Consider the following 72,089-nt stretch of genomic DNA (forward strand, 5'->3'; position numbering starts at 1 on the left):
TTATCATTAAAAGTCCAATTCACTATCATTGGGATTGATATCATGTTCAATTTAGACCCTACTTCTTGATATGGGCATAAATGTGGGTCTGCTAGGAATAATTTTCTTTTTATTCAGAACAAATGTTCCAGTGTACAGCACCCTGTAGTTATTTAGGCTGAAAAACATCAATAAAATCATAATAAAACATTATATTTTAATAGGTACCATCAGAGAAACAGACTTAAAAGAATATTGAGCATGCTGTTATTTTTATTGCTGTTATGAACCTCAAAGCCAACTATAGTACAATTAAGACTATACAGGTAATGAGCTGTACAACAGAAGGTTTCTTTATTAATGAAAGAAAAGGCAAGGCAGTGTTTCCATATTAAAAGTTACAATATGTCTGAAGCTGGAAAAATTGGTTTAGTAGTATCCTTAAAATACTGTACCCTCAAGTGAAACTTCTTACACATGAAAACACTATTTTAAGTCAAATAATTAAAATAAAAGGCTTAGTCCTGGTGTCTTGCCATATCTGGTTGTGACTGGTAGTGGACATTTAAACAACTCACTGGAAGAGGAGGCTCCACAAACATCCCCATCTTCAATAATAAGGAAGCCCACATAATAGTGTAAAAGATAAGTCCGAAGCATTCACAGGAATCTTCATCCAGAAGCCAATTGAATGATTCATCTTGGCTTCCTCCAGAGGTCCCCAACATCATAGATACCAATCTTCAACCAATTTGATTCACTGCATGTGATATCAAGAAATTATTAGAGGCACTGGATATTGAAGGGCTCTGGGCTCTGTCAACCCTCCAGCAATACTCCTGAAGACATGTGCTCCAGATCTTTCCACTCCCCTAGCCAAGCTGTTCCAGTACAGCTACAACATTGGCATCTACCCAACAATGTGGAAAATTGAGGAGATATATCTTGTACACAAGAACCAGGGTAAATACAATCTGGCCAATTAGCACTTCGGCAGTAAAGTGATTGAAACTGTTTTCAACGATACTTTCATGCAGCACTTTCCCAGTAATAACCTGTTCGAGAACATCCAATTTGAGTTCTGCTAAGGCCACTCAGTTCCTGATCTCATTACCGCCTTGGACCAATCATGAACAAAAGAGCAGAATTCCAGAGGTGAGTTGAATGTGACTGCACTTGGCATCAAAATTTAAGTCAATGGGATTCAGGAGAAAACGCTCTGCTGGTTGAAGCTACACCTAGTACAAAGGAAGATGGTTGTGGTAATTGGTGTTCAGTCATTTCAGCTCGAGGACATCTCTGCAGGAGTTCCTCAGGGTTGTGTCCTCGACCCAACCATCATCAGTTACTTCATCAATTACTGTCACTGCATCATAAGGTCAGAACGAAGGATGTTCAGTGATGATTGTATAGTGTTCAGCACCATTCATAACTCGTCAGATACCAAAGGCATCCAAGGTGGACAATATCCAGGCTTGGACTGAGAAGTGGTAAGTAGCATTCTCACCACAGAAATACCAGCCAATAACCATCTCTAACAAAGGAGAATCCAACCATCATCAGAACCTGAAATACTCACCATCAACATCCCGGGGGTTGGTACTGACCAGAAAGTGAATTGAATCCGTCATGTATATACTGTAGCTCAAGATTATGTCAGATACGTGGAATACTGCTACTCATCTCCTGTTTCCCCAAATCCTGTCTATCACATACAGACATAAGTCAAGGCTGTGATGGAATATGCCCCAGTTGCTTGGATGAGTGCAGTTCCAACAACATGCAGGATGCTTGGCACCATTCAAGACAAAGCATTTCACTTGATTGACACTACATCAGTCCACCACTGCTGCTCAGTACACACTGCTGTTATTATCTACTAGACACAAAGGTTCCTTAGACAGTACCATTTGAACTGTCCAGAAAGGAAAGGGCAGCGGACACATGGGAACGCCACAGTCTGCCATGTCCCCTACAAGCTACTCACCATCCTGACTTGGAAGTATATTGCAGTTTCTTCAATGTCGCTGGGTCAAAATCCCTTGCTGACAATATTATAGATGTACCTACACCAAATGGACTACAGTGGTTCAAGAAGCTCACAACCACCTTTTCAAGGGCAACTGGAAAGGGCATTAAATGCTGGCCCAGTCCACAATGTCCACACCCACGAATGAATTTAAAACACAAACAAAACAGGAAAACAGAAAGTTCCCTGTGCAATTTTTCCTGAATTGGCCAATTAGTGGCCAGATGCCGGTCTCCAACAATAAGCTTCAATAGGATCTTAATTAATTAAGTCGCTAACCTGCTGCTTCCTAGCAGCTATCCCTATCCCCCGCCTCCCCCCACCATTCCCTCCAAAGTCCCAGATCCAGAAACACGGCCCGAGGGCAGGTTAGAGTCAAGGAATCAGCAAACCAGATGGTGATGAGGAAATTCACTGCTGTCTGCCTTTGCTTCCACCCTCATCTGGGCATACAGTATTCCTGATGGAATCCAAACAGTGCAGGGATTAAGAACGCAAATGGTACTTCCATTTATCATGCTGATTAACAGACATTTAGGACATTTAAAATCCACACACACTCAACCATTCTCTTTCAAGTGTCAGTGAAACTTGATAGAATTTCTTGGTTATAAGAATTTACAGCTTAAGGCATACCTGTAAAACATCTTACTAACATGCTGAACAAGGAAAATACAATTCAGATCCCATTCTGATGTGAATGTTCACAAGCAAGCTTCTCATAAAGAACTGGTTTGTTATACAGGAAGGGGAAGCCTCTCAAAGAAGGGAAACATTTATTTTCTGACACCTGGAGAAGTTGTATCAAAATGTGATGACGTCCATTAATCACTTTCTAATGCTGTGTGGACACAAATGACTAATTACTTTTAAGGTTAAGTTTAAAAAACAATTTATAAAGCCAGTGTGCACATTTTGCAAATAAATTAGAACTGTTTAAATTTCAACAGTTTTCTTATTTTTCCTTAGGGATGACCTTATAGAGGTTTACAAAACTATGAGGGGTACAGATAGGATAAATAGACAAAGCCTTTTCCCTGAGGTCAGGGAGTCCAGAACTAGAGGGCATAGGTTTAGGGTGAGAGGGGAACGATATAAAAGAGAGCTAAGGGGCAACCTTTTCATTCAAAGGGTGGTACGTGTATGGAATGAGCTGCCAGAGGAAGTGGTGGAGGCTGGTACAATTGCAACATTTAAAAGGCATTTGGATGGGTATATGAATTGGAGGGATATGGACCGGGTGCTGGCAGATGGGACTAGATTGGGTTGGGATATCTAGTGGGCATGGACGGGTTGGACCTAAGGATCTGTTTCCATGCTGTACAACTCTATGACTCTATGATACAATAATGTAGTTTGATCAGAATGGATTTTGAAACACGTTTTCCAAAATGTTGGTATCTCTGGATAAATCATATGCTTTTTTGGTTAAGTGAAAGTTGTATGGAGTTTTTTTGGAGAGATTTTCACTGTGAGGCCCAATCAGATTTCTCCCTTTACTTTATTAAACTTGTCCTTGTTAACAAACTATTCCATCCTTATTGTATCTTTCACATTTGTTTCTAGTTTCATCTTACCAGATTCCTGCTGAAGGGCTTATGCCCGAAGGGTCGATTCTCCTGCTCCTCGGATGCTGACTGATCTACTGTGCTTTTCCAACACCACACTCTCGACTCTGATCTCCAGCATCTGCAGTCCTAATTTTCTCCATCTTACTATGTGCCAACCCTGGAACAAAGTGCCACTCACTGAGTACATGGCGAAAGATCGATATCTCTTACATAAACACCACCTTTAATTGGCCACAGTGAACCCATGTGAGTATTGGAAGTCCACAGCTGCCCTTCACCAGCAATGTAATGGCCCAATAGCCACAAAGCCACACTGCTCAAGGCACATAACCAACATAGCTGACATTCCCTCGCACATACAGCTAGCACATGCTGTAGGTGTTGGATTGACATCTCAATCCACTGTACAACAAAACATTCCCACCCACTGGACAAATCCTACTGACAAGCCCCCGAGTTACAAATGGGTTAAGTTCCTGAGTGTGTTCTTAAGGCGATATGTACACAAGTCAGAACACAATACAATGCAACATAAAGTATCCACCTGTAGGTATGAGCGAATGTTCTTTTGCCAGATCCTTAAAAGTAATCATAATATAGATTCTCATTCATACATCCAAACATTTATCAGGACCCTCTGCCTGTGTGACTTCACAAGTGTGCAATCCTGCTAGCCTTTGGCTCTGACTGAAGCCTCAATGCTCTAAAATACAAGACAAAGCAAGGCATTGCCAAGGCATAGATGCTGTGAACATACGGGTGAGTGCATAGCGAGTGAGCACTAACAAAGCCAGCAGATACACTTGACATGCAGCCTGGCCCGATCCTTGAGCTGGGTGCCTGTCCCTGTACATGAGGGGTCCCTGCTCTAGCCTTTCACAGCTAGTTGCTGTTGTGCCCTGCAATGCAAACCTGTACTTCCTGCTAATGGATCAGAGAGGTGCTTTGATGATTGTGAGGGGTTGGCAAATGTTGGATGCCAAAGTCTGTATTTGTGGGATGCACATGGCTGGAGCCTATGGATCACGCCCTGCCAGCTGAATTCCTGTTCCGACTCCCAAGTTAAGAATTCTTGACGTCTCGCTTGTTTGGTGAGCTTGGTAAGATTGGAAGCTGAATATTAATGAGCTGAATTATTAAGGTGTTTAACAAGCGATCAAACCCTTAAATGGCAATTCACCGCTGCCGAGTGAGAAACTCGACTCGCCACTCAGTAAAGGCATCAGCAATGGAACAAGTTGCTCTCAACATTGAGAAAGGCCTCATTGGACTTCCACCCAATTCTGTCATGAATCTTGCCTAATATGTCTGAGCTCAAAATTCAATTAGCAAAGCTGTTGTAAAAGTGAATGAACCTCCAATTGACACCAAGTCTCAAAACCAATCTCTTTTAATGCTCATCTGAGAGTCATGCAAGCCAAAGGCCAAGATAGATAAACAAAAACACTCAGCCTGTAGGGGTAAAGAGATTAATTTAAGAAATATGTATAATGGTGAGTTGGTGTCATAGATTAAAATGAAAGAATGGGGAAGCAGTAGTTCTAATCTCATGCTGAGGGTGGTATGATGGCTTAGTGGTCAGCACTACTGCCTCACAGTGCCAGAGTCTCAGGCTTGATTCCAGCACTGGGTGACTGTCTCTGTGGAGTTTTCTCATTCTCCCTGTGTCTGTGTGGTTTCCGTCGAGTGCGTCAGTTTCCCCCCACAGTTCAAGTATGTGCAGGCTAGATTGATTAGTCACAGTAAATGGTAGATTGATTAGCCACAGGGGTTAAGGGGATGGGGTAGGGAGCTGAGTCTAAGTTGGGTGCTGTTTGGAAAGTTGTCGCAGATAGGCCGAATGGCCTCTTTCTGCACTGTAGGGATTCTGTGAATCTGAATAGTGTCCTAAATAAAGAGTTCTTTAAGAAATTGCATGGATTCCAGCCATTACTTTGGCTGACTAAACCGTTTTAAACCACTAATGGACCAACAAAAAATGCACTGCGGCATGAAGTCTGCAAACACCTTGCCATCATCTCGAGCCTGTAGTAAGTGCTTGGGAAGCAGCTTGGTAGACAGAGAAGGCTCAATTAGGTTTGCTGCTCTGGCCTGCAAATAATTGAGAAAAACCACTCTGATTGTAAGTCAGAGCACATATGGAGGCAAGAGAATAACATCCATGAAAATTTCAGGGTGAGGCTCAGATCACTGAGACAGTTTAATTCTTGGGGCCACATTTGAGTTCTCCCACATTGGAGACCTTCAGCGGACTGAGACTGGAGTCAATGGACAAGAGCAACAATTGTTTGCCAAGCCCGACCAGGGACCTGAAGGAACAATCCTTGAAACAATGTCCGGAGGAGGTGGGATATTTCAAAAAAGAATGATACAATAAAGGTGAAGCAAATTCATGACTAGGGGGATCCAAGCACTCTTTCAGAATCAGAGATCATTCTGGCTTTTCTTGGCTGCTTCTGGGCACTTCAGTGACTTCTGGTTCTCAGGTCTGGGACTGTGCAGATGGCGCAATGCTTTTTCCATGAAGGTTACATTTGAAGTTGAAGAGCTGGGGTGATCCCTGCCTGCATGGTGCTGTGTGGTGGAGTGCTAAGAAGCAGAAAAACAAAGTCCTCCTGAAAATAGGGTGGTTGGTCACTGGTGAGGAGTAAGGGAGTTAAGATGAAGAGGGTTAGAAATCACACAATACCAGGTTATAGACCAACAGGTTTATTTGGAAGCACTAGCTTTTGGAGCGCTGCTCCTTCATCAGGTGGTTCATCACTGTGATTTCTAACTTTGTACACCCAAGTCCAACACCGGCATTTCCAAATCAAGATGGAGAGGGTTAGATACGGTGAGGAGGGTGCTGAAAGTGCAGTTCAGCAATTGAACATCAATCTTGACCTTTCTGGGCCTTGCAGGTTGGTCTCGAGAGCTCCCCCTTTAATTGTAGCCAGGCTCCAATGAGAATTAAAGAAAAATGGATGGCTATCCTCATCACTGCTTAGATGAGCAATGATAAGATCATAAATGAGTGAGGATTAGTACAGATTTGGACAATAACAGGATTGTCATTGCAAGGCACAATCACTGCAAATCATTCACTAAATATATCAATTTGTTAATGAATTTAGTTTTTCAAATGCAATTTCTGGCAGTCAGGCCAGCCACCATAGGGAGTGAACATGTTTTTCTCAGATGTCGAATTGTACTGAACTTTCCTTATCATACTTACTGTTGGCTAAGGTCTGGAACAAAAATCATTCGTTTACCGTTTCAGTTGAGCAACGGTATGTGCTGTGTGCCCGAGGAAATGGCTGACCAGAAAATATGGACAGATATATAAGGTTAAAGTCAGTTCAGGGCGCCACAGATATGAAGATGGATGAACTTGAGTCGTTTGCTCCTGGTTCCCTATCAGTTTGCTTGTCTGGACTGTTTCTGACACTGAACAGAGGGATGATGTTTGTTGCCACAGGGAAGGAGTTTAATTACTTGCTGCACGTGGCAGTTTTACAGGCAAAAAAAGGCTTGATTTTAGCTGGCTGTACTCATGCTTTCTGCACACCCATCTGTTAATAATTCTTCTTTTGATAAGAGCACATTTAAAAGAAAATGAATCTGATTAAACATACTATTTTAGGGTTAAAAGAAAATGTTATTTCCAAAGTAGAGAATAGGTCCTGTCCACAGCAATAATTCTAAACAAAAACATTTAGAAATTCTATTTTTATCTTTGGAGAAGAGTCTTGAGATTGGGCTGGGACTGGGGGGTGGTTAAGTGTTTGTTTTGTGGGGAGAGGGTGTTCAGTGGTTTGTCCTATACTGCTGCACAATCATTCTTTCCACCACTCGGCCTCGCTTTTAATTCCAATTGTTTGTCCCCATTGGAGATATAAAAAAGAGGACTCTTCTCACTCTCACACACATTCCACAGGTATGAGCAACTTGTCTGTGTTCCTCAGCTAGACGGACAGTTCTATTCTCACTTCCTTCGAACTATGCCAACAGAACTAACAAAAATGCCAAATGTCAGTTAGTTTAGCAGCCTTCTGAAACCGTTTAGTAAGAAAGCTGTGCTGGCAAATGGGTTAACTCTGCCAGATCAGATACGGCAGCTGACTCCACCTACTGCCACGCATTTATTACTAGCAAATTACAAAGAAACTTGCATTGCCTGCAAGCCCAGAAGGGCGCTGCCAATCAGTCGTGGAAGCAAATGAGAGATGCTCAGGGGAATTTCTTCTGTGAATTGCAGATATGCTCTGGTGGCTTCCCCTCCCCCACTGCCTAACCTCAGCATCTGCAGCTCCCCTAACAGTTCTGTAGCTGCCATTATCTTTTCATTTCAGCATAACTGAGTTGGATGTCTCGTTTGAACTGGAGGAATTTGAACAGTCGGAATTTAGAATAATGGGTCTCATGAGGTACACTATAAAGGCCAGCATTTTAAGGGATATGCTGGGAATTACGTCCATCTGAGATACAATTGAATCATTTCCCTCGGTACTTGAAACAAAAACGATGCGCTGCAGACTGTTTCTTCCTCCTCCGCGTGATTGCTGGATGGAAAGGTGCCAGAGCAGAATTCCTGCTTGCACAAGTGACGTGGCATATAGTCGAAAATCAGCTTCCTTCAAGTTAATGTGGGCGGGCTCCCCCTACCCCAGGTCTGCTCCCTCTGACTTGATCCTGTAATGGAGTGGGGGTGGGAAACTATTGTTATTGTAGGATTTTGAAGATTGCAACAAATTAAACAAACTCAGAGGAGAATGCTGGAGAATCTCAGTGGTCTGGCACCATCTGTGAAGATAGTTATAGTTCAGAGTCCAATATGAATCCTCTTCAGAACTGCGTAACAGTTTAATGGATTACAATAGTTTAATGGTGTCTGAAATCAAAGTCTACCAAATGATACGTCAGTCCATTTAAGTACTGGACAATTCATTCCTGGGATGAAAGTATTGCTAGTTCGGCTAGCATTTATTGCCCATTCCTAGTTGCCTAGTGGGCATTTAAGAGTCAACTGCACTGCGGTAGGTCTGAAGTCACATGTAGGTCCAGACCAGATAAAGACAACAGTTTCCCTCCCAAAAGACTTTAGTGAACCAGAAGGGATTTCCCAAGAATTGACAATAGATTCACCTTTTAGATTCTTAATTCCAAATTTGAGTGGTGGGTGGTAGTAAAATCAGATTCATTAGGGACATTTAAGCAACTCTTGGACAGGCACATGGAAGATTGTACAATGAAGGATACGTAAATCAATTTGATCTTAGAGTTGGATAAAAGGTCAGCACAACATCAAGGGCCGAAGGGCCTGTACTGTGGTGTACTGTTCTATATTCTATGTTTCATTCCACCATCTACCTGTTAGAAACAGGAAAAGAGAGGTCACCCTGTTGGGAGTTTTCCATAGGACTCCAAATGATTCCAGAGATATAGAGGAAAGGATAGCAAAGATGATTCTCAATCGGAGTGAGAGAGACAGGGTAGTTGTCATGGGGGACTTCAACTTTCCAAATATTGACTGGGAACACTATAGTATGAGTACTATAGATGGGTCAGTTTTTGTCCAGTGTGTGCAGGAGGGCTTCCTGACACAGTATGTAGACAGGCCAACAAGGGGCAAAGCCACATTAGATTTGGTACTGGGTAATGGGCCCAGGCCAGGTGTTAGACTTGGAAGTAGGTGAGCACTTTGGGGATAGCGATCACAATTCTGTTATGTTTATTTTAGTGATAGAAAGGGATAGGTGTATACCACTGGGCAAGAGTTACAGCTGAGGGAAATGCAATTACGATGCGATTAGGCAAGATTTAGGGAGCATAGGATGAGGAAGGAAACTGCAGGGGATGGGCACATTAGAAATGTGGAGCTTATTCAAGGAAAAGCTCCTGTGTGTCCTAGATAAGTATGTATCTGTCAGGCAGGGAGGAATCTGTAGAGCACGGGAGCCGTGGTTTATGAAGGAAGTGGAATCTCTGGTCAAGAGGAAGAAGAAGGCTTATGTTAGGATGAGATGTGAAGGTGCAGTTAGGGCGCTTGAGGGTTACAAGGTAGCCAGGAAAGATCTAAAGAGAGAGCTCAGAAGAGCCAGGAGGAGACATGAAAAATTGTTAGCAGATAGGAATAGGGTAAACCCTAAAGCTTTCTATAGGTATTGAAGGAATAAAAGAATGGCAAGAGTAAGATTAGGGCCATTCAAGGATAGTAGTGGGAAGTTGTGTGTGGAGTCAGAGGAGATAGGGGAAGCACTTAATGAATATTTTTCGACAATATTCACTCTAGAAAATGACAATGTTGTCAAGGAGAAAACTGAGGTACAGGCTACTAGACTAGGTGGGATTAATGTTCACAAGGAAGAGGTATTAGAAATCCTGCACAGTGTGAAAATAGCAAAGTCCCCTGAGCCGGATGGGATTTATCCTAGGATCCTCTGGGAAGCCAGGGAGGAGATTGTCAACCCTTTGGCATTGACCTTTAAATCATCATTGTCTACAGGAATAGTGCCAGAAGACTGGAGGATAGCAAATGTGATTCTTTTGTTCAAGAAGGGGAGTAGAGACAACCCTGGTAATTATAGACCAGTGAGCCTTACTTCAGTTGTTGGTAAGGTGTTGGAAAAGCTTATAAGAGATAAGATTTATACTCATCTAGAAAAGAATAATTTGATTAGGGATAGCACAGTTTTGCGAAGGGTAGGTTGAGCCTCACAAACCTTATTGAGTTCTTTGAGAAGGTGACCATTCAGGTAGATGAGAGTAAACCGGTTGATGTGATGTATATGGATTTCAGCAAGGTGTTCAATAAGGTTCCCCACAGTAGGCTATTTTTCAAAATGCGGAGGAACGGGATTTTGGGAGTGATAGCAGTTTGGATCAGTAATTGGCTTGCTGAAAGAAGAAAGACGGTGGCGGTTGATGGGAAATGTTCATCCTGAAGTCCAGTTACTAGTGGTGTACCACCAGGGTCGGTGTTGGGTCCACAGCTGTTCGTCATTTTTATAAACGACCCGGATGAGGGTGTAGGAGGGTGGGTTAGTAAATTTGCAAATGACACTAAGGTCGGTGGAGTTGTGGACAGTGACGAAGGACATTGTAGGTTACAGAGAGACATAGGTAAGCTGCAGAGCTGGGCTGAGAGGTGGCAAATGGAGTTTAATGCGGACAAGTGTGAGGTGATTCATTTTGGTCGGAGTAACCGGAATGCAAAGTACTGGGCTAATGGTAAGATTCTTGGTAGTGTAGATGAGCAGAGAGATCTCGGTGTCCAGGTACACCTGAAAGTTGCCACTCAGGTTGACAGGGTTGTTAAGAAGGCATACAGTGTTTTAGCTTTTATTAATACAGGGATCGAGTTCCGGAACCATGAGGTTATGCTGCAGCTTTACAAAACTCTGGTGCGGCCGCACTTGGAGTATTGTGTACAGTTCTGGTCACTGCATTATAAGAAGGATGTGGAAGCTTTGGAAAGGGTGCAGAGGAGATTTACTAGGATGTTACCTGGTATGGAGGGAAGGTCTTACAAGGAAAGACTGAGGGACTTGAGGCAGTTTTCGTTAGAGAGAAGAAGGTTGAGAGGTAACTTAATAGAGACATATAAGATAATCAGAGGGTTAGATATGGTGGACAGGGAGAAACTCTTTCCAAGTATGGTGACGGTGAGCACGAGGGGGCATAGTTTTAAATTGAGGGGTTATAGATACAGGACAGATTTCAGAGGTAGCTTCTTTACTCAGAGAGTAGTAAGGGTATAGCTGCAATGGTAGTAGATTCACCAACTTTAAGTACATTTAAGTCGTCATTGGTCAAGCATATGGAATAGTGTCGGTTAAATGGGCTTCAGATTGGTATGACAGGTCGGCGCAACATCAAGGGCCGAAGGTTCTGTACTGCGCTGTAATGTTATATGTTCTATGCACCGTAGTGGGTTTAAAATCCAGGTCCCCAGAACATTACCTTGGTCTTAGATCAACAGTCCAGCGATAATATTGCCTCCCCTCATTTTCTGTGGGTCTGGAGTCACATGCTGGCTAGAGCAGGTAAGGATCAGCTTCCTTCCTTAAAGGACATGCATGAATCAGATTTCCCCAGCAATGGTTTCATGGTCATCATTAGACTCTGACCTTAAAATTTTTATTGCATTCACATTTCACAATCTGTCATGGCAGGAGTCGAACCAAGGTCCTGTGAATATTACAAAAGCAGAAATTGAAGAAGGTTGGCTGCACTTGAAACATTAACTCTGCTTTCTCTCCACGAGTATTGCCAGACTTGCTGAGTTTCTGTTTTCATCTCGCTTTATTTCCGCAGATGATTAGCTGGGTCTCTGGATGAAGGGTCTAGTGATAATACCACGCAGCCATCACCTCACCTGAAGTTTACATTAAGTGCTCTATTCTGTTGCTGAGTACAGTTGTACACAAGCATTTGCAATGTGGTAGACAAATGAGTCTCATGCCTCTACTGTATTACGACCTTGATCATTTGAATGCTGGCACCATTTTTTGGTTTGGGTGCTGCCAGCAAGCAGCAGAGCTTATGCAAGGTGGTGCTATTTCAAGCTCTCACTCTGACCTTGAGAATGATGTCAACTATGCTTCCAACTTTCATTCATCCTTAACTTTTACATGGCCCATCTCTAACCTGGTCACTCCTAAATTTCGCTCTATCCAGCTCTAGAGCTTTTTCTCTTTCTTACTCTTTTTGAAAGTGGCATTCTTTTTTTTATTGTACAGGGCGACCCCTGTATCTGAGGAATAATTTTCCGTGGTTTCAGTTACCCACAGTTTCAGTTACCCACGGTTTCATATACCTACGGTTTCCCATGGCCCAAACATATAAAAGGGAACGTTCCAGAACCAGGGACCAGGAGGCTGCCAGAAAGGTACGTTTCCCATTTAAATGAATGGGTTTGCTCCTATCCAAGATTTCGGCCTTTCCACGATCGGTCCTGGAACATATCACCCGTAGTTACAAGGGATAATTGTACACTTTAAAATATATTATAAACTTTATTATAAATATATTATAAACTCTTGGTTCCTCGAATGCCACCTTTCATGACTTCTATACAAATGAACTCAAGTGTCCCTGCTCCTGTACACCCTTTTGAATAGTACCAATTATTTTCTACTCTCTGTCCATGTTCTTTGTAGCAAAGTTTATCACCTCACTCTTCCCCACATTGAACTTCATCTGGCCCTTATCTGCCCACTCCACCAACTTGTCAGTGTCCTTTTGATGTCTTGCCTGGTTCTGCTCACAATTTATAATTCTCCCAAGTCTTGTGACATCCTTAAACTTTGAAATTGTCACCTGCACTGTAAATCTGCCGGTGAATTGCAATTTGATGCGAACTGAGCTTCTCTGTATCGGCAGATGCATGATGAAGGCTATTACCCTGACTGTGCTTTAAATTCCAACAATTATACTCCTTCCCGAAGAGAACATCTATAACTGACCCCATCTACACTGCACAAAGTCACAGCAATTTTATCTAATTATTGTGCAGTTGACATTGGATGAGAGGTGGCAATGTTTCCCCTTTGCGAGTGTCCTTGTGAGTGACTTGCTGGCTCCACTTGAAACACAGAAGGATAGCTCCTCCAACTTCGTGTTCCTCTCTGTGTTGCTATCTTTGTCTCCCTGATGACTTTTCAGCAGCATCCCCCCCACCCCATTTACATTTATATCACTGTTAATGTTCCTTATTTACCCTCACAACCTATGGCTCTGTGAATTCCCATGCCCTTCGTTGACCATACACGTCCCTCAGGCTGAAGCCAGAGTGATGGCCATTTGTGAAAATGCCCCCTCGAGCAGCTTTCCTGACTCCTGCAATGCTCAAAGAGATCCCACGCTCAATCTTGAAATGGCCCTTTCACTGTAACCATCCTTCAGTGGGCCAGTCTGATGAATTCTAATCCCAGAATTGAATTTCCCACTTTCCCCAGGCTAGTTCGAGGACTAGATTAATTTGGGATATCTGGCTGTGATGCACACGATGAACTGAAGGGTCTGTATCCATGCTGTACAGCTCTGGGACTCGATGACTCTACTTCCTGATCAGCCTCCTGACAAGAGAAAGAGGGGCTTAGAGTTGTGAATATTGTTATTTCATATTCACTTTTAGAGTTAAAGTACAAATTGATATTATTTTCTTTAAATAGTGGAATTTGGGAGTTCTGTGTCATTCATATTTTGACAGGTTACAAGGTGAGGTGAGGTTTTCCAAGTGTTTCGTTTAATTAGCAGAAGAGTCAACTGCCGTGTCATAACAGTTTGGGGGCTTGGATCCGTGATTTGGACAGGTTGAGACAGATCCAGTCTGAGATTTGGACAGATTTGAGCAGATTTGGGGGACAAAAGATCCCAGCAGATTTAAACAATTGCTGATTAGTGACCTAGATCTTTTAATGAAACATAGGTGAGGCAATTTATTTAATTTCAGTTAATTGTGTTTGATTAAATTAAATGTGAGGGAAATGGCTCTTAAGTTTGTTAAAGAGGTTCTGGAGTTTGAAAATGCTTCCCAAATTTGCCAAGAAAGTTTGGAAAGATAGAGGAAGGACATATCTTTAGAATTAGTAAATAGATTAGAATTGGGTTTAACCAGGGACAAAAGGAAAGCTGAAATTGTAATGGAGTTGGTCAAGCACAGAAACAGACTAGTGCAGTAGAGTTAGAAAAACTTAAATTACAATTGAGGCAAATGGAGTTAGAAGATAAAGAAAGAGAAAGAGAAAGAGGAGAAAGAAAGAGAGAGGAAAAAGAAAGGGAGAGAAGGTTTTATTGAGAAAAGAGAGAGACAAGAAAATGAAAGAAAAAAGGAGAGAGAATTTGAACTTCAGAAATTGTGAATTAGTCAGGAAAGTCAAGTTAACAGGATGAAGATGAAGAGAGAAGATAGTGATATATAAAAATATGTTAAAACACTGTCACATTTTGATGAGAAAGATGTCACAGCCTTCTTTATTTCATTTGAAAAATCGACTAGGTAGATGGAGTTTTCAGAGGACTTGTGGTTAATGCTAGTTCAGACTAAGCTGGTAGGCAGAGCTAGTGAGGCATTTGCACCGCTGTCAGATGAGGGGTCAAGAGATGATGAAGATGTCAATCAGGTTATTTTGAGTGCTTATGAACTGGTACCAGAAGTATATAGACATTGGTTCAGAAACATACAGAAGGAACCAGGTCAGACTTATGTTGAGTACGAAAGAATTAAACAGAGTAATTTTGATAGATGGGTGCGGGCCTTAAAAAGATGAGGCTCTCAGAGAGATTATCTGCTGGAGGAGTTTAAAAACTCACTTCCAGAGGTGATAAGAATTCACGTGGATGAACAGAAAGTTCAAGAGATGAGAAGAGCAGCAGAGATGGCAGATGAAATGCATTGGTGCAGAAGGCAAAATTTAGCTTCCGGCAAGAATTTCATCCTGTGAGGGACAGAAATTGGGGGAAGGGGAGATGCTCCACTACAAAACAAAGAGTAGAGCACACTGGTAATAGTTTACCACAGGTGGAAAAAGAAGCTCAAGAGGGTGGAAAGGAGGTGAAAAGCCTCAGGTGTTTACATTGTGGGACACGTAAAGTCACAGTGCTGGTCGTTGAAGAAAGGCTGTGAGGAAAATGATGTGGTAAATGAGGCTAAGCCAGTGGCTTTAGTGAAAGTAGTAAAGGAAACCCCAAGAAAAGTTGAGGAACTGCAGGAGAGTTCACAGTCCAGGCAGGGGCTGGGTATGGGGTTAGTATCTGATCGCTGTAAAGACTTTGCCTCTGTGTGTAAAGTTTACTCAGGAAGAACAGGAGGAGAAGGGAAAGATGTTACAACTCGAAGATCTAATCAGTCTCTGATAGTAAAAAATGAATGTATTTGCACTCTTTCTGGCATGTTACCCGAGAGAGTGGTAATTTCTGGGATAAATGGACAGAAATTTAGCGTTCCCATAAGATCAGGTTGGACCGCCACCTCAAGACTGAGGAAGTAATAGTGGGAGAGATCGACAGAGTGTCAGTTCCAGGAGTACAGTTTGTTCTTGGGAATGATTTAGCAGAGTCCAAGGTGGGAGTGGCACCCCCATATTGTGGAGAAGCCAAAGGAAGACTAGGGAACTGGGGAATTAAAAGAAAAATACCCTGGAATTTTTCCAGACTGTTTAGTAACAGGATCCCACTATTATAAGTCACAGCAAGAAGCAAAAAATAACAGATAGATGAGGGAGTTGAAGTTCAGTTAGCAGACACTCTGTTTGACAGAATGGCATAGGAAAAGCCTGAACAACAGGAGGGTCAGGCAGAAGTGTTTAGTCCTGAAAGGGAATGGACTTACAACAGAAAGATGAGCCAGTAAAAGAGTTATACTGATGCATGCTCACCCTCTGGACTGGCTTGATAGGACAGCCCTTTTGAGAATGACCAAGTCCTTGGATTGATGAATTCACTGTGCACGGACTGATCTACCTGTAATCTTTGCACTGGCTCAATCCCCAGAATGCAAGCACACAGATCTCCAGGATCTGGTAGGGCCAAGTGCTTTTGCCAAGTAAGCTGCTGGCACATCCTGTCAGTGTGAGGCTGCTGTGGCGTGGTGCCACACAATAACAAGTCCGCCCTCTTAACTGTTCGGGGCTCCTCACCAAAGCAAGCTGCCTGCCTCTCTGTCTGTGTTCATAAACAATGCAAGCCACAAAACATACCCTGACACTCAAAGTTACTGTCACTGTTAGTGGAGTAATGATGGCGGACACTGGCAGCTACACAAAGACTGCCAAAGGAAGATCCAAACCTACATGTCCTTCTCTAGTCCAGTTTATGTTTTTCCCACTTTTTGTGGCAATGATCATCTTTGTACCCGCACATAACATTTGATCAATTTTGCAAACACTCTTCTCCAGCTGGGTGGTACTGAGCTTCCCAGGATTGACCTCCTCCTTCATTCTTTGCTTCTCTGTAAAGTTCCAACAAAAATCAGCATGAACATCTGAACAAAGGTGAACAGTAGGCCATTCAGCCCTTTGAGCCTGCTCCACCTTTCAATAAGATCATGGCTGATCTGATTGTAACCTCAATCCTCAGCATACTCCCAATAATCTTCCACACAAACTTTAGGAATACCGGCTCTGATTTTAACTGGAAGCAGCAATCTGTTGGGCCAAGCTGAAGGGATGTTCCAACTTGCCTCATTCTCAGCAGCACCATCATGTGACTGGTCAACAAAATGGCTGTGACTCAGCAGCTGGATTCCAGGTAGGTGCAGAAATTTGGGTGGCAGGAAATGGTCAATTGAAATAGTCACTGGCAGCATGGTTTATCAAGGGGAGGGGTTTAATGATGAAGAACTTCAGGGAGTGATGTCTAATTTCTGTGAGTCTGCATCATTACTCACAGAGGAGATGACTCTTGGAAGAACATAAACTGAATCAAAATCAAAAATATAGTTAATAAAAACACTTTCTTCGCTTTCACGGTTTATAGGAAGTCTTTATATGTATATTTTGTCTTTTTTTGCCTCATAGCACTAACGACATAGTATTGAACTTCAACGGTGGGAATCTGGGTTGAAATTATTTCAATTTAAACACATGCTTGATTCAGCAGGCACTCCAACACTACCACTATGCTTTCCTAAATACAATTTCCCACTAAATGCTTATTTATCCATCATGGTTATGTTGAAGTATGGTTTCAGCTAGCTCTGTGTATCAGAAAAGCATTAGGTTTGCAATTAAAATGAAATGCATAAAATGCTTGGAATTACAAAACAGAAAGTATATTTGTATAACTGTCAAAAGTTTCCAAGCTACAATTCTGAGCTGATGTCAAGTTTGTCCATGCAGTAACACAATATTTAAAATGCTATTTTCAGTTCCACATTCCCTCTAAATACCAGCATCGTACAGAAGTAAAGAAGAATATGAAAACGAATAGCAGAGGAATGCTTTGGGCTTCTGTGTTATTCCAGCAAGTGACTGCCAGTCAAAATATTTTCCCTCTGTATTCCAGCTTTGAGAGAACGTCTATCATGCCCATTCTCACTGGTTGTATTTCACTGGTTCTCATCTGTCCAGTAGGTTTCCCACTGGTGAGTGGTGCATTGGGCAATAAGTAAATTAGCCATGTGCAAAATTTAATGAGTTTGCTTATGGCATGATATCCGTCACAAAATTGGCAACAGGAGCCCCCAAAGGAACTGTATCTCCTGGTAACAGTGGAAATCCTCGTGCTGATTTTTTTTTGCTCCACAGCTGAGAATTCAAAACTCACCAACCCCTCTGTGGAGGGTGGCTAATGCCAATATTTCTTGGGGGCTTTTGTCAGGAATCCCTACCGAGGAGTTGTAGGGTACAGTTCACTAGAGAGGGGGCTAGGGCCAGAGGAAAGGCAGGTGGATGGCTGTTAGTGGACTGACCCTCTCCTGAGCCAGATTCCTCACCCAGACACTAACATCTTTAGAGTCTCTCCATAAAAAGGGGTCTCTTTAAATAGTGAGTGCCTGCTCACCACTCATTGAGTACCGTCAAACAGTATGGCACTGGAAAAACACGGCAGGTCAGACAGCATCCAAGGATCAGGAGAGTCAACATTTTGGGCACAGCCCTTCATCAGGAATGTTGGGGGAGGCCCAAGGGGGCTGAGAGATAAATAGGAAAGGGGGTGGGGCTGGAGGGGAAGATAGCTTGAAAGGCAATAGGTGGAAGCAGGTGGGGGCTGATGGTGATTGGTCGGATTGGAGGGTGGAGCGGGTAGGTGGGAAGGAAGATGGACAGGCAGGAGAAGTTCAAGAGGGCGGTGCCGAGTTGGAGGGTTGGATCTGGGATAAGATAGGGGGAGTGGAGATGAGCAAACTGATGAAATTGATGTTGATGCTGTATGATTGGAGGGCCCATAGGTGGAAGATGAGGCATTCTTCCAATGTTGAGACCATAAGCTGCCGTCTGGAGGAAGAATTGATCTCTTTCCGCATGAAGACCTGATGCCTGAAACATTGATGCTCCAGCTCCTTGGATGCTGCCTGACATCCTGTGCTTTTCCAGGTAAAAACAAGGGCTGCAGAGGCTGGAAACCAGATTCTAGATTAGAGCGGTGCTGGAAAAGCACAGCAGCTCAGGCAGCATCCGAAGATCAGGAAAATCGACATTTCAGGCAAAAGTCCTTCATCAGGAATAGAGCTGGCTTTTGTCTGAAACGTCGATTTTCCTGCTCCTCGGATGCTGCCTGCTTTTCCAAGAGTGTGTTGCTGGAAAACCACAGCATGTCAGGCAGCATCCGAGGAGCAGGAGAATCAACGTTTTGGGCTGGAGCCCTTCATCAAGAATGAAGCTGGGAGCCTCAGGAGTGGAGAGATAAAAGGGAGGGGTGTGGGGCTGGGGAGAAGGTAGTTAAGAGTGCAGTAAGTGGATGGAGGTGGGGCTGAGGTGATAGGTCAGAGAGAAGGGTGGAGCGGATAGGTGGGAAGGAAGATTGACAGGTCGGACAGGTCATGAGGTTGGTGCTGAGCTGGAAGGTTGGAACTGGGGTAAGGTGGGGGGAGGGTAAATGAGGAAACTGGTGAAGTCCACATTGGTGCCTTGGAGTTGAAGGTCCTGAGACAGAAGGTAAGGCGTTCTTCCTCCAGGCATTGGGTGGTGAGGGAGCGGCAATGGAGGAGGCTCCAGCACTACACTCTTGACTCTGATCTCCAGCATCCGCAGTCCTCATTTTCTCCTATATGACTTCAGACCTAAAGCAATGACTCTTAACTGCTCTTTGAAATGACCTATCAAGCCATTCTGTTCAATGGCAGTTAGAGGCAGTGAATAAGTGGCTTGCCAATACATCCCATGACAATACAAAGAAAAAATGGTGAACTTCAATCTGTGAAGGCAATTCACTGTAGATGTTTCTAGGTAAGTGTGCTTGGGTCTGTAGTTACAGCTGTATTCATTCATTTCCCCAACAGTTTTCCTTTTGTGTTCCAGGAAATTACTGACCAGAAAAAAAATTCACAATATGCCAAAGCTATTTTAGCAAATTTTTTTTCTTGTTTTAACAGATGATTTCTTCAAAGGGCAGAATATTTACAATTTTGAATCGCCAATGTAAGTAGACAAAGTGATTGCACTTTGAGATCTGGTTGCAAAGTTTGGTATGTTGTTTGAATCTTACTGATAGCTGTGCGATCTGCCACTACCAAGTGTCCATTCTGAACCAATTAGAAATTACACCACACATTCCAGTCTGAGTGCAATATATATGAATGACTCAGATCATTACACTGACTAGATTTGTGCTTCCAATTAAACCTGTTGGATATAACCTGGTGTTGTGTGATTTTTAACTTTGTACATCCCGGTCCAACATTGGCATCTCCAAATCAAGAGTTGATTTGAATGTCTTCTACACTTTGTCTTTTAAGGCACAATTTGATATTTGTTTTTAAGTACTCTGTATATCTTTGTACACATTGTTAGTCCCCATTAATTATTTTTGTAAAATAGTTTTGTGAAGCTTTCCAATTTTTGTTTTAAAAAAGCCGTTAATGAACAAAGGCATATAGCAAACCAGTTGCTTGCTGGCCAACAGTCCATTCTTATGTGCTGCCAAACCAAAGAAGGAAACAAAATGGTAAAAATAATGTGTTTCCAAATTCTGTTCTGAAAGCCCAAACCCTGCCCTCCTAAACAGTTACATTTAAGAAGCACAAAAATAGTAAAGCACAATTAGCAAAAAAAAGCACACAAATATGAAACCAACAATTACTTCTAAATATAAATGGAGGTAAACCAATGGAGTATTTATAACATCATCTCCATATCACCAGTGGCCCCTTGCTCACTTCATCCTAAAAACTGTAATCCTTACTCTTTTTAAATCCATTGCACTGATACTCTGACAGCAACTTTTTCTCTTCCATTTGAGAGGGATTTGGATGTTGCTCAAGAAGGAACTGCATCATAAAGTGAAGGACAACAGCCCGTCCAGTTCAGACCAAAATGGCAGGTCTAATTTCCAATGAGTGCAGAAGTGACATGTGCAGGGTGTTGGGAGGTTGACCCAGGAATGCTTCAGTGGTACTATTTAACTGAAATTGCATTTTTTTAAAAAGTCACTTTATTAATTGCACTATTATGTAAACTAGACTAAGTAAGTCCCAGTCCTTCCAACTGGGTCTTGCACTATAACCAGACTTCTAACTGTAGTGGAATCATAAAAGTATAAGAAATAGGAACAGCAGTAGGCCATTCGGCCCCTTGAGCCTGCTTCACCATTCAATAGGATCATGGCTGATTTGGTACTTCTTTTGTCCACTTTTCTGCCTTTCCCTGCTAACCAGGGAAGGCACGGTGGCTCAGTGGTTAGCACTGCTGCCTCACAGTGCCAGGGACCTGGGTTTGATTCCTGCAGTGGGTGACTGTCTGTGTGGAGTTTGCACATTCTCCCTGTGTCAGTGTGGGTTTCTGCTGGGTGCTCTGGTTTCCTCCCACAATCCAAAGATGTGCAGGTTAGGTGAATTGGCCATGCTAAATTGCCCATAGTGTTAGGTGCATTAGTCAGGGGTACATATGGGGAATGGGTCTGGGTAGGTTACCCTTTGGAGGGTCAGTATGGACTAGTTGGGCCAAAGGGACTGTTTCCATACTGTAGGTAATCTAGCCTTATAAATCCCCTACTGATCAACAATCTTATTAAACTCATCCTTAACAATGTCAGAAATCACATAACACCAGGTTACAGTCCAACAGGTTTATTTGAAATCCCAAGTTTTTGGAGCCTAGTCCTTTCATGAGGTGAAGTGAGAGGGAAGTACACAGACATAGAATTTATGGGCAGAGAGATCAAGGGCAGAGAGATCAAAAGATCATACAAATAGTGTGAGTGAGGCATTGAATAATAAGTCTCTGTAGATGACCAAGGGTGTTAGTGTGAGTAAAGTGCCAATAGCTGAATAACAACTGAAGGGACGACCTATAATCCGATTAAATGACAGAAAGCCAGGTTATAATCCAACAGGTTTATTTGGAAGCACTAGATTTTGAAGTGCTGCTCCTTCATCAGGTGGTTGTGGAGTTTAAGAATTTATAGCTCACAGAATTTATAGCCAGAGGAGTCCAGGGTAATGGAGATGTGGTACAGGAAACAATCTTAGATTAAAACTTTCATCTTTTATAAAGGTATATGCCTTTGATGTGTAAACTCTGTAAAATTATAGAGGGTTTGTCGGTCTGACATTGGGAGATAAACAGACTTCACACATATTGTTCAAAAGGCTGAGCTATTTTGAGAATGTAATTTAAAAGAAGTTCTGGGAATCACATATCAAAGAACAGAAACCAGCATATGCCTTTATAAAAGATGAAAGTTTTAATCTAAGATTGTTTACTGTATCACATCTCCATGACACTGGACCCCTTTGGCTATACATTCTGTGATCATGATCTTATCCTCCACAATCACCTGATGAAGGAGTGGTTCTCCGAAAGCTAGTGCTTCCGAATAAACCTGTTGGACTATAACCTGGTGTTGTGTGATTTTTAACTTTGTCCACCTCAGTCCAATACCGGCATCTCCAAGTCATGGCGACCATCACCACCACAAACTGCCTGCTCAAAGTGGAGACGATCTCCAAGAAGATCACGCATATCAACACAGGCGTCAAGTTTCTGCAGAAATGAGGAGAGCAGTGAGGATCCCAAAAGAATTATGGATCAGGAACCCACTCAAGTCGACTTACAATACAGACTACATGGAGAAACATTGTCACTGAACCTCTCGCAAACTCCTCAACCATCTCTTGCATCAACTCTGCAGCAGGCAGAGATGGACTCCATATTCTCAGCTTGCACTCAAGACACAACAGTACAGTTATGCGACATTGCCAAACAGATAAGGCGACAAAACTACATCATGTACATATACACCAAGAATAAGAAACTGGAGGAACTTGACATTAGCACCAGCTGTAGCCAGCAGCTCGCACTCCCACCATCCGCCCCCCACCCCGCTCCCCCCCCCCCACACACACACCCGACACCATGGTTGAAAACATCATCGCAATGGGGAAATCGATCGTCAACTTAACGGACCACACCCTTCAAGTAGAAGAGGTCAAAGTTCTTAGAAAAGGGCTCAATTTCTGCCCCACCATTAAATGGACCCCATGAGTCTAGCAGCAGGCAAGGAGGAATTAATCAGACAAATGAGACTCCGGGAATTCTTTCAAGATGCTAACAGTGATCCCAGTGACTCTATCAATGAACCAGAACAGTCATCACAGGGATCCACAGAGGAGCAACCAAAGAAGGAGTCAACCTGGACCCGACCAGAGAGCCACTGCACTGAGCTTGACATGTATGCTCAAACCGTCTGGTAATATGTGAATGCCAGATTCATCAGCTGCACCCACAAGGTAGAGCAAAGCATCACCAAATCGCAACACAATGCCATCCACGCTCTCAGAACCAATCAAACATTGTCATTAAACTAGCACATAAAGGAGGAGCCTTCATCATTCAGAATCGAACAGGTAACCACAAGGAAGTGTACCGACAACTGAACAACCAAGAACACTACAGGCAACTACTGGCCGATCCGACCAAACAGCACAGCCATGAACTAAACACATTGATCAGGACCTTGGATCCAGTCCTTCAGAGTGCCCGATGCGCCCTCATCCCATATACCTTTCGTGTAGGCGACTTCTACTGCCTTCCAAAGATACACAAAGCCAACACGCCAGGACGTCCCACCGTATCAGGCAATGGGACCCTGTATGAGAACCTCTTTGGCTATATCGAAGGCATCTTGAAACTCATTGTACAAGGGACATCCAGCTTCTGTTGTGACACTACAGATTTCTTACAGAAGCTCAACACCCATGGACCAGTTGAACCAGGAACATTTCTTGTCACAATGGACGTGTCAGCACTCTACACCATCATCTCCCACAATGACAGCATTATTACAACCGCGTCAGTACTCAATGCCAACAATTGCCAATCTCCGAGCACTGTGCTACATCTCGTTGGGTTTATCCACGACGACAATATCTTCACCTTTGCCAACCAGTTCTTCATCCAGACACATGGAACAGCCATAGGGGCCAACTTTGCACCCCAATATGCCACATTTTCATGCACGAGTTCAAACAAGACTTCTTTTCTGCACAGGACACCAACCAACACTATACACCAGATACATTGATGACATTTTCTTCCTCTGGACACATGGTGAAGAGTTACTGAAACAATTGTACAGTGATATAATGAGTTTCATCCCACCATCAGATTTACAATGGATTAGTCTTTTGTATCTGTCTCATTCTTGGACACATGCATCGTCATCAAGGGTGGGCATCTTAGCACCTCACTACACCACAAATCTCATGATACTACACTTCTCTAGCTTCCATCCGCAACATATTAAAACAGCCATCCCTATGGCCAAGCCCTTCGTATACACTGGATCTGTTCAGGTGATGAGGCATTAAATGGACACTTGAAAGTGCTCAAGGATGCCCTCAAAAGAACAGGGTACAATGCTCAACTTATTGACTGCCAGTTCCGATGTGCCACAGTGAGAAACCATAATGACCTCCTCAGGAGACAGACACAGGCTGCAACGGACAGGTTACCCATTGTTGTCCCAGTAATTCCCAAGAGCAGAATGACTACACCATGTTCTTCGCAGCCTGCAACACATTATCGATGAGGATTTGCACCTCACCAAGACCTTCTCCATGTCTCCACTTCTCGCCTTTAAACAACCACCAAAACTTAAACAGATCATGATTTGTAGCAACCTGCCCAAACTTCAGGACAACAACACCATACAACCGTGCCACAGCAACTGCTGCGAGGCGTGTCTGAATGTCAACACGGATAACACCATTACAACTGGGGACACCACTCACCATGTACGTGGCGAGTACTTGTGTTACTCGGACAACGCTATCTACCTCATACGCTGAAGGCAAGGATGCCCTGAGGCATGACATAAGGGGGACACCAAGCAGACACTATGACAACGGATGAATGGACATTGCATGGCAATCACCAGGCAGGAGTGCTCCCTCCCAGACAGGGAACACCTCACCGATCCAGGCCATTCAGCCTCGGACCTTTGGGTGACCATTCTCCAAAGCAGATATCAGGACAAGCAACAACGCAGAAGCTAATAGCAAATTCTGGTACCCATGGGAATGGCCTCAACCGGGAACATGGGTTCATGTCACACTACAGGTGACCCCACTGTACAATACACTCTCTCACATACACACACACTCCTACATTCTCACACACCCATGCAGACCCTCCGTCACAGACAAACTCTCTCTCATATGCACACACATACACTCCCTGAACTTACACCAACACACGTATCCTCTCACACATATCCCATCACACTCACACACACTTAACCAAGCTTACACACACACTGTATCATGTGCACTCACACCCTCACACACACTCTGTGCACACATATAAGCTTAAGGGGTGAATTTATTTTTGCAGTATTACATTTTATTTTGCTCAAAAACTGCATGAATCCATGTAAAACTCTGTAAAACTTACAGAGGGTTTGTCAGTCTGGCATAGCATTGGGTAAAGTCATGAGGGGCACATTAAATCATGAGAGGTAAGGATAGGGTAAATAGACATGATCTTTTTCCTGGTGTGGGAGAGTCCAGAACTAGGGGGCATTGGTTTAGGGTGAGAGGGGAAAGATATCAAAGAGACCTAAGGGGCAAGGTTTTCATGCACAGGGTGGTGTGTGTGTGGAATGAGCTGCCAGAGGAAGTGGTGGAGGTTGGTGCAATTGTAATATTTAAAAGGCATTTGGATGGGTATATGAATAGGAACAGTTTAGAGGGATATGGGCTGGGTGCTGGCAGATGGGACTAGATTGGATTGGGATATCTGGTCAGCATGGATAAATTGTACCAAAGAGTCTGTTTCCATGCTGTACGTCTCAATGAAGCTATGACTCTATGACTTCACACCTATTGTTCAAAAAGCTGAGCTATCTTGAAAATGTAATTTAATAGAAGTTCTGGGATTTACATATCAAAGAACAGAAACCAGCACATCCCAGTATAACAGATGGAAGTTTTAATCTAAGATTGTTTACTGTATCACATCTCCATGATACTGGACTCCTTTGGTAATAAATTCTGTGAGCACGATCCTATCCTCCACAAGCATCTGATGAAGGAGCAGTACTCCGAAAGCTAGTGCTTCCAAATTATCCTGTTAGACTATATCCTGGTGTTGTGTGATTTTTAACTTTGTCCACCCAATTCCAACACCAACACCTTCAAGTCATGCAGATTAAATGAGGCAGAGGGATAATTACAAAAAATTAAAAATAAGATGGTGCTAGAGACAAACTAACTGTCTGGAATAGATTCTTCAGACCTGCTGGGCTTGTTCAGCAGCTTCTGCTTTTGTTCCATATTATTCCAATCATCTGGTTTGTCTCCAGCACCACCTTATTTTTAATTTTTTGTAATTAACTCTCTGCCACATTTAATTCAATTATAGGTTGTCCCTTCAGTTGTTATTCAGCTAGTGACACTTTAGCCACACTGTCTAACAGCCTTGGTCACCTACAGAGACTTACTAATCAACTCCATTTGAATGATCTTTTGATCTCTCTGCCCTTGATCTCCCTGGCAATACATTTTGTGTTCTATGTGCTTTCCTCTCACTACACCTGACAAAGGTGCTACGTTTCGAAAGTTGTGGATTTCAAATAAATCTGTTGGAATATAATCTGGTGTCATGTGATTTTTGACTTTGTCCACCCCACTCCAACACCAGCACCTCCACATCACAGCCTTAACAAAGACTCAGCTGCTCCAGCTGACTGTTTCAAGGAGATTCAAAGACTCACAATCCTCTGAGAGAAGAAATTGATGCTCCCTCATCAGGTGGTTGTAGAGTACACAATTGTAAGACATAGAATTTATTGCAACAGTGTGATGTAACTGAAATTGTACATTGAAAAATATCTTGATTGTTTGTTAAGTCTCTCGTCTGTTAGAATGACATGATAGTTTCACTTCTTTCATATGTGAGAAATGGGCGGACTGGGTTTAGATTAGATTAGATTACATTACAGTGTGGAAACAGGCCCTTCGGCCCAACAAGTCCACACTGACCCACCGAAGCGCAACCCACCCATACCCCTACGTTTACCCCTTACCTAACACTACGGACAACTTAGCATGGCCAATTCACCTGGCCTGCACATCTTTTGACTGTGGGAGGAAACCGGAGCACCCGGAGGAAACCCACACAGACACGGGGAGAATGTGCAAACTCCACACAGTCAGTCGCCTGAGGCAGGAATTAGACCTGGGTCTCTGGCGCTGTGAGGCAGCAGTGCTAACCACTGTGGACCGTGCCACCCACTTATATGAATCACAATTTTTTTTGTAAATCACGAAACAAACCTGAGAATGTAACATTTTTTAAAAAAGTTTTGTGATTTACATATGAAAGAAGTGAAACTATCATGCTCATTCCAATAGATGAGAGCCTTAACAAACAATCAAGGTATTTTTCAATGTATAATTTCAGTTACAACACACTGAAAACTTTTGCTATAAATTCTGTGTCTTACAATTGCGTCCTCCACAATCACCTGATGAAGGAGCAGCGCTCCAAAAACTAGTGCTTCCAATGAAACCTGTTGGACTATAACCTGGTGTTGTGTGATTTTTAACTTTTTACACCCCAGTCCAACACCGGCACCTCAAAATTTTAATCAAAACCGATACCTTTCTTTTTCAGTTGTTCGAGTCAGATCCTAAAATTAAACTTGATTGATACATTGTATGTTTAAGTTTCTCCATTTGTCAATTTAGCAGTTGTGTCACTGAAACATGTTTATACACGGCTGATGGTGTTCTTAAACAATATAACATAATTTATTACATAAAAGAAGAAATACACAGACAAATCGATACATGATTGTAGAAGATAGTTCAAAATATGTTAAGACAAACATCAAAATAAAGTTTCAACCTATTTCCAAATATCATCCATTACAGTGACTCAATTCCAGAGAAATACCACTCAAATCTAAGCTCTTTAAATCTTTACTTATCTGAACCTGTCCAGTTTCTTTTTCTGATTTTACCAATTTTATGATTCCCTTCTGAACCCACTGGTATGAACCTCACACAATTGTTATGGCTGAAACCTTTCTCAGCTCCAACAGCTTGAAGCTTCCTATCCAAACTCACCTGAGGTTGAAAGTTTCAATTTCTGCTGAGATAATTGCTCCCCTGATCTGACCTGGAAAATATTTGCTTCTCCTAATGGTGGATAGCCTTCAGCATCGAACTAAAAGTTTGAATGTCTGTTCTGAAGTCGAAACTAAACCAAATACCTTAATGTGTTCATTCTGCTTGCTATAAACATTTTACCCATTAATCACCAAGAGTCTCCCAGGTACTTGATAAAGTCATATCTTGAAACTAAGATGCTACCCAAATGATATTCTGGCCTGTTTTTATTTGTTTATCTCATTAATGTGATGGCTAATCGCTGAAACATTCACGTAAGCTGCAGGCTTTCTTTAAAAACAGAACAGAATTGTACGAGCAACATTAAAAAAACAAGTTATCCAAATATTGAAGATAGTTAAATGGTCTTAAATCACACAGTTAATCAAAGGCTCAATGTTTTTCCTGACTCTATTGATGACAGAGACTCAAATCCAAAGAAATTAGCCACATATTTCAACTCTTTAAAAATTAACTTATGTCTTTTCTTGCAGTTTCTTTGTCAAGGACAGGGAGCACAATTTGATGACTCCTTTCCAAATTTGCTAACATGATCTGTTAACAAATCTTAGAGCTTAAATATTCTTGGTTCTAATAGCCTGCCAGTTTCTAATCAAACTTTCCTATTTGGAAGATTCACTAACTAAATCCTTGTAATGAGATGATTTGTTCCCAGAACTGCCCTGCACTCCTCATAGGAGACTAACTAAATTTGCTTCTAAACTGAACCCCAGAGATTTCTGAACTGATGTTTTTTTTAAAAAAAACTGGTTCTACCTTAGATTTTTCTGAACTGAAACAAATCTAACAACCTTAAATGTTTACATGACATGTCATTCGCTCAATAGTGTAAACAATTTCCATTCACACAACAGGGTCTTCAGTCACCGGCTTTATGCCTAACGCTTGCCATTGTGCCTGAAGGCATTGAAAGAAGAAAGCCAATCACATATGTAACCAATACCTAACAGCCTCTATTTGGAAATCAAAATTCCAAAACTAATAGTAATATATATTTATGTAAATTATATATCTTTTGTCACATTATATGTCTTTCATTCCACATTGTGGAATTGTGTACACAAAGTAATGTCACTAAACTTGTTCACAGGCCGTATCTAAAATAGTTTGTTTCTAAGTCCCAGTGAGTTGAAACTCATTATTACAAGACAACTCTGGCCCTTTTGGTGATGAAAGTCAAATGAACATAGCTCAAATTTCACATGCATAAGCACCATTCCAATAACGTGAGAGTTTGTTTAGGAACGGTTTTACATTTTCCTGAAGCTAAAGGGAAAATAATTTGTGCTTTCAATGTCCAGTATGCGGTAAGTAATTAAACTCCATTCTGTGATGCTGACCAGGAATCCGAAACTGAACAAGTTCTGTTTGCTTGCATCTGGCCCATATCCCTCTAACTCTTCCTATTCATGTACCTAAGCAGCAGAAGAGTCGATGTTTCGAGCATAAGCTCTTCAACTTTGAAATATCAACTCTCCTGCTGCTCAGATGCTGTCCGACTGGCTGTGCTTACCACACCTTTTTCATTCTGATCTCCAGCATCTGCAGCACTCACTCTCTCTTATTCATGTGCCTGTCCAATTGTCTTTTAGATGTTATAATTGTACCTGCCCCCTCTACTTCCTCTGGCAGCTCATTCCATACATGCATTACCTTCTGTGTGAAAAGGTTATCCCTTTTATATCTTCCCCCCCTCACCTTAAACCTATGCCAGCTAGTTTTGGACTCCTGTATCCTTGGGAAAAGAACATGGCTATTCACCTTAACCTTGCCCCTCATGAATGTATAATCGTGTATACAGTCACCCCTCAGCCTCTGATGTTCCAGGGAAAAACATTCCAGCCTATTTAGCCTTTGTATCCATGGACAAGTTGGACCAAAGGGTCTGTTTCCATGCTGTATGACTCTATGACTGAAGTAATGATTCAGCCTCAAATTTTACACAATTTGATAGACTGAGCTGAGATTATTGACTTGGAAAGATTTATGACAGCAACATTCAGTTGAACATTTGCAAAGAAGCAATTTACAGAATTAAGAGAATAAGATAATGTTTTTATTTAAGAAATTAGTTTTTGTTTTATTAGTGGAAGTCTCCTTTCCCTGCAGTGGTGAGAACAAGGTGAGAAAAGAGTGAGAATGAAAATTTCTATTTCATGGCATCAAGCTGTAAATGGTAATTTCAGAATCTCATTATTGAGTGAAGAACAACCTTATTTCCATCCTTTTGCATCTCTTTAAAATCCCAACTTGCCTTATTTATACACCACTTCTCCTTGACTTAGAACCTGGAAAGCACAAAGAGCTGACATGTAAATCAGCTACAGCTTTACTAAGTCCAACCATCATGCAGCTGCTACTTTATAACAACATTTCTGCATATTCCATGGCCACCAGCATCCTTGACCCTTCTTTCATGCATATCAGCATCAGCAAGCCGCCAGCCTGACCATATCATCATTCCCACTCAGACCAATTCAAACGCCACTTCAGTCCTCTCAGGGACACCTATCACTTCCATGCATCTGCCAGATTATTTTATGCATAGAGACATGCATGTATCTCATGCATCTACATGGGTTGCATTTTATGGCTTCTCAGCTTGCTTTCTTAGTGCTCACTCACTTTCCACCACAAAGGCTGCCAGACTCTTCACATTGCCTTCTTAACATGTACTCACTGACTACAGCACTGGATTGCAGCCTGTGGTTGACTTGCATTGCTTTTTAGTGCTTTAAAAGAGCAAGGCAGCTTGTGATGAACAGCACATCACAGTCTCTGTCGCAGTCAGGTAGAAGATAAGCATGCCACTGTGCAGTCAAAGTTCGACCTGAGGTAATAATCAATAGCTTATGCAACAAAATCTATAGCACGTGCCACAAGCAAAGAGCCATGTGTGAAAAGCATAGAGCCATAGAATCCCTACAGTATGGAAAAAGGCCATTCAGCCTGCGCCATCTAAACAGCATCCCATCCAGATCCAGCTCCCCCACCCTATCCCCATAACTCCACATTTACCATGGCTAATTCAGATAGCCTGTGCATTTCTGGTCACTACAGGACTACTTACCATGGCTAATTCACCTGACCTGCACATCTTTGGACTACAGCAGGAAATGGAATCTTCCAGTGTAAACCCATGAAGCCATGAGGAGAACATGCAAATGCGACACAGACACTGGGGTTAGAATTAAATCCACATCCCTGGTGCTGCGAGTTAGTAGTGCTAACCACTGAGCCATACCTCTGCTGTTTTAGTCAAAGAATAACAGCCCTAACTGGGGTAAAGGTGCAACTATGGTCAGTCAGGAGTTGCCACTGTAGTCAGTCAAGGGACTTGATGGATAAAAATACAGAGGACTGACCACAATCTGTCAGGCATTTGTTCCTGCAAGAGTCTGGGGATCCAATTCCTTGCAGTTTGGATTTGGACAATAGACAGTCCTGTAGGTCAAATACAAATAGTCCAGGGATTACAGGTAGGTCAGCTGGGGTGCTGCTGAGACATTAACAGGGGTAGAGGTCGGCCATTTTTAATTGCAATATGAGAAAGGGAAGAATTGAGTACACTGGAAGTGGAAGTAATCCCAGTTTGTGGTGATGAAGGGGTAGGAGAGGTGGAGAGCTTTCCCCCATGAGAGAGTGTAAAACACAGAGGACAGATGGGTTAGTAGTCTGGGAGGATGAGATGAATGAGAGCTATTGTTCAATGCAGGGAGCAGTAGTCCATGAGTCTTGGTATGAGATGTGTGCTTTGAGAGTTAGACTGAGTGGCTGCCGTGTGGTCTTCAGGTATCAGAGAGGAGATGGTGGAACACATAAGACATTGACATTCTCTCCACACTGCTTGGCATCCTTTTGTCATCCAGGACACAGCACTGACCCAAGTAAAAATATGTGTCCAGGCTGGCTGTATCTGGTAGTGTGATCTCCTTTGATGATCAGTTGGACAAAAGACTGTCCTGTCCTCCACCATCCTGTCTCCCCACACCTCCAGGACCCTGTCTGCAAAGCTGGGAATTAGTTTTTCCTTCCTCTGAACCATGCGTTTGGTAATAAGAATTAGCTGGATGGCTGGTTTATGATGTAGAGTAACAGCAACAATGTGGGTTCAATTCCTGTACCAGCTGAGGTTACCATGAAAGTGACTCCTTCTGAACCTCTCCCCTCATCTGAGGCTTGGTGAATCTTAGGTGATACTCACCATTAGTCTTCTCACTCTAATAAGAGCAATCTTCTGAGGCTAGGGGTCTTTACTATTTTTAATGGCCGAACACCCTGGTTTGAGGGCTAGATCCTGGCTCACAGCATTTCAAAAGGTGGGCAGCCAGGTATTAAATATGGTGCCTCTGGCATAAATGCCAGAAGGTTCAGGCAGTGGCAAGAGTTTCCACCTCTTTGGCTGTGCCAGTCCCTGCGAAAGGTGTCCAAAAGGCTGGTTACAGAATTAATGAGATAAAGTTTTTGTGAGAAAAGTCACTTTGAACCATGGTGGACCAGGTGCCATGAATCTCACTCAACAAAACATTTTAACTGCAAATGGGAAAAATATACTCATTATTTGTATTCACTGCTTCATAACTTGCACCAACGAACTTGTTTCACTCAGAGCATGCACGGTTACCGGTCCTATTGAATTAAATTAAACTCTGTCTGTATTTACTGAGTTTACAAGATGACGCAGTCCATCACATCAGGTAATTGAAACAAACTAGATTGCATTTCAATATAGCTTTCATTACAGAATTTGAAACCAGATAAGAGCTGTCAACTACATTAGGCCTTTCATCCTCTCTAACTTGTTATTCAGTCTGATAAGATCATTGCTGATCTGATTGTAATTACAACTCCACTTTTCAATCTGTAAATGCTCCAGATCTCCCAATTAAAGAAGGGTTTGATTGGATGTAGTGAATACTTGAAAATGACTGCAGTGATTGCTATCAGAACCAGGGTAAATTGGTCTTCTGGCCTCATTTGAACCAGCAGCATTACCCATGGCTCGTAATGCTAATTTGTCAGACAGTGGGAGAGGAGCAAAATGTCTAATGAGGAGAAGGAGGACAATCTGGAAGGTTAAGCGCAGGCTGGCAACATTCTGTATTCTTACTGTGGAACAAGTAGAAAGATGTCATGAAAGATATTAGCTTTCAGGTGGAGTTAACCAAAATTCAGAGATGTTAGCCTTGACGTTTTTACTTATCTGCCCCTGTAAGATCCTGAATCAGGAGAATTAGGGTGGAGTGAGAATAGTGGAGGGCATGGGAGGGAGGAGAGTGAGATGGTGTTTTCCATTGTGTGGAATATCAAAAAAAAATGTTCTGCAAAAAGTAGAATTGCTTGTTCTGAATTTCTACCTTGGCCTGACAGTGATTTGGGGTGGCACAGTGGTTAGCACTGCTGCCTCACAGCACCAGAGACCCGAGTTCAATTCCCGCCTCAGGCAACTGTCTGTGTGGAGTTTGCACATTCTCCCTGTGTCTGCGTGGGTTTCTTCTGGGTGCTCCGGTTTCCTCCCATAGTCCAAAAATGTGCAGGTTAGGTGAATTGGCCATGCTAAATTGTCCATAGTGTTAGGTGAAGGAGTAAATGAAGGGGAATGGGTTTGGGTGGGTTGCTCTTTGGAGGGTCAGTGTGGACTTGTTGGGCTGAAGGGCCTGTTTCCACACTGTAAGTAATCTAAAAGTAGGAGTAGAAATGCTGAAGTCACTGATGAACAGTTTGCTTAGTGTTTGGCTGGCAACATCCTGCTATCCCTTGAAGGACGGTCGATTTGTTTGCAGTGTGTCTGACAAAGAGCTGACCAGAGCGCACAGTCACTTAAGAGACTGTGTCACAAAGGCCCTTTGACTTTTCCAAAAAGGTGGACCCAGCACCCAATCCAAGCAGGTACCTTTGACAATTAAGTATGACACATTCCAAACTAGCCCCACGTCACCTGATCATTGGCCTAAATGGACACAGCCCATGCTATTGAATTTCAAGGCCATTAATATCTAAAAGGGTAAGAAAATATAACCATTGTGGAATCTAATTTCAAGCACTTTAAATGATTCATCATTCAATTGTGTCTGTGAACAGCAGATCCCATAGTGAGCTGAATTTTAAATCTGTTTTAACTTTTGTTTCAGAAAATTAATTCAAATGCAGTCAAGGAGAGATCTGAAGAATGAACATTAAAGCATCTGAACATTTGGGGCTTTTCCTGCTGTTTTCATCCTTATCATCAGGATGATTGAAACGTTGATATTCTCTATTGAGAAACTTTGGTAATGTGAAATCTAGACCATTAAATATGAGATGGTGAAAAGTATTTTCAAATAGTGCAGTGATGGATTTTATTCCAAGAACAACATTGCAGAGGTGAAAACTAAGGACTGCTCTTGTACCCGCCTTCCCACATTTTAGCTCTGGTCTGACTTTGGAACATTGCCAGTAGCAACAACTCTGAGGTAAAGCAGACTAACCTTCAGACATAACTAAATGCCTGTATCTGCATGACATTGCCCTTATATGAACCATGTTGGGCAGCGGTTTCTACAGTTGTAATTTTATATTTATTTCCAGAACAGCAAGCTGCTCGTTTCAAGCCAGCCTGTCGTTAAGTAAGACTGAGTGGCTGATGTTTAAAAAGTTTGTGGTCTGTATTTTCCATCTGTTGTGTTTGGCTAGATATATCCTGAACTTCTTTTCTTGGGAGGAGCTTTTAGATCACTTTGGGATTCAAGCTCTCTGAAGCCAAAGACCAAACAAAGTCGGTTGGTATGACACATATGAAAGTGCTTCCCTCTCTTACAGGGATTCAAAATATGTGAGACACTAGCCACAAGTGATTAGATGGATAACCATCTCCTTAGATTATTAGGAATGAGATGTCTACTCACCGCTCGCAAACATGAGGCTTCAATGATCACATCTAGCCAGACAAAAGAGGACTCATTAGTACCCATTAAGTCACCACAAAATGAGACACATGCCTATTGAGTCTCTACAACAAAATCATGCAAACATTATTGAGAGGATATTAACTTGTCGAAGTATTGTTTTATGTTAAAACAGACATTAAAAAGGGACACAAATTTGGACAGAATTGCCCTTTTACAAGCCTGTTTCTTGTGTCGCATACTTCCAACCGATCACTGCAAATGGAATACCCCCCATGTGTTTTGTTAATCCACAGACCAATCTCTAGTTTAATGGTGGTTTCATTTGCCCAGAAAATTATCGATGCCAAAAACTACATTCACCATTAACGTTCAAATCATAATATTTCTGGTTCACTTTGTATTTCATTAGCCAGCCTTCTCCACTCACACCATTAAATCTAGCTCTTTTACTGTGTTCAAATCGAACATTAAAAATGGAATCCATATTTTCAATCCTGAAACTCTTGCACACTATTCTATAACTCTGGTAAGACATTGAAGAACCTTCAGTGATGTAGTGGGGTCGAGGGTATGCCAGCAGGGAATAAGCTACAGCTGGAGGGAATGTACCAAGTCTATAATTGTTGGCTCAATTACTGTTCTCAAATCCTTTAATTGCAGTGCTCAAGTTAGATTTCAGTTATCTATAGCTATCTGGTGGATGAAGGTCAGTGCCATAGCAAGTGGTTTAGGCAGTCTAAGTTAGATCTCGTTGCAAATATATCACTTGGTGTTATTAAAAGGTCACAATAAAAGAGCATTAGTAAGTAACACAGAATAGACTGGAATTGAAGTAAAATCCTATCAGACGGCTTTTTTTAAGAAATAAAGCAAATTATCATGTGTCCTAAGCAAGTTACTAACAATTCAGAATAACATATAATTCTACTCAAAAAACCAGTGATTATGTAAACACGAAAGGTACAATTTTTCAATTTTTATTTAAAATGTGGGGGTGAGCATTTTAATGGTGACGAATACAGCATCAACACTGGAAAAACCTCATCCAATCAGCCATCAATCAGCTCATTAGGAGCAAGTGGGTAGGTTTCTTTGCCTACCGCAGGCCTCACTACTGACAATCTGTGCCAACCAGATGCCAGTAACTCCTGGATCCTAAAAGCTATTGGTCAAGGGCCTCCAGCCATGACATAGTCTTTTTTCTTGAGATTTTTGTTTATATCTACATATACATGATTTGGATCAGAGTTTAGGAGGCATGGTTACTAATTTTACGGTTGTTACCAAAATTTATGATATAGTCAACCATGAAGAAGGTTATCTAAGGTGACAAAGGGATCTTGATCAATTGGACCAATGGACTGAAGTTTGGCAGATGGAGTTTAATTTGGATAAATGCAAGGTGTTGCGCTTTGGTGAAATGAACAAGGGCACAACCTTTACCATTAATGGTAGGGGCCTGGGTAGTGTTGTTGAACAGGGAGACCTGAGAGTTCTTTGCAAGATGCATCACAGGTAGACAGGGTGGTTAAGAAGATGTTCAATCACTTGCCTTCATTGCTCAGACCATTGAGATTAGATGTTGGGACATCATATTAAAATTGTACAGGATGTTGGTAAGTCAACATTTGGAGTTCTGTGTAATATTCTGGTTGACCTGCTTGAGGAAAGATATTCTTAAATTGCAGAGGGTTCAGAAAGATTTGCCAAGATGTTGTTGGAATTGGAGTGTTTGAGTTATAAGAAGAGGTTGGATAGGCTGTGACCTTTTTTCAATAGAGCACCGGATGTTCAGGCATGACATTATAGAAGTATATAAAATCATGAGGGGCATAGATAGGGTGAGTAGCAAAGGTCTTTTCCCTAGGGATGAGGGAGTTCAAAACTAGGGGATATATTTTTAATGTGAGAGGAAAAAGATTTAAAAGGGACCTGAGGGGTAGCTTTTTCACACAGAGGGTGGTTTGTGTGTCGAACGAACTGGCAGAGGAAGTAGTAGAAGTAGGTACACGAATACGAAAGATTTAGAGGGATGTAGGCCAAATGCGGGTAAGTGAGACTAGTTTAGTTTGGGAAATTTAGTTGGCATGGGTGAGTTAGAATGAAGGGTCTATTTCTGTATGACTGTATGAATCTATTTTGTTACTGAGTAGAGGCCTTGGGGAAAGGGGCCTTTCGGACACTAACCCTTTGCCCTGCACCACCTTCCCATCCATGCCTCCAATTGCTCCAACACAGTTTTTAGATCACCACAAGTCCCCATTTGAAGAAATAGCCACTTTTATTACCCACTGGAGAGGAAGGTGATTGGCATTGTGGTAAGCCAAGACCCTTAAATGGGATGCTAATTAACCTTCCTGTCCAGAATGTAACTGCTGAGGAGACAAGATGGGAGTGAGTTTCTCCCCAAGACCGATTTGCCACATTACCTCCCCCTCTCATCACCTCCTTTGCCAACTTCATGGAGGAGACATTTTCACCTCTTAATTTGGAGACAGTCAAGGTCGGACAGCATTCCTGTAGATGTAGAAAGACAGGTTAAATACCTTGTTTGCCAGAATTTTACCTCTTATAATGATAATGTGTAGATTCACCAATTAGTTCTATTGTGAAATGTTGAATGTTCTTTTCATATGGCTCAGGGATATATCCAACATGAGACGTAGAACTGAGATGTAGCTAGTTAGAGACAAAAAGCCTGCAGATACTGGAATTCAAAGTAGACAAGCAGGAGGCTGGAAGAACCCTCCAGTATCTTCCCTGCAACCATGAAAGATGCAAAACCTACCAGCACATCAACCATCTCAGCTCCATTCAGGGCCACACACAGTCCTTCCAGGTGAGACAGAGATTCACCTGCCTCTCCTCCAACCTAGTTTACTGCATCAGGTGTTCCCAATGTGGTCTCTACATCAGTGAGACCAAACATCAACTAAGGGCACGTTCCACCGAGTATCTCAGCCGAGCCCGCAGGGGCTGACCATTCCTGTCCATTTTAATTCCCCCTCCCACTCTCTTTCCGACATGAACATTGTTGGCCTCCTTTATTGCCACAGTGAATGAGACCGCAAATTGGAGGAACAACACCTTATCTGCCTGGGCAGCCTACAACCTGGAGGACATAACACTGAGTTCTTCAATTTAAAATAACCTCCCTTCCCATCTCTCCCCCTCCCTTCCATTCCCCTTACCATCCTTGCTTCTAGCTACTAACTGGATTCATTCTTCCTGTCGACCAACCAGGCTGTATCCTCTACCTATGTTGACCTATAGGCAAAAGTGAAGGGCTTTTGCCCGAAACATTGATTTTCCTGCTCCTCGGAAGCTGCCTGACCTGCTGTGCTTTTCCAGCACCACTCTAAACTATGTTGACCTATCCCTACCTCACCCCTCAGCCCCTCTCCTCATCCAAAACCCTCCTCCAACACCCCTGCACCCCCACGCCGCTTTCACCTTTATCTGCAGCTCCTTTTACCCTCACCCCACTCCTGAAAAAGGGTTTCACCCGAAACATTGACTTCTCCACCTCCTGATGCTGCCTGGCTTGCTGTGTTCTTCCAGCCTCTTGCTTGTCTATTAGAGATGCTCTTAGAACACAGGAATTCCTGCTTTCCTATAACAAGGTAATAGAAAGGCAGATAAAGAGTTAAACATTGGAATTTAACTTCGACTGAGATGTCATCAATACAATTGGAACTCATCACGTACTACCTCTTTAATCTGTCATTTGTGACAAACATTAAGTGAAATTGGCAATTCCTCTCACTTCAGAAGAAATGATGAATTATATTAGTATGAAACCTAGTTATTGTCAGTATCTAACTTACGTAATCTAACAAATAACTAATTATTTTAATCTACAAAGGCTAATCACATTGAATGGGATGCTTAAATTCATTTGGTAACTGGCATTTTTTTAAAGTACTATTAAAGCCATGTTTTATTGACTTAATTAAATGTGTAGAATAAAGACAGGATGGTGCTGAATTCTTCTTCCTAAAATTATCACATGATGAGATAACTTATATCCAGTGAATGTGGAAATATCAAGATTTCAGGCAATAAAAAAGGCATTTGATTCCATAATGATACCGAAACAGTACTTTTGTTTTGGTTTTCAAATTGTGAGCAAATCATCAAATTAAGAATATACTTGAAAATGAAAATGTTTCAGTGCCATGGGTTAAGAAGTGGGAAGTGGCATCTATTGGATAGTTTTCATAAAAACCAGTGCAGAAACAATTGATGTACTAATTGACCTTATACTGTGCTAGTTAATTCAATAATAAGACCAAAAATATGATGATAATCTGCCAAACCTCGGTTTCTGGGAATGATATGGTCACTTCCAAGAAGAGATTGCCTGTTGATGACTTCTGGGTGCTACGATAAGCATAAAGCAGCTCTAGAACGTACTCAGGTCACTTTTCTCTATTGTTAGTAAGCAAGGTACGCAGACCATCATGGAGTGTGTGGTTGAATCATTTACACTGTCTGTTGTCTTCCACATAACAGAAAATGGTGTGGATCTTGGCAATGCCATAGCCTTTGCAAAGCTCCTGTGGGATTTTGTTCTCAAAGTTGAGTCCTTGATAACTGGGAATTTGACAAAACTGACAAACCGATCACGCACTAACACTCTGGCTATGGTTCAGGCCTTTTGGTCACCGGTGAGAACGACTTAGGGGAACTTTGCAAAGATATCCGTGAATATGAGAATATGCTCAGTCCCATTACTATTGCAGGTCAAAGTCCATAAAAAGTCATCAATCTTAGCCACCGTCATTGCGACACGAGTAAAAACTGTCGTCTGCTCAGGGTACTCGTCATTTCTGCAGCTTGGTGTCCTGCTTGCTCGTAAACTGTTGCCTTCACTGGACACTTGAGACTGTGAGGAAGGATAAGTTGAACCTGAGTGAGTTCAGAGTTGGGTCTCTGTGGCCCCCAGCTTGGTGGGCTGCTGCTTGTAAAGACTTGAGACAGTACACCAATGGAAATGTCTCTGAACCTCTGGGAAAAATGCTGATCTCAAAACTAGCAGTTGAAGTTTCATCTGGAGTCATTCTGCATCTTGTTCTTAATTAGCTTGAGACTCTGACTGACATAAACGCTGATCACTCCTTTTTGCCCTTGAACCTGTGACTGCACTGCTGCTTGGCCAAATTACTTCTCTTAAATATGAAGAGGAAACTTTAAAAAAAAATTTCAAAACACTGCCTGTGTGTGCTAGATAGTGGGAAACTTTTCATTTTACAATCTGCAAATAAGCTTGAGTGAAAACGGTGGCATGGTGACTCAGTGGTTAACAGTCCTGCCTCACAGATTCGATCCTAGCTGTGGGACAATTGCCTGCATGATGTATTGTGAATGGTTGCACACCAGTTGATTGGTAGTTGAGTCCTATTTGTGTTTTTGGTACATCATGGATGTACCACATCCATATGCAAAATGACATGTGCAAAGTGGCATATATACATTCAATGGTCCCACTCACCAGGAGGAACCCAGCCTACTCTGTCTGGACCTCTCTGATTACACAGAATGACCTTCCTGTGATGTAAAAATGGACAACCAAACTGAAAGGTGTTGCAAATGTTGTTTTCTGCAGTCAAGAAGAAACCAGACAGTAATCAACCCTTCTGGTCACACCCACCTTCATAGGTACTGACAATGTGATTCTTGCACGGTCCCATGTGTGCAGGAAATGCCAAATTTCAAAGAAGACATCAAAAAGATTATAAGACCATAACAAATAAGAACTGGAGTAGCCCATTTGGCCCCTCGAGCCTGCTCTGCCATTCAATAGTATGATGGCTGATCCGACATTCCTCAAGTCGACCTCCCTGCATTTTCCCCATAACCCTTCATTCCCTGACTGATCAAAAATCTATCGATCTCAGCATTAAATATTCACAAAGGCTCTGCCCACAGCTCTCTCCAACACGGAGTTCCAGAGACTCTCAACCCTCTGATAAAATCTTCCTCATTTCAGTCTTCAATTGGTTTCCCTTTATTCTGAGACAATGGTCTCTGGTTCTGGACTCTCCCATGAGGGGAAAACATCCTCTCAGTGTTTACTCTGTTAAGCACTGTAAGAATCTTGGAGGTTTCAATGAGATCACCTCTCATTCCTATAGAGTCCAGTGAGTAGAGTCTCACCCTGTTTAACCTGTTGCTCAGAAGAGAATCCCTCCAAACTCATGAACCTCCTCTGAACTGCCTCCAATGGAACTGTACCATGTAGGGAGCTGGACAGGCAACCCCCTGAGGGGTTGCTTGGGGAGTCTCAGGGGTGGAGTGTGGGTCACTTGCTCAAAGACACCTGGTGTTTGATCAAGGAACCCGACATAAGGAATGAGAAGATCCAATTGGTTGGCACTGACTTTGTACTGACCTACCCCCCTCATAACCTGCAACATCCTTCCCAGCATAGGTCACCTGTGGCTTGAGTCTCTCCTCATACTTGGGTCACTCCCATTTAGGCTACTGCTGGCTTCTACTTGGCTGGCAGCACTATGGGAGTGGAGGGGGATTGGTGGTGGTGGTGGTGGTGAAATTCCACCTGGGGTTTTCCAGCCTGTCAGGGGCTTTGTGGCACATGATGCTACTTCGCAAAAAAGAGCCAACAGGCAAGACCCCCAATGTCTCCGTTAAATATTGCCCATAATGCCCAACAAATAAAAGAGCCATGCATTGGCCTTTTATGATTCAAAATTTAACTGACAACTAGGTTTGGATGGTGACTACTACTAAAGTACTGGTAAAAAATCACTGCTGCTGACATCCTGGGGCTAATGTTTGACTTGGGCAATTCAAGCCAGAAAACAGCCTTTAGAAGGAGTGTGTTTGGGAAGTGGCACATCCGCACCGTCTGATTTCTCCCAAAGTGGATTGAAAATCAGTGACTATGTACCTACAATTTTTCAATTACCACGCCTTGTGATTGCTATTTGTTTCAATGTGGAATCAGTCTCTTAACTAAACCCTTCAATTAAAATTACTGCGTTATAATCACTTCTGGGTAACTATTATTATTGATGTAGATCATTCTAATTTTGCTAACATAAGGAAAGAATACAAATGAAGGACAAAGAAGACCATTAAATTCTATGTAATAATACATTATAATGTAGTAGAATGGAACCAGTCTGGGAGCTGATGGAGTCACTAAAACATTTATACAATGGATGTGATAAAGGTCATTATGGAATTAAGCCAAATATTGCAAATAGGAGCACCCACAATTGTATTTTATTGATGCAATGTAGTTACATTTTCAGAAAATGGCTTTTATGTAACAAAGCTATGGATAACATTCTCTGAACCCAGTAATAAGTTACTAGTTTGTCTTACACTTAAAACAATTGCATCGTCTTTTGCCAACTCTTAATATTTCATTGAAAACTGTATCGACTGATTAGGTTCATATTTTTGGAATAAATGCGCAAATGGTGAAAATTGACTGAAGTGCTTTCTTTTCTTGGATCACCAGTTCAGGATCAAAAGAGACAAAGATAACATCAGACAATTATAATTAGCTGGTATCCTTTAGTTGCACACTGTCCACAACAATGATAAACAAATAACAAGCAATTGTCAATAAAAGACAAAAAGTTCTTGATCATTCAGCAGTAAATGTGGAAAATTCATTTAAGTCTAAAAGATTTACAATTAAAACAATATGCATGGAACTGTCAAAATGCTTTATTCTTCTTGTCTCATTGCCATTCAGACATTTGTTTCTTGTTTCTGAAGTTGCAAATGCTGTAGTTTTAAAGAATTTATCTATTAATATTGCTTTACAAATGACTGATGTTTCTTCAAGATAATCATTGAATATTTTACCTTGTAACCAGAAAAATGCAAGCGGGTTTGGAAATAGAAAGCATAACAACTTATTTCCTTGCCAGTTTTGGAAAGGAGTTCTCCCTGTATCAGTTTACTCCAAAAGCTTCTGTGGTCAGGACCAACAGTGGCAGAGAGGTCTTTCATTGTACATGAGAAGAGTTTAATATTAAGACTCTAATTTGAATTTTGTCCCTTTAATAAAACAAGGATTGGACGTTGAGTAGATAAAATGGAGCTAGGCCAACAGTGGAAATTGGTTTAGCTCAGTTGGCTGGATTGTTGGTTTATAGAGCAGTGTGATATCAACAACATAGGTTGATTCACTGGTTTGAGGTTACCATGAAGGGCTTTCCTTCTCAACCTCATCCCTTGCCTGAGGTTTGGTGGCCCTCAAATTAAATCATGGCCAATTGCTTCTCTCTAATGAGAGAGCAGCCCCTATAGTCTGGTAAGCCAGCAGTGAGAAATAGGGTTGCAACAAATCAGAAATTATTTTTCAATGCCCCAAAATCCTTTACATTGAAGTTCACAAAATGGTAATTCAATTTTTGTTTGGAGACTGTATCTTTGATGAGGTGAGAAATTTTAAAAATTGGCAATGTGTTCCACTTAATTGCAAAATAGAATCTGGTGCTATGTACATTGATGTACCAAGAGGCAGTTTTGGGATTCAAGAGTTTTAGCCAATTTCATGCCCCTCCCTTTCCCCACCCAGAGTTAACTTCAGACCGATTTAAAACTCTTGGCTGTTCAATTGTTAAATCTGAATATTATGATCAATGCTGGTTGTCAAATTTGAAATCGAATAAGGTAATTACTGAAATTATTCAAACTCCTTAACCACAAAATGAGTGTAAAAAGCATGGAGGTAAGAAACGTGAAAGTAGAGAGCCATGGAAAACTACACTTGGGTGCAATGTAATTGTTTAAAAATCTATTACGTTAAAATAAAACATGTTAAAACAGTAAGTTTCATTTAATGTAAGTCCAACCATTTTGACCAACTAGAAATTTACATTTTTCAAGTTTGGAGGAATGAATAGTGTGTGTAAGAAATATAACTATAATCTAAAGCATGTGTTTCAATTTAAAATAACACAGTCATTTTTTTTTAAATCTTGAGGGATGGGCAACTCCACACTGCCCAAATTAAAGATACCGAGGTAATTAGAAAATATGTTTGCAAAACCACCCAATCTTGAAGTGAAGGGAGTTCATGTGAGCTTACAGTACATTCATTATGATTGGTATTACAAATGCTGTCTTAACTTATTTTAAAAATTTGCACTTAAGTAAGACTGTAATACTATTTAAGTCAAGGACACAAAGGAATTTGAACTTGAAGCCACAATCAGATCAGCCATGATCCAATCGAATGGAGGAGCAGGTTTCAGAAGTGAATGGCCTACACCTGTTCTTAATTCTTATACAATGAAGGTCTTTAATTTCTCTATAAAGTTAATAAGAGGTAATAAAATTCCCTAAATCTAATGCCCTATAAGCAGCTATTTGTTCTTGAAGCAAATAAACAGCTTATTAAATCTATCACCTGAAATCTTTTAAGTACAATTTTAACAGTGACATTCCAAAATAGGTGAAGGAAAATACTTTGATTGCATCCATGCAACCAGTAACTAGATTTACCTTCAAGCCCAGTACCATTGATGAAGGAAAGTGAAGCTAACAGAGGTGACCAACTGGCAAGTGACAGCACAGCATTGTCCCCAGAGATAATGGATCTGTTATTCAGGTTTTGTTTTCAGATGCTGGATGGGAACTTCACGTTTAGAACAAGACCATTCAGGAATTGTAAATTGCTCCATAAATGCAGAGAGTCTGACACAAAAGAGCAAATTGCAAGTTACTGTGAGTGGACACTGACTCTTCGTAGTCTAAAATTTAAAAGGGTGAAGAGATAGTTTAATTCTTTTTGCGACTATGAGCCTCCAAGCTCATAGTCCCACAATCCTGTGCAGTCCATTTCTGACTCCTTCCCAAAATCCACAAACAGGACTACCCAGGACTGCCATTGTTTCTGCCTGATCCTGTTCCGCAGAACTCAACTCTTCCTACCTCAACGCAATTTTTACTCCCCTTGTCTAGTCCCTTCCTGTTTATACCCTTGATTGTTCTGGCACTGTATATCAGTTTCAGAACCTCCAGTTCACAGGTTCAACCACCGACCCTTCACGTGGATGTGTGCCCCTTGACATATCTATTCCCTCATCTGAATGGTCTCCGGGATCTCCACATCTTATTGAACCAACCCCACACCGCCCCCCCCAACTTGGCTGAGTTCATCCTTATTTTGAACAATTCCTTTACTCCTCCCACTTTCCTCAAGTTAAAGGTGAGGGCATTAGTACCTGCTTGGGTGCCAGTTATGGCTGTCTCTTTGTGTGATAAGTGGAATATTCCTTGTTCCAGTCCTACTTTGGCTTCCACCCACAACTCTTTCTCTGGTATATCAATTACATTATTGATGCTACTTCTCTCTCTCATCTATAATTGGAAAAGTTTATCAATTTCACTTCCACCTTCCATCCTGCTCTTCCTTTTACACCTGGTCTATCTCTTCCCTTCCTTTCCTCAACATCCATTGTGCATAGGCTGACCACTGATATCCACTACAAACCAACTGACTCCCACAGTTATTTTGACTATCCATCCTCACACTCTGCTTCCTGTAAAGACTCCATTCCATTCTCTCAGTTCCTCAGTCTTTCTCGCATCTGTTGTGATGATGCCAGCTTTAAGAAGGGTGTCTGAAATATCCATCATCTTCCCCAACAAAGGATTCCCCAGTATTGTCATTGACAGGGCCCTCAGTCATGTCTGATCCATCTCCCACATTTTGGCCCTCATCCCCTCCCTTCTCACAACAGTGATAGGGTCCCCCTTTCCCTCACTTCCCATCCACTTCCAAAGGATCATTAGCTGCCATTTCTGCCACCTCCAGATGGATGCCACCACTAGACACCTCTTCCCCTCCCCTCCCTTGTCAGCCTTCCGTAGGGACTATTTTCTCTGGGACACGCTAGTCCACTAGTATAAGAAGATGACTACAATGCGATTGCATTCTGCTGTGTGTGCAAAGGATGGTTGATAAATGAAATAGCCTGTCAAAGCAGCAATTTATCCAATTATTTTGTAAATGAACAAATACTATAAATTTTGAGAAGCAAATGAGTTTTCTTCTATTGCACTTGACATAATGCATTTTTTCTTTCTTTGTCAAATTCTTCCCAACATCAACATGATACCAGACTGGGTACCATTTAAAATTAATGATTTTAAAGACATGTACATCCTTTGCAGTTAATATTGATTTTGTACAGCAGGACACTGAAGTGAAAAGCTGCAGGAAAGATAATATTTTCATGGCCTTACCTGTGTTTGTCTTCAGCATGCACAGTACCAATGTATGTACAGTCAGGATGATATTGTGATCTGGCACTCACAGCCTGACTTCTCAATACTTTACAGAGTCAGTGGTGAGATGGAAATCACACACACACACACTGGAGGCCACCAGGATACCTTTGCCACTACTGCGCACAAACTTTGTTTAAATGCCATCTGAATGAATAGTTGTTAATGGAGGGCACTAACCTACCTCTAAGAATATTGCAAGGTCAAAATTAGGGAAATACAGAAAACCATATTAGCCATTGACACGGAGCCCATCCAGCCAGTCATTAAAGATCCTCTTCGCATCACTCACTAAATGTTCTTTGAATGACATTGGTCTCTGCCCTAATTTTACAACCATAGATCTTATTTCTCTCTCTACATTCTCAACTGTCCTAAATTCATTCTATGGATGCAGATTAAATAACATACAAACAAATCTACCTCTAATTGCATTGGATTTATGCCTTAGGTCTTTGTGGTGGTTCTATAGTCTGGTGTGCAAGCAGGAGAATTGGACCTCAACTTTCCTAATGGACAGAGCTTTATACAGTGCTGGAATCAATAGATTATGCTTCTGTTATTCTCTCTCTATGCCTGTAATCACACACATTTCTACCAGATGGATGGATTGGTAATCCTCCAGTGATTTCAATAGCTTTTGCTGGTGCTACTCCATGATTAATCAACATGTATTAAGAATGTCAATACAGATGATGCCAGCTCTTCCTTCACCCTCTTCCTGGGGAATTATATTTCATTTCCATCAGCCATCCTGAAACTTGATGAAACAATCGAAGCTATTTTGAATGATGGGCAATGATGGAACTCAACTACAACGGTCTGGCACAATGACAATTACAAAAAGTGTTGCAGATATAAATAATATTGAATAGTGTTAATAATAAGGAATGTCAATTTTGAGTTTGGAAATGTCTTGCACAACTATTCATTTGTTTTTGGCACTCATTATATTGTCGCTTGAAAAAGTCTGATGAAGCTTAATATTAAGTGAAATGCCTGTTTTTCCATAAATATGCTTTGAATATCATGCTGAATCCTGCACTGTATGATATATTTTAATGAAGGGGAAAACTATTGAGATAGGTCAATGGAAATAAATTGCATGGAGTAGTCTATAAAAGAAGCCATATTACAAATGTCTTTTTATTTTGGATAGATTTCTAGAAATTGTAAAGAAAAGTAAATCTGTTGCACCAAAATCAGCAGATGGGTGAGACAATGGATGCCTGGTGACATCGTTATGAGTTTTCTGAAGGATTCAATCAATTAATTTGTCCTCTCTGTGTCACGAGAAAAACCTTTGCTGCCTTGGAGGCTCTAATAACTCAATGTACACAGCTGGTCTGGAAACCTTAGAATGATGGACATGCCTGTGTTTCTCTGCTTTGATATACTTATTGTTAGAAGAACATCCTGACCATTGCTAACTTACAATCCTCTGTACAATCTTTATCACCGCTTTTTCTCAATTTCTTTGCGTCCAGCTTTGTTGTATTCACCTGCAGACCCTGTCACAATGTAGTATTGCTGCAGGAATGGTGTTCAACTTCCTCGTTTGATGTCTTATTGTAAACATTCATTTCACACCCTTTTTGATTTTGTTTGCTTGAGAAACCTTAAAACTGCTGAAGCATGTCTACGATCAAGAAAGCTCTCGGCAAAAAGGGAACTGAGATAGACAACAGGAGGCTGGAAGAACACAGCAAGCCAGGTAGCATAAGGAGGTGGGGAAGTCAACATTTTGGGTATAACCCTTTTTTGGGACTGGGAACTGAGAAACTAATTTAAGAACTGAGCCTTTATTCATATTGGAATTCTGAACTTTTAAAGCCCAGCTCTCCATGAAATACAAAACAATCTTGCCTCATTTTCACTGCTAAGTCTCTTGCACCTTGGGAACTGTGCTCAAGATGCTTAATTAAAATCACTGCAGCAATGTTTAAATGATCACATCTGAGTGAGGCACACTTGATCAACTAGCATTGGGACACCAAGCGGGTTACTCACAAGCAGCTAAATGGGCATCCACTAGAACAAAAAAGTTAGTGTTTCAGAATTTATTTCTACCTTCCCAAAATGGTATATAGAATTAGCTAAGTTATTAAGGTGCCAAATATAGTGAAAGTTAACAAGGACATGATTTGGAGAGCTCAACATGGTCTAGTTACACTGATAGAAAATAATTCCCCGTGGTGCTTACAGAAAGACACTGTTTGAAAACAAGTGGTAAAAATGTAATCTTACTGAGTGAGCATCAGATACTCCATTGACAACACAGGTGCTTCATTCAAGTGATAATTTATTGTTCATGAATTCAAAACCAGATTAATCTGACGGTCAATTTATACATTTGGATGCATATATTCCCAGAATGAGTAAGCCGCATTATGTGCTAGTGACAGGGACAAATAGCAAAAGACTGTCATGCCTCCCTCTTCTTATAATATTCCGATTAGCTTCATAAAGTTTCTGTACTCAATTTAACAATTACATGAATCACTTTGTGTGTTACAGCTGTCCCTTCTTATTTTGTAATTTGCTGTTTGTTTGTACTTTTCCAAACCTCAAAAATTCAAATAAAAGTTTCTCTTTAATTTTACTAAGCTAAATTGAGTATTGGTGCAAAGTATAATAAACCAGTCGATAGACATAATTTTATATATACTGTACCAATTACATATAATTGGTCAAAGTATATGCAATTTTTCTAATCACGTTCAGATGCCTTAATACATCGCAGTGTACCAGCCACAAGTTGGAATACAAATAAAATTCAGGAATCTAAGCCAAATTTTCAAAGTTCTTCAACCCCAGAACACATAAAGGGTAAAACATTTCAGGTATGATGTTTTGCGGTTAGCTGATTATCCATGTAAGGAAGCAGAAAGCTCTTCAAACACCTAATAAATGGTTTTCAGCCTCAAGAGTAGCAGTTAACTCTGCAGACACAGTCTCTAAATGAAGAATTTTTTCAGGTCTGTTATTCTTTGACATTTGCAGAATTCTAGTTGCCCAATCTAGACTAATGCACTGGCGTTTTCATTTCTTATTGATGAGTGCTTAGCAGAGTCTTCCTTTGCATTCCTAGACACAGATCTGATTCAGAAGTTCTGAGAATAATCTAAATGAAAAATAATAGGTTTCAACTCCTGCACGATGGGTTGGTTTCTGACGCAATTTCAGTCATCCTTAGGCATCATGGCAACGAAGTGAAAAGAAACAGATTTTATCAATTCAGACCAGAAGTAATATTGCTATCTTATTGCTGGCCAGCTTTCCTGTTGCTTAGTTGCAAGAGTGGAGTGAAATATCCAAAATTAAGATTTTTTGTTTCATGAATAGAAAAAGTGAGATTGCAACTAAACATTTTTGTAATGTATTTAAATCACACCATGGCACTGAGGAATTTAAATTCAATGAAATACAGGTCTGTGCTCTTGCTGGGCATTGTATGTAATTTGATTAATTAGAAACACAGATGATTTATTGTTCATGGATAACAGATGAAACGTACCATGGGTGATTTGGTGATGGAAATAAATGCTATTCAGTTGTATGTAGTCACATTTTCATTAATAAAAGCAAAAAGAAAGTACAGGTCCAGAATAAAAAAGCTGCAATCAGTAATGGTGACTGTGAAAATACTGGATTGCTCTAAAAACTCACCAGGCTCACAAATGTATTTTTGGAAGGGAATCTATCCTTTCCTGGTTTGGTTATTATGAGACTACAGATGTCAGGAACATGGTTAATTCTTAACTACCCTCTAAAATAACATGACAAGCTAACCTGTTGTAGATATATTCCAACCAACTTGTTGAGAGATAATATTACACACCTCAAGAGCAGGTTGGACTTGAATCCAAGCCTCCTGGCCCAAAGGTCTGTACACTGCCACTGTGCCACAAAAGCCCCTCCAATCTGTTGTATTCAAGAAGGTAGTCCATCACCTTCGCTTATGCAACAGTGGTTGGCAATCTATTTCTGTCTCAATGCAATGGTCTGATTTTATTTAACCTATTTTTCCTAATCAACCTGTTCAGGGATGTTATTACACACGTCTGGATCATTCGAAGTTGAATCTAGATAACTGTGTTCAGGGGTAAAAGCACCAACTCTAAGCTACAAGCAGACACCCTGTTTTGTTTAAAATTTAAACTGGCAGTATATTGCCAATTGTCATTAATTGATGCACTCCCCATGACATTGCCTCTAGCAGAGTTCACTGTCCAACAGTAAACAAATCTCTTCTTGTGCAGTATAAATGTTTTCACACGGTATCCACCAATATCCTTAAGCTGTTCAGGGAGAGGTGGGTGCCATAGGGAGTGGAGTGCGTTATTTCTCCCTCCAATTCTATTTTGATTTAATCCCTGCCCTCCCCCTCAGCAGTTTGATCACACAGCATTGCCCTTTGATGTGAAGGGCACTGCTTGTCACTGGCCACTTGGGTGTTTCTTTTCTTCCTGGTGGTGGAAACTGAATAAAGATTTGTGCACCTTGTGTCTCTCACTGTGTCTCACACCTGCACACACACAACACGAGTGCTGGGAAAAGATAAGCACTACCACATTTAGGTGGTAGTGTGGGGGTAAAAAAGGAAGAGGAGAAAAGAAAAAATGTTGGTTTTCTCTTTGAATGGATATTCTTACAGGGCTTTTGCCCGAAACGTCGATTTCGAAGCTACTTGGATGCTGCCTGAACTGCTGTGCTCTTCCAGCACCACTAATCCAGATTCTGGTTTCCAGCATCTGCAGTCATTGTTTTTACCCTTCTTACAATGTGTTGTAACGAGTGCAAGATTAATTCCTTCAACAAAATGTGTCAGTTTTTAAATAATATCTATAACAATTATGAAAATGTTCTACAAGAAGCCCAGAAAAAGAGCACTTTAGTTCTAGGATTCTCTCAAATAGAAACTGCTGCTCTTGGTTTTGCATTCTTTACATCCTTCGATAATAATATTTTCTGTTCAGCATGCTGAAACTTCCATGATTGAAATCTAGGCCAAGAGTGTGCTGTATTCCAGGTTAGAACAATCAATTTTAAATATTGCTGAAATGAAACATGGAGAGACAAGCATATTAATAGTAGGGTTCTTTGTTCTTTTTAAGGCCAATAACTGTGTTTTTATGATCAAGCAAAATATGAAGGAAAGGGTCTGTTATTTTCCACCTTAGTCAATCTTCAGGCATTAAAATTACCCCGGGTCATGCATGGTTTCAAATCCAAACAGTTAGAATTTACTTTTGTGTCCTTGGCTCACCCTGTTCAAAACATTTAATCTTGGAAATAAGTCAAATTATTTATTCAATATACTTTAATGAAAAGCCTTACATAGAACATCCAATAATTCGGAGGAAGGGACCTGAAACGTTAACTCTGATTTCTCTGCACAGATGCTGCCAGACCTGCTGAGATTTTCCAGCAATTTCTGTTTTTGTTTCTGACTTATATCATCGACCATTCTTTTGGTTTTTATCCAATAATTGTCATCATCTGCAAAGTTACAATGATTGTGCACAGTGTAAAATTGAGCGATACTGGCACAGAAGCCTGCAATTTCAGGGACAAAATTCACCTTAACATTTAAAACAACTCATAAAGTTGCAAGCATAACGGTAGATGGGACATTATAAGAAGGTTTGGCTTTATTCACATCTTAACATGCACAACAGGTATAATGTCTCACTCAGTCAGGCAGTTGGTTTTGTTAATATTTAACATAAAGCACCGCAACTACAGGCAATTGCCAATACATCCAGTTTCAGAAATGTAATTGGATATAATACTAATTCTACTGACCAATCATATACAAACAGAAAGAAAACAAGGAGCATGAAGTGAGGGAAACGTTTTCAGCCATTAGATTTGTTCCTCCCACACATTAACAGATCAGTTTATTTAATAGTCCCTTATAAGCTTCTGCAAAATGTCCTCCTGTATTTCCAAGAAGCTTGTGAAAAAATGCAGATATCTGTATAAACTGAACTACTAATCATCCTGAAATCAAGCTGGAAAGTGCTGGAGAAACTCAGCAGATCTGGCAGCATCTGTGCAGAGGGAAACAGAGTTAAAATTTCCAAATCAGTGCAACTCTCCTGTGGAACTGTAGACTCTACCTGCATGGTAGTTTTGGATGGTGGCCACTTTCATGTTTCCAGCAATGCAGGAACAAATATTGTTTCAGGCAGTATTTTGAATTTCTAAGGAGATTCTTAGCCAAAGGATTACATACTACAGATGCTGAGAACTGACAAACAGAAAATGGTGCAAAGTTAGGCATGGCAGGTTTTTAAACATCACATTTTTAAAATTTGACTAACCTACTGTAACTATTCACATATCTTTCCATTTTCATATATACATTATTTTATCTAGTTTTATTAATTATGCTGCTTTTTGGCTCATGCTTTCATCAATTAATCACCTCTTGGTCACCCATTGACTCAGTTGAAACCTGATTCTTTCCTTTTACTGTTTTTAAATCCTATATATTATAAAAGACATGGATACCATCCACCGGCAGCTGGTTGGGGCAATCTAATGCCATCAACTCTTTTTTTCTATTTTTATCCCATGTTCAGGACTGTTATGACACACTTCTGGAGCAGGGAGACAACCACAATATCATGGACCACATAATCCTTCTTTCTATGTTGAATTTGAGGGCCTGTCTAATTATCAGTGGTAAAGAATAAACTACCGACAGTCTTAACAAGAAAAGGCACTTGTCTTACTTAACAAGGTATAATTCTTTGAACAATAAGAATAAAGATGAACTTGTTGGGCATGATTACAAATATCGATAGCTAGATATATCATACTTGTCTCTATTAGGACCTAGTCAAAATTGTTCCTCCACTTAAAGGCTGTATAACATTATCAGGTTCGAGAGATCTAATGCAATTTCAACTTGAAACCTTTCAGAACTGATACTTCATAAAAGACTATAGATAGCCCATTTGTAAAGTTTTCTGGTTTTCATGAAGGGCAATTGCCAAAACTGTACTTCCCTCCAAAGTCCTTATCCAACTCTCTTTTTTATAGATGGATAATCAATTTAGTATTCAGTTGATTGAACTCGATCTGACATTTTTGCCAGTATGTGACAATGTTGCTTGCTCTAAGTGTATATTAAATGGCTCTGATCTCTGGGAGAAAAAACACAGCTAAATCTCAGAATTAAAAGAGCAAACCATGTACCAATTTTCAATTCAGCTTTTATGCATTCATTTTTATGTTGAAATTCTTTGGAATATTTAATGGTTTGTTCTGATTAAAGTGCGGGACTTAACATGAGAAGCTGAACAGGCTGGGGCTGTTTTCCTTGGAGCATCGGAGCCTGAGGGATGACCTTACAGAGGTTTATAAAATTATGAGGGGCATTCATAGGGTAAATAGACAAAGTCTTTTCCCTGGGGTGAGGGAGTCCAGAACTAGAGGGCATAGGTTTAGGGTGAGAGGGAAAAGATATAAAAGAGACCTGAGGGCCAACTTTTTCACATAGAGGACGGTGCGTGTATGGAATGAGCTGCCAGATGAAGTGGTGGAGGCTGGTCCAATTGCAACATTTAGGAGGCATTTGGATGGGTATATGAATAGGAAGGGTTTGGAGGGATATGGGCTGGGTGCTGGCAGGTGGGACTGGATTGGGTTGGGATATCTGGTCGGCATGGACGGGTTGGACGAAAGGGTCTGTTTCCATGCTGTACATCTCTATGACTCTATGACTCTACGAGAACTTTCTCAGCTCTTGTAACATTTTCCTCTTTTGCCTGAGGCCGTCATTGGAAACATAGCAATAGAAGATGCATGTGCAAAGCAGATTTTGAAATTGGTACAGGCTTTATTTGTTTTTTACCAGTTCCTACAGGTAAAGTTGGTAACACTTCCCCAGATATGTACTGTTTGCAAAAGATAAAATCTATGTTTAAAATTACTATTGAGTCTGAACAAGATTTGTCCCCATCTGCAGTTATTTACCTTGTATACCTATGAATTCAAGACTTAGCCTAAAGATTTGCACACTTGCAAGAGTTTGTCACTCCAAGCTCCAAGCAGCAAACAAAGCTAGTGTTTGTGTCATATTGCATGTGATTTCCCACGGGCTTATTGGTCAAGGCAAGTTTCCGAGGCTCTGCCAGTTACATTATTATTAGTTCTCAGGGGCCGAAAGTATGTGACAGTTGCTGCAGATTCAGATTATTTTCAGGAACTGACTTAAGTAGCTGATAAAGTCCAAAGATTATTCTGACACTTTGTCTAAAAATTTCCACGCTATTACAGTTTAAAGAGGAAAAGAATCTTGTCCCAAAGAAGTGCTGAGGTTACACATCTGAACCTTTTAATAACTCATGCCACAATAATTTGCACAGTTATTAGCCAGTAGAGATTGAGTGTATCTATCTGTAGGCTTGACGTGCTAATATACAAGAAACATCTAACATAAAGGCAAAGTCTGGGTAATATGTAGTGTTTAATCAAAGCAGAGATATCTGGAGTCTGACTTTGCTTCAGCCCACAGTCAGATTGAGTCCTGATTTGAGGATTAAAACTGCAAATTCTTAGCAATATGATATAACTGTGGTACAACAAAGGTTGCCGAAATGCCACATCAGTCATATCACAGTATAATCTCACTCAATGTTAAAGAACAAATTAACTGTTAAATGGAGGTAAGAGAATAGAAATTGACTAAAATTTAGCACATCGGTAATTGGTAGTAAATGAGTCATTGTAGGAATTTGACTTAGGGTGTTATCATTTCAGCATTATCCAACCCCTCTGTTCAGATGGCGTGCAAACTGACATGTCAATGCAAAGGCAGTTAATTACAGAGAATCATCGAATTAGCAGTTAATAGACTGCATTGTAATCTATTCTGCAGGATTTTGTACAGAATTGTACATGTGGCTTAACAGGATATGAAGACTCATTCTCAGGCTGGCTGAAGTCCAGAGGCTTGTGTTTGGAAACATCTGCCACTGCTGTAGGAAGGGAAATGCAAGAAAAAAATGACCTAGATAAAGGTGCCATCCAGACAGGAGAAGACAAATATGGGGAAAAAAAACAGGTTCTTAACCACTATTGAATATGAAGAGACCATTTCTTTTCATACCTCTGCCATCACTAAGAGCTCTGCATTATCTTTCCTATCCTAATCCAGCAAAGAGTTGAAGTGAGATAGTTTCTCCTTATGAAAAACAGATTTAGTTTGAATTGCTTCACTGATTAAATCCCCTTACTTTCTAATTTGTCTCCCATTGCATTATTAATGGAAACAATTCTATATTCCTCACTTAGCAATGTGAATTCTTTCAGTTAAGATATCTGAGAGTGACTGACCTCATGAAAACTCACAATATTTCAAATATCATCTTCTATTCAAGTAATTTCTACATTTCAGAGAGCATAATTTCTATAATTTTGTATTTTATAAAGCTGTCTAAATATAGTACTTTATGAAAACAGTATTTAGTGTATGTGTATTCAGTATGTTATAAGAAGACTTAACACTGAATTCTTGAATGGAAACAATTTGGGAATCCTTTGGGATTTATCTGAATTGGACACAATAACTACAGTGGAACAACACACACCCTCCTCCCACTCCTAACACCACCACCATCACTACAACCACCATGTCCCATTCACCAGAAACAACTTGGAAAGAAGGTTCATAAACTAAAGGACTTTATCCTTCTGGCTGATGGGGTGTCCGGATGGCATTGGAAGAAAGGGCAGAGGACAGTATTGAAATGGTCCACATTTGAGAACAAGGTGGAGATGATCAGAAAACTCTCCCAGTTCTACTGCCTATTGTCAGTTATCTTGGAAGGATTTACAGGCAATAATTATGTCTGACCCATGTTATGAACACAAAAGACCAACAAGTTGTTACATGAGACACAAACCCAAAGCTTTTGGCTTGAAGTCAGTGATACCACCATTATGCCACAAGACCTCTAATAGGTCCACACTATCTTATAATCAAGTATGACCCAAAGAAGTATAAACTCATTCAGTGACAATACTCAAATGGGAAAAGTGCACAAAGCACTGAACTAGAAATTATTACTTGTTATGCCTTCTATCCTTAAAAGATATACCAATGTAGCAATGAAACAGTCTGTGCTTGGTTTACTGAGGCATTTGGCTTTCTGCTAAATTTATTGGGGTCCTTTCTTTTTGTAAATCTCAGCCACTGACTGAAAACACAAGTTAGGCTCTTTGCATATGCAAATTAGATCTCTGAAAGCTGATTGATGGACAGCAAGGCTGAATTGAGAAGACATTATGTTTTTCCCATTCAACCTTCAGCAAACACTGCTGCTGTCAACTAAAGGATGTTTGAATTAAATGGAAGCCTTTCACAAATTGTTGTGACTGACCCCATTCCATCTCAGGTGAAAATGAGGACTGCAGATGCTGGAGATTAGAATCAAGATTAGAGTGGTGCTGAAATGCACAGCAGGTTAGGCAGCATCTGATGAAGGGCTCCTGCCAAAAACATAAATTTTCCTGTTCCTTGGATGCTGCCTGGCCTGCTGTGTATTCCTAGCCCCACTCTAAACTTGATCCATCCCATCCCATTCTTCTTCAAGTATAGGTTCCAGCTAAGAACTCCTATCTCCAACCAGCTTCTGGATGTAGGTTCTGGTTTGCACTCAGTAATTTGCTGCCTTTTAGCTGGTTTGAATCACCCCCAGATGGCTTGTCCTGATACTGGACATATTTGGGAATGTGAAATGAAAGCAGTCAACAGGTGATTGAGGGCAAAGTATTATTTAAATACCAAAAAAGTAAGTATAATGCAAGAAATTAAGGTAAATGAAATAAACAGTGAAATTAACACATTCAACTATACCGAGGACAGTAAAGTTTGTTCTGCTGTAACACACATTTCGTCAGCTCGAATTGGCTATAATGTGATTGGTGAATTGTGAACGTTGTTTGGATAATGTGAACTTTCTACTGAATGAGTATAGCGATTTTCTATAGCAATCTTTGACAGCATGATATTCTATAGTGGTTTTCCACAGCATGGTTTTTTTATAGCATGAGGTTCTAGAGGAACATAACTGTCAGGTTATACAGGATGACCTACAATTAAGTACAATATTAGGTTAAACACAGATTAAATACGATTGGAACCTAATCAGCCATTATAATCACAGAAACTTTAATAAGGCTTCCTACCCTTGGGGTTCCTGCACTGTCACTACCCGCCTTCCCCTCCCTGATTGCTAGCTCTGTAACTTTGGGGTCTCAGGTCTTTAAGCTGACAACTGAGGAAAATACAGTTTTAAAGTATGTCCAGTAGCTAATGTTCTTGCTGTCGGTCCTCTTGGTTTAGAACAGGCCTGTGTTTTTCTTGTTTGGATAGCACTTGTTGGCTTCTCTCCTCTCAGATGTCCTTTGTTGCAATGAAGCCCTTGGTATGGCTCATCAATTCAGCTCCTCTGCTCAGCCTCTGTGGTTCTTGGTTCTGAAACTACTTGTTGGGCCTGGAAACCTGGGGGAAAGCTGTTTGTGCAGAAACTTACTGTTGAAAAGGCTCTCCTCCAGTAAGATCAGGGCTGGCAGTTATACAGACTTTGTGCCCCATTATCTCCTTTCAAATCTGTGTTGCCATTGTGTTTCAGGTGTTCCCCTTGAGGTCATTTGGATTCCTGATAGTTGAGAGTATGTGTGAATTTATTTTGCTTGAATGAGCAGTATCTCTGAGGCTCCGTACTGTCTGCATTGAGTAGCCCAAGATGTAAACATTTGTCTCAGTCCAGAGTATTAGGTTCTCTTAGCATGGAGGTGTAACTCATTATTCCAGGTTGAACAATAGCCCCAGTCAGAAATCCTTCTGACTCTGCGTGTATTTGTTGCAGCTTGAGCTCAGGCTTTTGTCTTGGATTTTAGATATTGGAAAGGTCCAGGGTCTTGTCCAATATTTTTGATGACGGGGATTTTTGCACAATCCTACGTGGAGATATTTATATCCACAACAAAATTGTTGGAGAAATTCAGCAGGTCTGGCAGCATCTGTGGAGAGAAAGCAACATTAATGTTTCCAGTCCAGTGACCAATCCTTGGACTGAAAACTAGTGAGGAAAAGGTGGTGTTTAGGCTGAAGTCAGGTAGAGGGGGAAAGGGTGAGCGGATAGGTCGTAAAGGAGCCCAGGGAGAGAGAATAACAGCAAGGCAGACAAAGGTTTGGATGGTAGTCTACCAGTGAGAAATAAAAGCTAATAATGGGGATCATAAGTAGGTGAAAATCTCAGGGCTTGGCTTATGAGGGGTGGTAAAGGACATTGAAGGTGGCATTCCCACTCAAAATTGATTGAACTCGATATTGAGTCTGCGAGACTGCAGGGTCACCAAATGAAAAATGAGATGTAGTGCTCTTCCAGCTTGTGCAGAGCCACGCTGCAGCAATCCTGAGACTGAAAGCTTGACCGGGGACACAGTGGTATGTTGAAACAGCAGGCAACACCTCCTCAGCCTTTCCACTCACTCTCCACCCACCATCCTGTCTACCACCACCCCTGATTTCAACAGATATACCACCTGATTCTCGCTACTATCTGTTCTGAAGAAGGGTCTCTGGAACTGAAACGTTGACTCTGCTTTACCCCCATTGATGCTGTGAGACCTGCTGAGCTTCCCCAGCAATTTCTGATATCCAGCATCTGCAGTTCTTTGTTTTGTTTTGTGTGTATTCACATTGAATGAGGTGTTTTTGAGGCACGATGTACATTGGTAGCACACGCTAATTATATAAATAATGCCCGAGGACCGACTCCTCATGTCCCTCAGAACTTGCAGCTTACTTCGTCTTTTTTGCAGAGAGCATGAGACCCAGGATTAAACTCTGGCAAAAATCTATCCATAATTTGTGGCTCAATGGTTAGCACTATTGCCTCACAGCGCCAGGGAACCAGGTTCGATTCTGGCCTTGGGTGATTGTCTGTGTGGAGTTTGTACATTCTCCTTGTGTCTGCTTGGGTTTCCTCTGGGTGCTCCAGTTTCCCACCATAATCCAAAGGTGTGCGGGTCAGGGTGAATTGGCTGTGTCAAATTGCCCATAGTGTTCAGGGATGTGTAGGTTATGTGCTCTAGTCAGGGGAAATGTGGAGTAATAGGGTATAGAAATGGGTCTGGGTGGATTATTCTTCAGAGGGTTGATGTGGACTTGGATTAGTGGTACTGGAAGAGCACAGCAGTTCAGGCAGCATCCAACAAGCAGCGAAATCGACGTTTCGGGCAAAAGCCCTTCATCAGGAATAAAAAGGATGTGGACTTGGGCCTAATGCCCTGTTTCCACACTCCAGGGTTTCTATCGTTCATAATTTGTTTGCAGTTGCATTTCTGCTAGACAGGTATCATCTGTATGTTCTGAGTATCAGGTCATTTGGATTTATAATAGATTATGACAATTAAATAGACCATCTGGAAGCTAATAAACTCAAAGTACCATGCATTGTATATAATAAAATGATGTCTCCAAATAAGCAAACTGCTCAGCCTGAACCACGTGGTCAGATTTACTGATGTATGGATTAAACACCGTTTGATTGCTTTCTCTACACATCTGTTTAGTATCTGAATAGTTACTTCGGGCTGGCCATACTTAAAAGGAATTGAATATAAACAGCCCTTAGTTTATAGTATCCTTTATATTGTTCAGTTTTTGCATTGAGACCAAAAGTTGAAGTAGTCAGACAGCAGATTGTGTAAATCAAAAGTGTTTAAGTTATTCAAAAAACACAATCAGCAGCAGGTTCCCCTCCGACAAGATCTTTCTGAGTTGGGAGTCTATCATCGGCTCTTTACAGTCGCTAGAACTCACTTCCGAACAGCACAAACACCCCAAGGACAACAATTGTTCAAGGATCTAGCTCACCACTACATTCTCAAGGATAGTTAGTGATGGGCAATAAATGTTGGCCGAACCAGCGGCATTCATCGAATGGATGAATACATAAAAATTGTTGTGCGATGGAGATATTGTGATTGTAATGATATATTTAAATTGTGTTCATGGAATGTGGGACGTCGCTGGCTTGGCCAACATTTATTACCCAGTCTTAACTGCCCAGAGGGTATGTAAGAGTCGGCCACATGTTGCTGTAGGTCTGGAGTCACATGTAGGCCAGAGGAGGTAAGGACAACAGGTTTCTTCCCTCAAGGACATTAGTGAACCCAGATGGGTTGTATATTTTTTCGACAATCGACAATAGTTTCATAGTCAGCGTTAGACTTCTAATTTCAGATTCTTATTGAACTCTGATTCCACCATCTGCTATGACAAGATTCAAAGCCCAGGTGCCCAGAACTCTGGATTAGTTTAATTAATACTTCCTAAATTGATTGTTGGAATAACTCCATGGAGGCCAGTATCCTGTCACCAAGACACCCGTTATTTACAGGTGCACAGTGCATGACGCTGACCTAGCTAGCTCAGAGCCAGCTCCTAAAGTAAGCAGTACCTCTGACACTTCTGGTTTTTTTTACGCAGATTACAAAACAGTGAACATTAACAGCTGTGTACAGAGAAACAGCCATTTTGCAGGGGAAAGGAATGGCAAAGCCAGGCCCCAACCCCTACCATTCAACCAGTTTTCAGCGAAATGAGGACAAATCTCAAATCCCAGTTTCAATCATTACAACCAGTAACAATGACATCTGCACATAAGACAGTCCAGTTACATAAAAGAAATATGCATAATACTGACCCCCAGCAACCCAGCAAGCCCCCCGTCCCTCCCACCTTCCGGCCACTCTAAGGCAGCCTGCCCCTATGCCCCTTCCGGCTCTCAGTCCACCCTGACAGATCTTCCGACCACCTCTAAGACAGCCCATCCTGCTTCCCCATCCACCCCCACCCCAGCACAGTCTCCGGGTTATTATATATTTTTTTTCCTCGTTTTTTCTTTTCTTTTTTTCTTCTTCTTTTAACCCCCACACTACCGTCTAACTGCGGTACTGCTTATTTTTCCCCAGCACCCATGGTGTATGTGTGCAGGTGTGAGACACAGTGAGAAACACAAGGTGCACAAAGACACTTCTGTTTATTTTTTTTTCCTCTTTCTTATTTTTCTTTGTTTTTTTATCTTTCCTTTTTTTTCCTTTACACCCCCACACTACCACCTAAGTGCGGTAGTGCTTATTTTTTCCCCAGCACCCATGGTGTATGTGTGCAGGTGTGAGACACAGTGAGAAACACAAGGTGCACGAAGACACTTCTGTTTATTTTTTTTTTTTTTTCGCAAGGACGCCTGTTTATTTTTTTTTCTTCTTTTTTTTTTCTTTTTAACCCCCACACTACCGCCTAAGTGCGGTAGTGCTTATTTTTATTCCCCAGCACCCATGGTGTATGTGTGCAGGTGTGAGACACAGTGAGAAACACAAGGTGCACGAAGACACTTCTGTTTATATCGCTCAGTTAGGGCTCCCTGATTGGACTAAGTTAACAGCCCCAATCAGGGAACTCAAACTCAATGAGATCCACCTGGCTGACCTCATACCTGGCTGTCCACCAATAATATCACTAGCTAATCACTTCCCCTATTTTATGGTAATGCTGAGACTGCATAGTTAATTTAGTATTTGGAGATCCATCAGACATCTTGAAATGTGCTCCTGAAAATCTGGTCGATCAAGTATCCATAACTTCCAACATTAAATCACTGGGGACTGAGGGTGCTAGGCAGCTGGGGCCTAAACTCTAAAATTCCCTCCCTAACACTGTTTAGGCTTCTTCATCCTTCTTTAACATGCTTCCTTATAGTATGGAAACATGGAGCCAAATGGTACAGAATAAGATCCTGCAAATAGAAATGAGATCAGCAAGCAAATATTGTGTTATGGATTATTAATCAAGGAGTATATGTTGGCTAAAGCTTAAGGGGAATATTACTAAAGGTCTTTGAATAATTTCAAGGGGTTCCTAACAATCACCTGTGAGAACAGACCACATCACAGCTTATCATCTTAGTTGGAAGATTCTATTTTTTAGGGTGCCAAAATACCTCCGAACTGTATTGAGTGCTGACCTGGAAAATACATGCAAGTCCCATTGGCAGGACTTACAAATGTCAGACCCAGAGGCAACAGTGGCCCCAACAATTTAAAGCATAATTCTAAATATAATTGTATGTTGTTAACAGTAAATATATCCTTCAGAAGTCTTCAGGAGTGTTATATGACTAAAATTACTTTTTTTCTTTCAGATGACCCTGAGAAAATAATAGTAATAAAAGAGGAAGGAAGATCATACATGAGGAGTGGCATAAACACAATGACCAAAGAAAAGACAAACAGTTTCAACTAATATTCACAAAATACTAAAAATGATATTCTCATATATCTCTTTGAAAGTTCCAAGCATAATTCCTTCAGATATGGGATGCCCATTCCCCTTCCAAGGACCATTACCTTGAGCACTTTCAAATTAAACCTCCCCTCTCGACTGCCCACAGGAACCAGCAATCCAAAAGAGATTGAAGCTCCCTGTTTCAAGCCAATTCTGCCAGAAATCAAGGTTGTATGTATGGCATTAAAAAATTCTATTTGGATCAGCAGTAAAAACATACAGGTGTAAGATGTGATTAGATTCCCTACAGTGTGGAAACAGGCCCTTCGGCCCAACAAGTCCACACCGACCCTCTGAAGAGCAACTCACTATGGCCAATCAGCATGGCCAACTCACCTAACCTGCACATGTTTGGACTGTGGGAGGAAACTGGAGTACCCAGAGGAAGCCCACGCAGACATGGGGAGAATGTGCAAACTCCACACAGACAGTTGCCCGAGGCAGGAATTGAACCCGGGTCCCTAGCGCTGTGAGGCCGCAGTGCTAGCCACTGAGCCACCGTGCCGCCCACTATAGAACTGCTGACCATTCAGATGGCTGCCCGAGGAGTAAATCTCCTGTGTCTCTGTATCCTTTGCATCGTACGGCATTCAGAACTGCCCAGTGCATTCCAAGAGTGGTCTAACCAAGGCTTGATGCAGGGCTAGCATAGCTTTGCTAATTTTTAATTCTGTCCCTTTAGAAATAAATTCTATTTCTGTCTTGCTGGTTTTATGACCCTTGTTAATCTTGTGCCTTAATCTACACATTTAATGATTAGCCTTTGTGTACTCAGAGAAGCCTTTGTTCCTTGCAACTCCCTTGGATTTGCACCTTCCAAGGATTAAGTGAGTTCTTATTCTTCTGATCACATTCAGTTAAATGTTTGTTGGTTGCAAACTTTGAAGACTTCTTGTCAACTGACATATATACCTGATTACCCAATATTGCAGAAGAGGCTTGAAATAAGCTTTATACTCCTTCTTTGAACAGGAAAATGGTCTAGAAGTCCATGTATAAGTGTGAAGGTTGATTTTGGTTTGGCTACATCAATATGGCAGGTTGTACCTAATAATTACCATGCACTTACTGCCTGACATATTACCTCAAAAAATCTGCACTGTGCAGTCAAATTTCTATGGAGCACAATTTGAAATTAAAGATTGTCAAATTCATAAAACGAAGAACTCGGGAGCAAATCACACACATAGGACATTTGGAGAAAAAATACTTTTCAATTTTTTTCAACTGTTTCCCGACCATTCATATAGTTATGCATGAGGAATTAATGGATGAAAGGATTGAAATCTGTGTTTGGCTCATTTAAAGCAGAGGCCAATATTGGGTAAAATGTGTTTGGCTAGTACACATTGCAGATGTAGAGAGTATTGTTCATACAAATGTATGGAGAAGCACTTTGTTGGTCTTGCTGTCTGAAAGATGATTCTGCAAAGAAACACTTTTCAGATTCCTTGCCTCAGTTTCCATGTGGCCATTTCTCTCCTCCACATACTTGGATTAGGTCAGTCTGGATGGCAAAACCTGCACAACATAACACATGGCAATGACCTTGAGGGGTGGGGGGAGATCACTGGGGCTATATCACCAATGTGTCCAAAAATGTCCAGATTGGATCTAGGCTCTTGGTTCAAAATGCCAAACTTGTACACCTTAGTGGGGGGGGGGGGGGGGGCGAGGGAGCATGCTGACTAAGTGGTTAGTATTGCTGCCTCACAACACCAGGGACCCCGTTTTGATTCTAGCCTCTGGGCGACTGTCTAGAGTTTCTCTATGTGTCTGTGTGGATTTCCTCTGGATGCATGGTTTCTTCCAACAGTCCAAAGAGGTGCAGATTAGGTGGATTAGCCATGTTAAATTGCCTATCGTATCCAGGGATGTGTAGGCTAGAGGGACTAGTGATGGGATATGTAGGATAAAGGTTGGGCCTGGATGTGATGATCTTCAGAGGGTCAATGTAGACTCCATGGGCCAAATGGCCCATTTCCACACTGTAGGAATTCTATTCTAATGATCTTAGTCACTCCTGATTGTCGTCATCTTTCAAGATTGTTTGCCGCATTCCCTAGGATATCTTATTTGGCATGAATCTTCAGAAACATCACCAAATTCAACACTTTCACTGGTTAGAAAGGTAGTTTTTAGCAATTTCTTAGATTTTTTCAATCAAAATTTCAAAAATGTTCCAATACACCACTGAAGTGTGGTGGAATGTGAACTTGGGCTTTCTGCCCAAGGTAGGGGCACTACCACTGCACCATAAGATCCACCAAATCATTGTTTTTATTATCATGAGGATTGATCACTAATGTAAAATATATGAAATGGGACTTGTAAACTCACTTTATTGCTATCTCAATATTTACCCTCTACTTTGGTACCACTAAAAGTAGTTAGTCTAGTTAATAGCTGGAATTAATTTGCATTGAACAGCTTTGAAAAAGTTCAACAGCAACTGTTTAATCAGGAATCTGGTGCCATTGCTCCTCATCAACATCAATAACTGACAGACAAAGATAAACAATTTCTAAAGGTTTTGCTCCTAATTATTTTGTAATTGTAAGATGGAAGTGTAGCTGCAAAATTGCTGTTGGGAAATATATTAAATAACCCTCAGAGGTGTCTCTCAGTGATGTCGGCTTTCTACTATCACAGTCTGCACGTTAGAATTGAAGCAAAAATGTACTTCTCAGAGAAACTGGTCAAAAAATAATTGGTGAAATTCCATACATGAAGCCTTGTTTCTTGCACCGAAAATACCCTGAAGAAAGATTAGACAAAACTTCTAAATTTCAGTCAAGTTACGTTTTAGTTCTTGTATTATGAATGATTCCATTCCAACATTAAATAGTGTTGATTATTTCAACCTACAGGTCTTCTTGGCAGAATATTTAGCATTGAAAGCTCTTATCTTTTACAGTTCAGAGATTAAATATTTTTGTACAAAGCCTGGATCATGTATTAATTTTCCCCTGCTTGAGCATTAATAGCACTTTTTAGGGCACGATTTTGATCATGGACCAGATTTTCCATTCTGCTACACATTCCACATCATCACAAATGTATTATTGCCAAAAGTTGCTTATGCAGACATCCTTCATTTCTTTTTGTCTTCTTTTTCACTCAATTTAACCCGCAATAATCCTGTAACAGTCCAGCTCTTGGATTTAAACAAGAGCTTCTCTTGCTTCCTGCTTCTCTTTGCCCTTAAGATCTTTTATTCACTGTGTTGTCCACAGATGAAGAAATATCCAGTGTAATCGATGCTTGAAATCATAATTTCAATTATCGAAGGTATTGCATTTGAAAACAGAGAAAAAGAAAAGCTAAAGCTGTTTCAAATCATGTTTAACTTTGACATTATTTCCTGAAAGAAATGCAAGAAGCAATTCTTTTGGCAGACACTGTTGGACAAATAGGAAAAGTTTACTTCACAAAATAATTACAACCATCTGCGACATGTTGGATTGACTGGTTTATACTTTTGCAGACAGAAAGAATAAAAGGAACAGAATCAAAATGGCTGACTGCAGAAATCCTTAAGCTTTGACTAGAGTTAACCCTCTAGTGTGGCTATATAGGAACGTCGATTAAAACCTGGTTACCCCAATAATGTCACTGGATAGCAATTACCTCCCAAACTCAAATCATTATCTGGGGGAAAAGAAAACATTTGCTCTCAAGGAACATTCCAAGATATAATAATGTGCTAATGGCATCAATCAAACTAACAGAATAGAAATATGAAAGCTGCACCAATTTGTGGTGTACACAAGCTGGGCAGGCTAGTTGTGTGAGAAAAGGAGAATGCAATTCCCCTCATACTGTGAAAACAAATATTGAAGAGAACATGGAAAGAGTTGATATCTTCTATGAATTACAAAAATTAGATCAGAGAATCATCAACTCGTTATGACACAGAGATAGACCATTGAACTCATTGAGTCGATGTTGATTCCTGCATGAAAAATCTGGTTAGGTTCTTCTTGCAAGTTCAATTCATTCAAATGCCTATTCAATTTTTTTCAGAAATCATGGATCTTCTCCTCCTCCACTACCCTCACAGGAAGTGAGTTCCTGCTCATTCAATCCCTCCTGTACCTTCATGCCCTGAACTTTAAATCTTTGCCAAAAGTTTTTGTATATTCAGCTGATTGGACCATACAATCCATGTCTATCTTACTTAAACCTGTCATAATCTTATAAACAATCAAATCTCTTCTCAAACAGCTCAAAAAGAAACTGCTGTGGATGCTGGAAATATGAAATAACAACAGCAAACTCAGCTGATCAGCATTGGTGCAGATGAAAAGCTCCGTGATCTTTCATCAGAACTGCTCCCCTTCCTCTCAATCTATTTCCCTTCAAGGGACACAGAGTCAGTTATTCTATCCTAAGTTTGCGATTGAACCCCCTTATTCTGGAATCATTCTTATAAATACCTTCTGCTCTAAAACCCTCATATCCTGACACTAAAATGTGGTGATCAGAATTGGTTGCAACCTGACCCGCTGTGCTTTTCCAGCAGCACATTCTTGACTCTAATCTCTAGCATCTGCAGGACACATATTTGCCTACATTGAAAGATTGAGCATAACATCTCTGCTTTTGTATCCAATACATCTACCAATGAAGCCCAAATGACCATAAGATGTAGATGCAGAAGTAGAGAGGACTAGTTTAGCTTAGGATACATAGAACATAGAAAAGTACAGCACAGAACAGGTCCTTTGGCCCACGGTATTGTGCCAAGATTTAATCCTAATGTAAAATATGGTAGCTTAAACTACACACCCCTCAACTCACTACTATCCATGTGCATGTCCAGCAGTCGCTTAAATGTCCCCAATGATTCTGCTTCCACCACCACAGCTGGCAACACATTCCATGCATTCACAACTTTCTGTGTAAAGAACTTAATTCTGATGTCTCCTTTATACCTTTTTCCTAATATCTTCAGACTATTACTTCTTGTACCAGTCAATCCTGCCCTGGGGAAAAGTCTCTGGCTATTGACTCTATGTATTCCACTCATTATTTTGTACACCTCGATCAGGTGTCCTCTCTTGCACCTTCTCTCCAGAGAGAAAAGTCTGAGCTTATTCAGCCATTCTTCATAAGGCAAGCTCTCCAGTCCAAGCAGCATCCTGGTAAATCTTCTTTGCACCCTCTCTGTATCGTTCCTATAGTAGGGCGACCAGAACTGGACACAATATTCCAAGTGTGGTATCACCAGGGACTTGTAGAGCTGCAGCAAAACTTTGTGGCTCTTAAACCCGATCCCCCTGTTAATGAAAGCCAAAAACCATATGCTTTCTTAACAACCCTATCCACTTGGGTGGCAACTTTGAGGGATCTGCGTACTTGCACACCCAGATCCCTCTGTTCCTCCACACTGCCAAGAATCCTGTCTTTAATCCTATATTCAGCATTCAAGTTTGACCTTCCAAAATGTATCACTTCACATTTATCCAGGTTGAACTCCATTTGCCATTTCTCAGCCCAGCTCTGCATCCTGTCTATGGCATGCTGCAGCCTGCAATAGCCCTCTGTACTATCAATGACACCTCCAACCTTTGTATCATCTGCAAATTTACTAACCCACCCCTCAACCTCCTCATCCAAGTCATTTATAAAAACTACAAAGAGAAGGGGCCCAAGAACAAAGCCCTGTGGGACCCCACTCAACACTGACCTCCAGGCAGAATACTTTCCATCTACAACCACTTCTGCCTTCTGTCAGCCAACCAGTCCTCAATCCAGATAGCCAAATCTCCCTATATCCCATACTTCCTGACTTTATGAATGAGTCTACCTTATCAAATGCCTTGCTGAAGTCCATAATCACCACATCCAGTGGTTGACCTTCGTCGACCTGTCTTGACACCTCCTCAAAGAACTCAATAAGATTTGTGAGGTGTGACCTGCCCCTCACAAAGCCATGCTGACTTCTTTTAATCACACTATGCTTTGCCAAATAGTCATAAATCATATCCCTCAGAATTCTTTCCAAAACTTTGCTGACTACGGACGTAAGACTGACTGGTCTGTAATTGCCAGGGATTTCCCTATTCCCCTTCTTGAAAAGAGGAACAACACTCGCCTCCTTCCAATCCTCCGGTACGACTCCCGTGGAGAGTGAGGAGGCAAATATCCTCGCCAGTGGCTTAGCAACCTCCTTTCTTGCTTCCCGGAGTAGCCTAGGATAAATCTGGTCCGGCCTTGGGAACTTATCAATCTTGATGTTTTCCAAACTTTCCAGCACATCAACTTCATCAACCTTGGTCTGGTCAAGACTGTATCCCAGCTCCTCAAAGTTTTCATTTATCACAAGTTCCCTTTCCTTGGTGAAAACCGAAGCAAAAACTCATTTAGGGCTTCCCCTATCTGCTCAGACTCCATGCACAAGTTCCCTCCACTATCCCTGACTGGCCCTACCTTCTCCCTGATCATTCTCTTATTCCTCACATATGAGTAAAATGCCTTTGGGTTCTCCCTAATCTTTCTTGCCAAGTCTTTTTCGTGCCCCCTCCTGGCTCTCCTCAGTCCATTTCTGAGCTCCTTTCTAGCAAGCCTGTAATCCTCTAAAACTGTGCTAGATTCTTGCTTCCTCCACCTTATGTAAGCTGCCTTCTTCCTTTTGATGAGAAGTTCCTCTGTTCACGTCATACAAGGTTCCTTAACCTTACCCCTTCTTACCTGTCTCAGAGGAACAAATTTGTGCATCACTCGCAACAACTGCTCCTTAAGTAGTCTTCACATGTCTGCCGTGCCCTTTCTGAGAAACAATTGCTCCCAGTCTGTACTTCCCAACTCCTATCTGATAGCATCATAATTTCCTTTTCCCCAATTAAATACCTTCCCTCGGTAACTGCTCCTTTCACTCTCCAAGGCTATGCTAAATGTGAGGCAGTTGTGATCACTTTCACCAAAGTGCTCTCCCACTGCAAGATCTGACACCTGTCCTGGCTCAGTGCCAAGCACCAAATCCAAAATGGCCTCTCCCCTCATCGGTCTGTCTACATACTGTGTAAGGAAACCCTCCTGAACACACCTGACAAAAACGGCTCCATCCAAATCATCTAAACTTAGAAGGTTCCAGTCAATATTGGGAAAGTTGAAATCACCCATAACAACAACGCTGCTACTTCTGCATTTTTCCAGAATCTGCCGCCTATGAGATCTTCAATCTCTCTCTATACTTGTAGGTGGTCTGTAGAAAACTCCAATGCTGTGGCTGTTCCTTTGCTTTTCCTAACTTCCACCCATACTGACTCAGTAGACAAACCTTCCTCAACAACCTTCGTTTCTGCAGCTGTGATGCACTCTCTGATTAGCAATGCTACACCCCCTCCTCTTTTTCCACCCTCCCTGTTCTTTTCAAACATTCTAAACCCTGGAACATTGAGCAACCATTCCTGCCCCTATGAAACCCACGTCTCTGTTATGGCCACAACATTGTAGTCCCAAGTACTGATCCATGTTCTAAGTTCGTCACTCTTATTTCAGACACTCCTTGCATTAAAGCAGACGCACTTTAACCGATCCCTTTGATTTATCACGTGAGAAACCTTCCTGATAGATTCAACACATCCTGTCACTGCCCCATCTGCAACTGACCCCCTCTCAGACATGTGGCTCTGATTCCCAACCCCCTGCCAAACTAGTTTAAACCCTCCAGAATCACACAAACTAATCTCCCACCCAGGACATTTGTGCCCCTCCAGTTCAGGTGCAACCCATCCTTCATGCACAGGTCCCACCTTTCTCAAAAGGCATACTTGATCAGCATGTATGAGTCGGACCAAAGGTTCTGTTTCTGTGGTGTATGACTCTATGACTCAATGACTATTTTGCTAACCACTCCTTCAATATGTCCAACTATCTTCAATGGTCCATGAATGTAAATTCTTGTGTCCTTTGGTTCTTCTGCACTTTTGAGAACTGCCTTACAAAGTCTCCGTTACCTTTCACCACCCTCTCTTCCAGAATGTTTCATGTCATACCTCATTGTACTAGAAATGTTACGACCAAGTTTGGAGGACTCCACTGTCTAAAGCTCTCCTACTCCTTGGGCCACAACATGGGTTTAAACGCTTTTTCTGATTATGGATATAGCCAATTACACATTTTATTTGTATTTGACAGAATCAAAAGATATATCAACCAAATTTCCTGAATAAGCAACAAAATTAGAGATTTATTATAAAGCAAGACTTATTCAGCAAGTGTAAAGATGGTTAATATACAAGCTGAAATATGAAAGTATTTATATATATATAGACTTTGAAATAAAACACTACCAGCTCCATATACACTCTAATCTAAAAAATCAAATACATTTATCTGCAGAGAATAAGATTGAAAAAAAAAGTGTTAGTGTATAACCATTAGCTCTTGAAGGACAAAAGAATAACACATGGAATGTTCAAGATGGCTTCCAGTCATCATCCCGGTACAAAGGCAGGTGTTGTTGTGGTTCTGTTCGCCGAGCTGGGAATTTGTGTTGCAGACATTTCGTCCCCTGTCTCGGTGACATCCTCAGTGCTTGGGAGCCTCCTGTGAAACGCTTCTGTGATGTTTCCTCCGGCATTTATAGTGGTTTGAATCTGCCGCTTCTGGTTGACAACCAGATTCAAACCACTATAAATGCCAGAGGAAACATCACAGAAGCGCTTCACAGGAGGCTCCCAAGCCTGAGGATGTCACCTAGACAGGAGATGAAACGTCTGCAACACAAATTCCCAGCTCGGCGAACAGAACCACAACAACGAGCACCCGAGCTACAAATCTTCTCACAAACTTTGAACACCTACGGGCAGGTGTTACTAAACAGAGGCAGTTATTACTGGGACCTTTGGAGATCCAGTTCATTCAGGGCTCATTGAGAATTTGGAGTCTTTTCAAGAGAACAGCTGGAGCAGTGTTTTTGTTGTCACATTGGTCTGTTCAAAAGTTTGTTCATAGTGGGAGAGAATGAACTTTGTAGCTTCCTTTTCCCAGAAAGATGCACTCCACTAACCTCAAAAAAATATAATCACTATAAACCCAGGCATGTGATTTCTACTGAATAAGTCCAGGCAATTAGTTTAAATAATATGGCTTCCAAGAAACTTTGTTTAAAATAAAAGTCCAACTATACTTATAACAGCGCCTTTGAAAATTTCCTGTATGTCCTTTTTTTTTCTGTCAGCGATAAGGATCAAATGCTGGCCAAACCAATAGGACCTGCATCCAAACTAACAGGATTAAAAAAGAAATATGAGTTTAATTATATTTCAAGTCATAACCTGGCTTTTGAAGTATGAAGTGATTTATTTTATAGGCAAAGTGGCAAAAGATAATAAAAGATAAAGGGTACAAATCTAAAAGAGTGTAAGAGTAGAGAAACCTCGGGACACATATTGGTAAATCATTGAAACTGTCAGGGCAAGTTAAAAAACTGTTAAAATCATACAACACCCTAGGTTTATAGAAACAGGCTTAAAATTATAATGAATATTTGTAATAAATTATTATTATTTGGAAGTTGGATTCTAAAGTGGAAGGAAAATAGATTTTAACCTTTCAATTCTGTGACGATCTGACTTTAAAACAAGCAGTTAATTTGAAAAGTGGGTTAAAAAAAACCATTTCCAAGAAGTCACATAATTTTAACTAATTTTAACTGATTAGCAAGTCCAGGAGTTAATTG

At 41.2% G+C, this 72,089-nt stretch overlaps 1 long non-coding RNA gene across 1 annotated transcript; it reads left to right on the forward strand.

The window, feature by feature from the left end:
• Positions 1-3,588: 3,588 nt before the first annotated feature.
• LOC140465830 (uncharacterized) lies at positions 3,589-34,054 on the forward strand. Its single transcript, XR_011955162.1, has 3 exons — positions 3,589-3,825; positions 19,598-19,643; positions 33,988-34,054. It is a non-coding gene; the product is annotated as an uncharacterized lncRNA (long non-coding RNA).
• The last annotated feature ends 38,035 nt before the right edge of the window (positions 34,055-72,089 follow it).

Source organism: Chiloscyllium punctatum, chromosome 42 (assembly GCF_047496795.1).
Source record: "Chiloscyllium punctatum isolate Juve2018m chromosome 42, sChiPun1.3, whole genome shotgun sequence".
Taxonomy (NCBI): domain Eukaryota; kingdom Metazoa; phylum Chordata; class Chondrichthyes; order Orectolobiformes; family Hemiscylliidae; genus Chiloscyllium; species Chiloscyllium punctatum.